Source organism: Perognathus longimembris, chromosome 3 (assembly GCF_023159225.1).
Source record: "Perognathus longimembris pacificus isolate PPM17 chromosome 3, ASM2315922v1, whole genome shotgun sequence".
In the NCBI taxonomy this organism is placed as follows: Eukaryota; Metazoa; Chordata; class Mammalia; order Rodentia; family Heteromyidae; genus Perognathus; species Perognathus longimembris.
Window position 1 is genome coordinate 79,312,753 of NC_063163.1, and position 69,941 is coordinate 79,382,693.

Below are 69,941 nucleotides of genomic sequence, written 5' to 3' on the forward strand. Positions count from 1 at the left end.
TGAATGGATGGTGGATGGATAAATGCGGAAACAGGTGGACACATGAAGGAATGTGGAGACAATGAGGGGCATTGCCTGGCTGGTGTGTGGTGGGCCATGCAGAGGTGGAGTCCACTAATACTCCTGGAACCATCTTCCTGACTCTGTGCACCATCACCCCTGCTGTTACTGCTCCTCCCACTGAGGCCAGCACCAGTCAGACGTGGGAAGGGAAGATGACCTGGGCTCTGACTGCTGCCTGGGTCCTGGCTGGGGACGCCTTGGCCCCCGCAGTGGCCATGCTAACCTTCCCTTGACCTGCAGGTCACCCACACTTTCTGATGGTCTTCCCTGCCTGGCTCCAGACGCCCACCTTCGCCTTTGGCATCCTCACCTGCTGCTCCTGGCCCCAGGGGGACAGCCAAAACCAGAGCTGTGTGGCCTCCAGGTCCCTGGACAACATTTCCAACTTTGCCTGGAAGGTGAGACCTGCTCTTTGCAAGTCTCCCGGCTCCCAGGGATACGTGACACCCTCCAGCCCAGGCAGTGGGTTCTGAAGGTCCTTTCCTCACTGGTGCCCCAGTGCCATTGAACATCCACTAAAGCTTCCTTAGAACTAAGCACACAGATTCTTAACTGCAGCAGTGTTCCTGAAACACCCGTGAAGCTTTGCAAAAATGTCAAGTCTGGTCTTTGCCAAGGCTCTGAAGGATGAGGTGGGGATGTGATCCCCTGTGCTTTAGGATGGTTCTGAAGGCTGCGCCAGCTCCTGCAGCTCCGCTGGGTAATTCATTGGGACTCTATACTGCCATCTGCTGGCATTCACAGCCATCACTATGTAAATCTATGACGGCCAGCTAAGGCTCTGAGTTAGGCAGTGTACAACCTACACAGCCCCGCTTGGCTGCTCTCTAAGCACCACCAGGTATGGAAATGAAAGCTAATCTATGAAACGCCTGGTTGTGTTGCATGTTGCCAAAATCAACAACAGGGGTCACACTTAGTCACTTCTGAGGGTGATTTTATCACCCCCCAATACTGCTCACAAAGATGGGGGACCAGCCCCCATCAGGTATTTTTCTGGCACATAATAAAGACAGGACAAGCTGGGTATTGGGTCTGAATCTCCCATCTGGACCTCTGGAAAGAGGGCGGCTCAGAGCTGCTGGGGCATTCTGAGTGCTCAGTAGCTGCTCATGAAGCAGCAGGAGCCTCACGGGGCCCTCCCCACCCTCCCCTTCGATCTCCTGGCCAGGTCTCAGTGTGCCGCTCCTGGGTGTCTGGCTCCTGCTGGCCTGCAATGCTGCCCTCCCCGTCCTGGGCCCTGGCCCCCAATGGGCTGCATCCAAGGAGGGACACAGGGCCAATGCCAGGGTCCAGGCTGCATCTGCTAAGCCCACCACACATACATAGTAAGACGGAATGAATGGATGAATGAATGAGCCTGGGGGCAGAGGATGTCGCTTATGTCAAAGCTCAGAGAGTCCTGATTGTTTAACAACAAAGAAATGAGGAGTCAGGGAAAGGGAAAGAAAGACATCCTTCACTCCACCCAGTCCTGTCCGGAACCCACCAGGTTCTAATGACCTGTCCTCCAGGGTTCTCTTCCCTCCTTCCACTCAGCATCATCTTTAGGAGGGCCACGGCACTGTACAGTTGGGCAGGTTGCACACTGCACAGTCGTGACCAGTGGGGAAGACACAGAACCCCAGCCTCTGCTCATTGCTAAGCTGGGAACCCATCAGGGAGGGTCTGCATAGAGCCTCCGGCTGCAGCGGCCTCTCTACCGTCCTCTCTACCTGCCATCCGGATTGGGCCCCTCCACGCCTCTCTGGTGCCACGCCTCCCCAAAACACCGGATGAACGGGTCTTGCTGAAGATGAAATCAGATCATGCCTGGCCACCTGGCTGACCTGTCTGCACCCAGTTCCTCCCGCATCTCATCTCTTCCCCTGCTTCAGGCTCAGGGTGCTCCAGCGGCCAAAGCTGGCTCTCTGTGGCTTACATACACCGGCCTTCAGATCTCTCTGCCAGTTCCTCCTGGCAGACCCCCAGCTTCACCCAGGGCTCTGCTGTGATATGGCCACTGCGGTGAGCCCCAGTCACCTGTACAGGGCCCTTCTCCAAACAACTCTTCCCTGTGCTGACGAGCCCTCCCCACTCCTCTGTGGAGATCCCTCCACTGCTGCCATGTTGTGGCTGCTGAGGACAGTACTGCTGTGAGTCTCCCCACAGGGCTCAGGCTGCAGCACCGGGGCTTCTGTTTGATCTTCTACAGCAGCCATGCTACCTTCTTCTCCCAACACTCTTTCAAAGGTTCCCAGCTCTTCATATCAGTGACAACACCTCTCTCCTCTCTCTCTCTCTCGTAGCCATTGTGATGAGGGTGAGGTGGTTCCTCATTGTGTTTTTCTCATTTCTCTAGTAATTAGTGCTGAAGGTCTAACAGTTATGCTGAATTAGTGTATGAGTTGGTGAGTGAGCAAGTAGATGGATGGATAGTGGATGATGGTGGATGAGTGGATATGGAAGGATGGATAGCGGGTGGGTGGATGGATGAGTGAATGAGTGGATAGATGGGTGTATGGATATTTGGGTGGGTGGGTGGATGGATGAGTGGATGGGTGAATGGATATTTGGATGAGTGGGTGGGTGGATGGGTGGGTGGATGGATGATGTTTGGGTGGGTGGATGGATGGATAGATGGATGGATGAGTGGGTGGATGATGGATATTTGGATGGGTGGGTAGATGGGTGGATGGATGGATGGGTGAATGGATATTTGGATGAGCAGGTGGGTGGATGGGTGGGTGGATGAATGGATGGGTGGATATTTGGGTGGGTGGATGGATATGTGGATGGGTGGGTAGATGGGTGGGTGGATGGATGGATGGCAGATGAGTGGATAGCGGGTGGGTAGATGGATGAATGGAAAGGCTGCTGTCTGGGAAATGGCAGGGTTGGGAAGTAGGTCCTGGGATGGAGGATTCTCCCTGAGCCCCTGGCTCTCTTTCTGCTGTCTGCAGCTGCCATCACCATCGTAGGCTTACTAGTTTTCCCTGGCCTTCCCATTTGCAGTGTCCTCATGGTGCACCATGGTGGGAAGTGCAGGCTGGGCTGGGGTTACGGGACCGCCATACTCAATGCAGTCCTGACCAGCCTTCTGCCTCTCATTGAGTGGCCCCCCCAAAACAAGGCCTAGGGCAGGGCTGCCATCTTCTCCAGTGACACCCAGAGAATCATCATCCTACCAGAAACAAGCAAATTACACCTCTGAAGAAGAGCAGAAAAGAACCACATGAAATCCCCACACACTCAGGTTTGAACCTCACCTGCGGCTTCTGTTCCGTGTGTCCTCGAGCCCCATGCTTCCCGTGTGGAGATCCTGCCCACTTCACAAGACTGAGATTCATGATGCAAACAAACCCTCTGCTCCGCGCCCCCTCCCTCCGGACCCCCTGTCCCCCCCCCCACACTGGCTATGTGAGCCTCACGTGACACGAATGTATTTATGAAGGGCACCCTGGGGTGGAAGAAATACCCAAATGTTACTCAAGTATTATGTATTTTCATTTGTGTCTTTTGTCTCCTCATGTAATTCCTCCCTTCTTGGAGGATTTGAACATTGTTTTCCCATAAGACATTTAGAAAGCGCCTATTGTATATTACCCAGACTGTGTGCCTGCACTGTGTAGGGGTGGGAGTCGTCTAGGACCCGCCTCAGCTTCTCCATGCAAACAACCCCTCTAGTACTCCCTCCCGCTCAGGGCCCTTCTGCAGCCACCTCCACACTATCATTTATTTTTATTTATTTAGTAGTACCAGTCCTGGGACTTGAACTCGGGGCCTGAGCAATGTCCCTGAACATTTATTGCTCAAGGCTAGCACTCTACCACTTCAATCATAGTTCTACTCACAGCTTTCTGGTAGTTAATTATAAGTAAGAATCCCTTGGGTTTTCCTGCCTGGGCTGGCTTCGAACTGAGATCTTCAGATCGTAGCCTTCTGATTAGCTAGCATGACAGGGGTGAGTCATCAGCGGCCTGCTCAGCTCCACCTTTTAATTCAGGGGTTCTTGTGCCTCCCCATATCAAACCTGGACCCTAAAGAAAGCCATTTCCAGATGCTCCATCTTCACCTGGCACCAGATGTCTGGGTCTCTCTGTGCTGTTTTCCCTGCCTGGAAACAAGAGGTGGGCACTGCTTGCTAAGAGCTCCGCACACCTGCAGCTCCACACCATGGTCACATCCAGCAAGGCCCTCCAGTGGGGTCCAGTGAGGCCCGCACAGTACACGGATGGGATGGAGCCCCAGGATGCTGTGTGGTCCCTCTGGCTGGTGAGTGAAGCTCTGCTTGGGTTGGCCTCATTGGCAGCTGGGGTCTTGGAGAGGGGGACATTGTGCTGCCCTTCTAGACTGCACCTGTCCTGGGCTCAGGCAGGCTGCACGTTCAGCCACTCCGAAGCCAGAAGGACAGAGGCCCAGGCCTCCCACCACCTTCCGACACAGCAGAGCCAGAGGCAGACTGCAGTTAGTGTCGTGGCACTCATGCCAGGCCAGCCACCCCGTTTGCCAGCCTCTGCCAGCCTCCCCACCTGCCTCCCCACAAAAGCTGCTTTTGCTGAGAACCTGCCTCCTTCCTGGGGCCCTGGGTCTCCGAGCCAGCTGGAGAAAAGCTGCCTGTGTGGCTCCTGTGACCTGAAACAATGTCCACACTTTGTAATCACACCGGAGTCTCTCACAGTGTATCCTTTAGGGAAACAAGACAAGAACAGCCCTGGAGGGTTCAGTACTGTGCAGTGCAACAGTAACTTATTTCATGTCTGATGCTGGGGCAACTTTCCGGGGGCTAACTTCATGTCCCTGCCCGTCTGTGTCCAGCACCTTGCTAAATGTTGGTGAAGCTCACAGCACGAAGGAGGGCCACTTGCCCACCTCTGTCTCTGTGCTCACCCGAAGAGACCTGATGCTCAAAGGCCAGGCCCTGCACCTGCTTGCTCTCATTTTGTGCTATCCTGGCTTCACACATCAGCCTGAACTACTTGCTGCAGGATTGAGACAACCAGGACCCAGTGTCCCCTACTGGCCCGAACTGCGCAATGTCAGAGCTGCCTCAACTGGCCCCAGACCTATAAAGTCTGGTCAAGACCAGAGAGCCATCCAGGAGAGCCCAGTGCAGACTGGTGACCCACACAACCAGGAGATAAGAAAATGGTTGTGGTGAAACCTACACTATTCTTTCTTTGGGGGTGGGGGGAGTAGACCCTGGGGTTTGAACTAAGGGGCTGTGCACTGTCTCCTGGCTTTTCATTCAAGGTTAGCACTCTACTACTTGAGTCATAGCTTCACTTTCAGCCTTTTGCTGGTTAACTAGAGATAAAAGTCTCATGGACTTTTCTGCCAAGGCTGGCTTTGAACCTGGATCTTCATATTTCAGCTTCCTGAGTAACTAGGGTTACAGGCGTGAGCCACCAGTGCCTGGCTATGAACATTTTTTTTCCAAATTAAAAACATACTCCCCACAGAGACAAAAGCCAACACAGATCCACACGTCTCTCTGCATATATATATGTATATATTTTTTCTATAGAGATAGACACAACTCTTCAGTAAACATTTGTAAGGTAAATTCACAACACTGAGAAAAAAGAGGGCACTTAACGGAGAGGACGACCCACAGTCAGCTCCAGGACACAGGGACACACAGTGGACAGACATCGGTCTGCAGGGTGCAACAGATGAATACGAGTTGCTCCAAGCAAAACCCACACATGTTCTTGGCAACACCACAGGGTGGGGGAAGGCGGGGGTCCTTGTGCTGTACTTCAAGATGTGTCTTTTACAAAAATAAATAAGGATCAGAAGGTCTGGGACCAGGCTGTGCTAAAATGTGAACACCCTCTGCAGGGAACGGCTGAGTAGCAAAATAAACTTCTGACGGTGTGGAAGGGGGAAAGGGGACCAGGAAGGCTGTAGCCGTGGATGGCAATGTCACCTCCCCATGGGACACAAGGGCCACTGACAAGTCTGTCCATCATGCCCCATGTCCATCAGCTCCTCGGGAGGAGGATGGGGCTGGGGTGTGGTAGAAGGAGTGGCACAGAAGCACACAGGGCAAGGAAACCATGTGCTGTTGACCTTGGGGTGGCAGACGTGTCCTCTCTGCCACAGCTTCTGTCCTCATCTCCTCCCCACTCGGAAACCCCATCACCCCGCAGGACAGCGGGTCCCCTCCCTTCCAGGGGAGTTGCCAGCCTACCCCCTGCTTTGGACGGGTGCCCAGGGCACTCACCCCACCAGTCAGGGTCTGTTGGTGGCTTAGTGGCCATTGGGGTGACCAGCCAACCGGCAGATCCTCCCTGAAGAAAAGCCCAGGCCAGATCTGCCCTCCCAGCAGCTGTCTCCTCCATCTTGGTTCTGACCAAGCAGAACACTGGGAGAAGAGCGGCCTCCCTGACCAAGGTGCCACAAACATGCCTGGCCTGGCATGCACCTTCCTGTGCCCAGGAGGCTGAGGATAGCCAGGTCCTCCCGTGAAAGAGGGCAGCGGCATGCTCTAACCTGCCTGCCCAGGGGTGGGAGAAGCCCCTCCCCTGCAGACACCTCTGGGTCCTATCACCTCGGTGTGATATTTTCCTCTTGGCATCAGAGGAGAAAAAAAAAAGAAAGAAAACTTAGCAATGGAACCCAGTTCCACAGCAGACATCTAGAAGGACTTCTGTGTGCATTTCCTTCTGGGAACGGGGAGGCTTCCAGCAGAGGGGGGCTTAGGATAAAGCAAGGGCAGGGCCCCTTGGAGCCCCTCATCTAAGCCAGGGCTTCTTAAATGGGGGCAATTTTGCCCCACAGGGCTTTTGGCAGTCTCTGAGGACATCTGCGTTGGAGAGGTGTAGACAGCAGTGCAGCTGATTCCCCACCGTACAGTGCACAGGGCGCCCCCTGGTGTCAAATAGCGGCAAAGACGAGGGGAGAGCCATCCATCGCCTCTGCTCTGGAACCTCTCCAAGCGCCGCTTGGGGGCTCAGTGGGAGCCCTAGAGAGCTCTGCTACACTCATTTCCCAAAAGCTGCAAAGATGAGGGAAAGGGAACACAGGGGACAGCAGGGAAGAGAGGCCACCTCCATCCACCCACACCCCAGCTCCACCAGGGAGAAGCAGACGCTCCAGCAATCTTTGGTCAAACAGGAAAACGTAAGGCTGAGCTGGAAGGGCCACCCCGTGGCCCCCCTGCCTGTCAGGCAAAGTCAAGGCATCAGTGCCTCTGCACAGTCCATACTTGGAGGGGAACCCAGGACCCCATGCCAGCCTCACTTCGTTCCAGTGTGGGAGGAGGGCAGAGGATGGGAAAGGGAAGGCCTCACTTGTTTTCAATCAGGGTCTGCACCTTGTACACCAGGTCCCGGGCCAGCTTCAGGACTTGCTTTGTGTTGTGTCGCTCAGCCATTTCTGGAAGAGCAGAACACAAATCTCATGAGACCCAAGGCATACTGCCAGCCTCCAGTCCTCGGGTGGATGGTGTGTGTGTGTGTGCGTGCACAGGAGTGCCCGTGTGTGCGCATGCATGCACGCATGCCACTCCTGGAGCTTGAACTCAGCACACAGGTGCTGTCCCTTAGCTTCTTTTCTTCAAGGCTGGTGCTCTACCACTTGAGCCACAGCTCCACTTCCTGCTTTTTGGTAGTTAATTGGAGGTTAGAGTCTCATGGGCTTTCCTGCCTAGGCTGGCTTTGAATTGTTATCCTAAGATCTCAGCCTCCTGAGTACCAAGGATTACAGACCTGGGCCCCACAGGAGCCTGGCTAGCACATAGCCTTTAAAAAGGGCAAAGTAACTGGATACTGGTGGCTCACGTCTGTAATCCTAGCTACTCAGGAGGCTGAGATCTGGAGAATCAAGGTTCGAAGTCAGCCTGGGGAGAAAAATCCACAGGACTCCATCTGCAAATCTCGGGCTTTGCCCTGAGCCCTGCTCCTGGTCCTGGAGAAGCAGCACATCCTCAGCTGGAGGAGATGCCAGCCTGTCCTGGAAGGTGCCCCAGGAAGTGGGCAGAGCCCCCTCTGGCGCTCTGCACGAAGTGCACGCCTCCCGCGCACCCGCCCGCCCCGGCCACATGGTACCGTTAAAGAACTTGATGATGTCGGTGAAGTCCATGTTATTCTCCAAGATGATGTCCCGGTAGACCTCCACCAGGGCCAGCGCGATGAACAGCACGTAGTGGGCCGACGACACATGCTTGGCTGCCCAGATGGTCTCCCACACTGAGAACACGTCGTCGTACACGAGTTCTGCCGAGACACCGACAGGCATGCGCACGGGGTCAGCCGTCATACAAGAGGGCTGCCGAGACACCGACACGCATGCGCACGGGGTCAGCCGTCATACAAGAGGGCGGCCGAGACACCGACAGGCATGCGCACGGGGTCAGCCGTTATACAAGAGGGCTGCCGAGACACCGACACGCATGCGCACGGGGTCAGCCGTCATACAAGAGGGCGGCCGAGACACCGACACGCATGCGCAAGGGGTCAATTGTCAGATGCTAGTTCTAGGAGACACCAACTTGCATGTGCATGGGATCAGCCATCAGGCATGAATTCAACTAACACCAATATGTGTGCGCAAGGGGTCAGGTGTCAGACACCAACAGGCACGTGCATGCATCATTTCCACCCCCCCCCCACTGGGAGCCCCTCTGGGACAGTCACAGAGCCGCAGAAGCCTGGGCCTGTGCCCCAGGGCAGCAGACAGAGCTAAAGTCCTGAGGCACCCTTTCACCGTCCATGCCTCAGTTTCCCCCACCTGCAGAATGGGTGTGTGAACAGGAGGTTGTAAGGCCCTTCCAGCTCCTACACTAGAAGTGCAGGAGCTGAGCATGAGTAGGTTTGGTTTACAGGGTCCTGGACCCTACAGCTGGTAACCCTGCTGTGTAGACACCATTCATGTTCAGTAGCATCCCAGAGGGTGCTCCCCATCATTCTGTGTTATAGGCAGAGGTGAAGGCTGCCTGTGAGTCCAGTAAAGAGAGAGAGAGAAGAGAATCTGGGCGCTGGAGGCTCAGCCTGTAACCCTACTCAGGAGGCCAAGATCCGAGGATAGAAGTTCAAAGTCAGACTGAACAGATACATGAGAGACTCTTATCTCCAATTAATCAGCCAAAAGCTTGAAGCGAAGGTGTGGCTCAAGTGGTAAGAGTACATCCTTGAGCAGAAAAGCCAAGCAAGAGTAGGAGGCTTTGAGTTCAAGACTCAATACTGGCACACGTACATGTGTGTGTGCACACATGCATATACACACGACAGAAGACAGCAAGTGTTCTAAGCAAGGCTCTGCACACCTGGTTCCTTGTGCTGGAGAAGTAGCTCCAACACTTCTAGCTACTTCCTTCCCTCCTTGGGCCTCTCTCACCTATCATACATGGAGTGATGATGGTGTGTGTGGTAAAGGACCAGAGAGAACACAAATGCACTTAATAAATACCTCCTACATGTTAGGGTTTTATTTTTATTTATTTGTTTGTTTAGTGGTAGTGGGAGTTGAACTCGGGGTTCACACTTGCTAGGCAGGCTCTCTATCACCTGTGTCATGTCTACAGCCCCTTTTTGCTTTCAGTGTGCTCTTCCTATAGAGACTCATGCTTTCCTTTGCTGGACTAGGACCGTGATCTTCCTATCTCTGCCTCCTGAGTAGATGGGACTACAGGCATACACCGTACCTGGCCCATGTTGGGCCATTACAATAAGGAGGAGGAAGAGGAGGATGGTGATGGTGATGATTATCATAATGAGCATTAGCCCAAAATTTGGATAAATAACCATGGATAAATGTGCTCTTCTACGGCCTCCCTGAGCTTCTGGTATGAAGGGAGTGAGGACAAGGTCCTACAGTCCAGTCCATACCTCGCTTGAAATCCAGCAGGAACCAGCGGTAGCAGAAGTAGAAGTGGGTGTAGTCCCCATTCTGGTGCATCAGCTCAAACAGCTCTGAGTCCAGGATCTGTTGGAGGAAGGAGAGGCAGTGTCAGCCTCCCGGGAAGGCCCTGGGCCACAGCTGTCAGGGGAGACAGTGACGGTCATGATTCCACATCTACATTTTAGTCCCCAGAGGAAAGCATGTCCACCAAATGTGTACATGGGTAGTCCGGATGGCTCACATCTGTAACCCCAGCCACACAGGAGGCTGAGAGTGGAAAGGAGGGATGAAACCTTGTAAGTCACCATCTCAATAGAAAATGCTTGGTGTTATCCCAGCTGCAGAGGGAAGCATAAATGTGAAGCCCACCTGGGAAGAAAGAGACATGCTATCTCAAAATCAGAGCAAAAAGGGCTAGAGGTATAGTTCAAGAAGTAGAGCATCTACCTTGAAAGTTCACGGTTCTGAGTTCAAAAACCTTATGAATGAATGTGCATAGCAGCATTATTTGAAGTAATGCAAAACTGGAAGCAGTCTCAAATAGCCAACAGCACAACAGACAAATGGATAAACAAAAAGTCCTACATCTACACGCTAATATTATTTGTTAATAGACAGAAATGTACTATCTGGTAATAATGCATTAAATGTATTATTTGGTAATAAAATAAACGAATAGACAATTCACGAAAAGGAATCCAAAGAGGCAAAGGAAATGAAGATACAGAATTTCACTGTTAAATTTCATGCAAACAAAATTGTCTCCTGCTCAAGTTGTGCCCAAGGCTTCATGAAGGCTGCAGAGTGACAGCAACAAGGGTGAACAGACAGATGGACTGTGCTGGGGGTGGGGGGGAGGGGAGGGCCTGCCACAGCCAGTGCAGCTGAACACACATGTGCGTTCAGCGCCAGCCACTTCATCCAGGCCCATGGCCCAGCTAGTCTCCTGTGCCTACGCGCCAGGTGCTCACCACCTTGCAGGGGGCATGTCACTGTATGTGTGACATGACAGCACCTGCGGCATTAAACAGGCATGACGTCACCAGAGAGCTGTGGTGTCACAGTAGCGGCGATGTCGTGGCAGATGCACTGTCATAGAAGATGTGACACTAGAGCGTTGTGATGTCACAGCAGATGTGCTATGGTTGCAACCATGAAGCCAGCTAGTGTGTGACATCATAAAATGTGCGATGTCATAGCAAGCATGAAAGATACACCACAGTGGCACTTTCATGAAGGCCCAAAGCAAACCCCTCAGACTATCCCCAAACAAAACACAAGGAGGGGAGGGCAGCGCACTGTGGGGAGGGAAGGGAGGACTTCAGGGCCTTGGGACACCGATGTGAGGACTCGCCACAGTGGAGTAGCCGCTTGTGGTCAGGAAAGGGAGCCTCCCGGCAGGGCGGCCTAGATATCCGTATATATACTTATTGTATCTGTGTAGTAAGAGGATTTTTAATTGCACGGAGATGACCAAAATGCCACCAAGGCAGTGACACGTGGGAGGGCATGGGGGCCAGCCAGCAGGACGGGCACAGCAGGACGAGCACGGGAAGATGGGCACAGGAGGATGGGCACAGAAGGACGCACACAGCAGCACGGGCACATGGAGGCCGGGAGATGGTACTGAAGGCGTCAGGTCTTGGACAGACAGGATGGGAATATGGGGGTCATTGCAATGTCCCCACCTTCCTTCAGTCAGTATTGTGCCGAGTTACAAAGACATCAAGTTACTTCATTTCCCTAACTGTAATAATTTATTTGGGATCAGAGGCAGACACCGCGATCCAGAGAGAGAAAGGTGCTGCCACACAGCTTGCAAGGAGAAGCCTGGGCCCCAGGGCGGCTCCAGGTGCCCAGCTCTTCACAGCAGGACGGGTCCCCCACCCCATACCTGGATCAGGGACCTCATGTTGGCGAAGTGTGTGTCCATGGCGCCCCCGTGCGGGAAGTTCTGTGTCATCCTCTTCATGAGCTCTGTGAAGCAGCTGAAGGCCAGAGCCTCTGGAAGCAGGAACCCAGGGTCAGCGGCTGCCAGGACCGGCCTGGGCACTGCGGCTCCCCGAGGGGCTTCTGCACAAATCCCAGCCACGTGGGAGACCGTGGGGAAGCAGCCCGCGGTGCTGTGGTGTGGGCAGGAATGAGCTCTGACTCTCCCCGGGCCCCGGCTCTCTCCAGGTGGTGCTGGGGGGGGGGGGTGCTGCTAGGGGCAGCGAGTGCACAGGCCCCCGTCAACAGCTGCCCAGCAGTCCCGTCCCGGCTTCCCTTTCTGAAATTCTACTGACTCAGAGGTGAAGCCGCCTTGTCATGCCATGAGTAGCTCGCAAAGGCGTGGCAGCTCTGTGCCCAGCATTCCCTAGAACCTTCATAGGTGCAGGGGGCGGGTCGCCTGACACCCGTTGCCCCCTCTCCCGGTGGCAGAAGAGCCAGCGCCCGGCCCTGGACCAGGGAGGGTACTCACCGTCATCCAGGATGACCAGCAGTGGTGCCAGAAGGTCACACATGCCCTGCACGTAGCCAATCTCAATGTGCTGCCAGATGTAGCTGTGACAGACATGGGTGGCCACGGTCCCTCCCCTCCTCCCCGCCTTCCCCTCCCTTCCTCCCCACCTTCCCTTCCTCTCCTCTCTGTCATCCCCTCTCCTCCTCCAAACTGTCCCCTCCCCTCCCTTCCACTGCTTCTTCTTCCTCCTTACTGGTCCTCCCTCTCCCACTGGCCTCCATTCCTCCCCACTGCTCCTCCCTTCCCTCACTACTCCTCTCTCCTCCTCCCACTGCTCCTCCCTGCCCCGCCCCCCAGCTCCTTCCCTCTCCCCAATGGGCCCCACCCCAGTACAGTCATGGAGTCCTGCTTGTGGGACCATCACCGGAGGAGCCATCACAAGCTTTCCCTGTTCTCTGGTGGGCTGGGGTCCAAACCCCTGTGATTACAGGGCTTTACAGATGTGTGCCGCCATGCCCAGCTTCTGCAGTCCATTGCTCTTCAGTGCCTCGCGGAGGTGCTCAGTTCACACATGCAATCCACATGTGTGTGTCTGGGTCTTTGCTCAAGTGGTCCCCTGTCTGGACTTGGGGTCCGTCTCTTACTAAGAGCAGCTTACATTTACTGAGCATTTACTATATTCTCAGCCCACCTTTAATTTTCAAACTGCTTGTATCATGATCACATAGGGGAAACTAAGGCAGAGATGGCAGTCGCAGTGTATGCGGGCAAGGGGCCCCACGGGAATAAAGGTGATCAGAAACTCAATGTCAAATGATTTCTTTCACTTTTCTAAACTTTTATCAAAGTCACCACACGGAGGTGAAGGTTGGTCCCTGCTTCCTTTTCCCCATTGCATTTTTTTCCTTTACTTTTTTTTTTTTTTTTGCCAGTCCTGGGGCTTGAACTTAGGGCCTGAGCACTGTCCCTGGCTTCCTTTTGCTGAAGTCAAGCACTCTATCACTTGAGCCACAGTGCCACTTCAGGCTTTTTCGGTGTATGTGGTGTTGAGGAATCGAACCCAGGGCTTTATGCATGCGAGGCAAGAACTCTACCACTAGGCCACATTCCCAGCCCCCACATTATTTTTCCTTTAAAATGTCAAGTTTCTTATGCCATGGCTTCAGACAAAAAAAAATATTGTTTCAGACACACAGCGCATGAGCAGTGTCTATCTGGTGATTGGTGGGATGTATGGACAGTCGGTTACACGTGCATTGTCACACACAGCGGCAATGGTGGGGCTGCCAGCTGTTGGTTCCTCCTTGCGTGTGAGGGGCACTGGCGAGCACCCACACAAGGGCGAGATAACCCCTTGCATCTTCCAACTTCAGATCCCCCAAGTGATACCCGCGTGCGTCTTAAGAAACGCCCATAAAATGTTTTGTATGTCTGCTGGTCGTGGGGCTTGAACTCAGGGCTGGGACCCTGTCTCTGAGCCTTTTTGCTCAAGGCCAGTGCTCTACCACTGGAGCCACAGCTTCATGTCTGGCATTTTGGTGGCTACTTGGAGATAAGAATCTCATGGACTTTCTGGGTTTGGCTTTGAACCAAGATCCTTGAATCTCAGCCTCCTGAGTACAGCTGGGATTAAAGGTGTCAGCCACGGGTGCATGGCTGAAAAGTGTTCTTGCTGGGCTCCTCCAGCCCTACCCTGCTTGCTGCCTTTCTCCTCCTCAGTTTCCCCAAGCTGTCCCTATACCCCGCTCCCCATTCTCCCTCTGCTCCCATTGGCCTCTGCTCCCCAGCCTCGATCTCCCAGCCTGTGTTTCCACCGCCCCCCCCCCCCCCCCCCCCGCCGCCTGGGCCTCTGCTCCAGCCTCCGCTTCCCCGGCCTCCACTCCCCCAGCCTTCCCCCCTGCCCCGGCCTACTCTCCCCAGCCTCCTCCTCCCTGGCCTTCTCTCCCTGGCCTCTACTCCCTGCTCACCTGCACATGACATTGCGCAGCTTCTCCAGGTTGGCGGGCGTGAAGTACCAGTAGTTTCGGTCGCAGCGCTGCACATCCTTCTCAATGCGATGCAGGTTGACAGTGTACAGGTCCAGAAGCTCTGGCTGGGGGTGCAGGGCGAGGGGGGGAGCAAAGTGACCCCCAGGCCTTGGGGGACAAAAGTCCTCTCTCTTCCTCCTCCTCCTCCTCTTCCTCCTCCTCCTCCTCCTCCTCCTCCTCCTCCTCCTCCTCCTCCTCCTCCTCCTCCTCTTCACACGTATCTGTTTGTTTTTAGTTTACTAGGCTGAGATCTGAGGATCGTGGTTCAGAGCTAACCCAGGCAGGAAAGCCATGAGACTCTTATCTCCAATGAGCCACCAGGAAACTGGAAGTGGCTCTGTGGCTCATGTGGTAGAGCGCTAGCCTTGAGCAAAAATAACTCAGGACAGTGCCCAGTCCCAGAGTACAAGCCCTGTGACAAACAAAATAAATTATTGATTCTGTTTTATTCTGTTCTCCTTGGGGAGGAACAGCGACTCAGACCCAAGCACCAGACAGGACGGTGAAAGAACTGACCAGAAATCCAGCCCTGGGGCCACAGACCCAGGCTCCCCCAGACCCAGGCTTCCCCAGACCCAGGCTCCCACAGACCCAGGCTCCCACAGAGCCAGGCTCCCCCAGACCCAGGCTCCCACAGACCCAGGCTCCACAGACCCAGGCTCCCCCAGACCCAGGCTCCACAGACCCAGGCTCCCACAGACCCAGGCTCCCCCAGACCCAGGCTTCCCCAGACCCAGGCTCCCACAGACCCAGGCTCCACAGACCCAGGCTCCCCCAGACCCAGGCTCCACAGACCCAGGCTCCCACAGACCCAGGCTCCCCCAGACCCAGGCTCCACAGACTCAGGCTCCCACAGACCTAGGCCTCCCCCAGACCCAGGCTCCACAGACCCAGGCTCCCCCAGACCCAGGCTCCCCCAGACCCAGGCTCCACAGACTCAGGCTCCCACAGACCCAGGCTCCCCCAGACCCAGGCTCCCACAGACCTAGGCCTCCCACAGACCCAGGCTCCATAGACCCAGGCTCCACAGAACCGAGCTCTATAGACCCAGGCTCCAACAGACCTAGGCCTCCTCCAGACCCAGGCTTCCCCAGACCCAGGCTCCCCCAAACCCAGGCTCCCCCAGACCCAGGCTTCCCCAGACCCAGGCTCCACAGACCCAGGCTCCCTCCTGGCTGGGCAGGATCCATGAACTCATAGAAAAGTCTGCCTCCTCACAGCTGTTGGAAAGAAAGTTAGGCAGAAGGAGAGGTGGTGATTTACCGAGTAGGTCACACCACTGGAAGACACGGGGGAGGCTTCATTGTTGGCTGAAGGGGTCACGGCCAGGGAAGCCAGCGTGGGGAAGAGACTTTCCATTTCGGGCTCCTCTGAGATGTTGTCCTCGCTGTCTACCGGGCCCTGCTGCTCAGCCTCACTGGCCCGCCAGCCCTCCGTGGCGGAGCCGTCCTTCTCAGGCAGGGCCACGTCCAGGCTGCCCGAGATGGACATGAACTCATCCATGCTCTCATTGGCCAGGAGGTCGCTCTCCAGGCTGTCCTGCACAGCTAGCTCCTCCCGAGGGGCCTCATCCCGGGATGTGGTGGCCTCGCTGCTCTGCCCCTCGTCCACGCTGCTGTCCCCTGGTTGGAAGGTCAGGGCCGCGTTCCGCTGGGCATCCAACACGCTGTCTTCTGTGCTCAGACTGGGCTCTGAGTGCTCCGAGAGGCCAGAAGAGAAGTTGTGAGAAGAAGGATGACCGGAGTCTGGAGAGCAAGTACCGTTCGCCAGGTTCCCATTGGGGATCTTAGGCTGTTTCTCCTCCAACCTGCCCTCTGCCTCCACCTGCTCCACCTCATCCACTGATTCAAATACCTGCAGACACGGGGCACAGAGACAGATGGGCTGGCTGTCCAGCAGAGGGAAGATGGAGTATGTGGGGTATTTGCATGGGGAAGAATACTATACAGCCAGTGAAAAGAGGCAGGAGGAGAAATAGTGTAAGCTTCCACTTGTTTCAAATAAATATGTGGCTTATGTGCTTGGGCATGCCCACGGAAATCCACGGCTGGCTGAGAAGGAATGCTGGGATATTGAGATAGGGGATACAATAATTTCTTCATGCATACATAATGTTTTCAAGTAAGTTTTAGTTACTGTAAGGAATAATCTAAAGAAATACTTCAGATTATCTCCCTGTGGATGATGATAATGGATCAAGTTTCAAAACTAGCTAGGTATTTAGGAAATATGAAAAACCTCTAGAAAACATACTGGAGATTTATCTGTGGCTCCTTCTGTCTTTATAAGCTATTTTCTTTCAAGGGCAGGCCATAAAAGCTCATCTCCAAGTGACATTTGGATATTTCTTCTGTCAGTCTGGAACTAACTTGACTTACAGTTGGTTTTGCATACTTGTGTTGCTTTTGTTTTTGTGGTGCTGGGGATCAACCCGGAAGTCCTCGCATGCCAGCCAGGTGCTCTAGCTCAGACCTCCACCCCAGCCTATTTCTGTATTTTTGTATATTTATTTTTGATTCCACTGACTGAATGGATGTAAAAACATTGGGTTCAGAGTCAGAATTAGGCATTGTGAGGCTTTCAAAGTCTGTTGAGCCACCCGGCTTCCTCCTGCTTCACCTATTTGCACATGTCTGGGTTTGAGCATTTTGCGTAACTCGAGGAGCCCCGGACCTGAGCCCCCGTGGGGGTGTCCTGAAGCCACTCCACTGGGGACATCCAGGGGACACGCTACTACTGTGACACTGGAAACTCCCATTTTTAAAGGTCAGTATGAAAACCTTCAACACATAAACTGAGGGCCACAAACAGGCAACCAATCCCCTGGACGGCCAGGTGGGCAAGGCAGAAGAGGGCGGGGTCGGGCACAAGGGGCGGGGCAAGGCAGGAGAGGGCGGCCTGGCGCAGGGGGCGGGGCCTGGGCGGGAGGGGCACCGAGGTAACAAGGCACGGGTGGGCAGGGCCAGACGGGCCTTGCTTCAGCCATCAGCATGGCATGACATGGCAGGGTGTAGCACGTGCGGGCGTGGCATGGGCGTGGCATGGCCCGGGATGGGCGGGGCATGGCAGGGCGGGGCGGGCCAGCCCTGCGGAGGTCACCTGTGTGCTGCTGCTGGAGTCGCTCTGCAGGCGGAGGTTCTGGCGGCCCGAGCTGCAGCTCTGTGAGGACTGGAAGGGAAAGGAGGAAGAAGCGGTGAGCCTTCCCTTCCCCCCCCTTCCTACAGCCGGCTCAGGAGGGGCTGCTGGGCTGTGACCCCATCTCTGTCTTAGGAGACAAGTCCCACCCCTGGACCTCAGATTCTTGTCTCTGAAGTGAAAGGGGGTGCTCTCCTGCCCGCCCCCCACAATCTCCTGGGGACCCCTGCCTCCCACCCCCCAAACCGCAGCTCCCTCACCTGTAACAGCTCTATTAAACCTGGTTTACTTCAAAGGAGGCTGGCGGCTCCCTCCACAGCCCCGTCCCCGCCCACTCTGAAGCCAGACCTGACCACCTGGTGCGCCTGGGCCCGCAGGTGCCTGCACACCTGGCAGGGCAGAGCTCAACTTGCACCTGCTTCCTGTAAAAAGCATGGCGCAGCCAGCCTGCTGGAGGCGGAGGAGTGTGGTGCACGGCCACATCCCAGAAAGCGCAGTCAAGGTGAGCGGCCCGATGGTGGGCGCCGGGTGACCTCCCCACACCCGGTGCAGTGTGGGTCGGAGCCCCATGGGCCGGCCCATGGGCTGGTGAGCCACAGTCATGCGCAGTGTGAGTGCTGACTTGGAAGGGGGGGTGGTTACACAAGGAGGTGGCTGCTACGGGTGGCTGGTGTCTCCTGGTGGGGAATGTGTGTGAGCGCCTGCTTTGGCCCTGGTGAATGGAACATTCTGGACACTCCAGACAGTAGTCGGCACATCGCAGGTCCCCAGTATGCATTTGATGAGTACCAGGAAGCGAGGTGCTGTGCTAGGCATTTGAGGCACTGCACACACACACCTCCATGCACCTTGTTTACCTCCAGCGTATAGATGTAGAAACGGGGTCTGAGGGTAACGCCATGTGCAGGAGACCCCAGAAAACATAAAGAAGCTAAGGACGAGACCACCTCAAGGCTCCTGGCCTGCACCCCTGGTCCAGCGCCATTCCCCCTCCCCGTGCCCTCGCCCCTGGTCCAGCACCCCACTCCGCATGCCCCAGGCGGCCGCCGGCACCTCATTGCTGATGGTGGAGTCCCTATGCACCATGCGGTGCAGGTGGCTGTCCAGGCTGGCCCCGGACGAGCACTTGGCCAGGGCGGCGGCGTGGGACTCCCGCTCCCGCTGTCGCACGATGGCCTCGCAGCCCAGCCACTCGGACATGGTCTGTGCGTAGCAAGCATGGATCTGCTCGTCCACCTGTGGGCAGGGGCAAGATGGCTGTATGCTGGGGCCTGGGCACAGCCTGCCTGCCCAGCCTGGCTGAACCCAGCCCTCAGCACAGAGCCTGCCCAGTACATCTCGGGAATCAGTTCCAACAGGAAGGGGATCCCGCACCTCCAGACCCCTGTCACTGCCACTCAGCAGGTTTAGGGTAAAGTTGGATGGTTCATAGAGGGCCGAGGTGGCTTTGGTCAGCACACATTCCAGGGGCTCCTACTTCCTGCTCTGCTCCTCCTCCCCAGTCATGTCAGCGAGGTAACCTGCCATTGAACACCTCCACACCTGGCCACATTCATTTCTAATTGGCGCACCACTCCTGCGCGTATGGAAGGGGTGGTGTGACTAGGTGATGCATGCATGCTAATTACACTGGGCCACCTTGCATTTCCTTCTCCTTAAACATTTAATATTCTTTTTTCCCTTTTCTTTCCTTTTTTGTTGGTCATAGGGCTTGAACTCAGGGCCTGGGCACTGTTCCTGAGCTCTTTTGCTCAAGGCTAGCTTTGCTCAAGGCTATTTTGAGCCGCAGTATCACTTTTGGTTTCTGGCAGTCAGCTGGAGATAAACGTCTGACAGACTTTTCTGCCTAGGTTGGTTTTGAAGAGCAGTCCTCCGATCTGTCTCCTGAGTAGCTAGGATTACAGACAGAGGTGAGCCACCAGCACCCAGCCATTTATTATTTCTTTACAGGTTTTTGAAACAAGATCTCACTATGTACCCAGGCTGGCCTGGAACTTGCCAGTGCGGGGATTATGCCATGGCTCCTGGCATCATTCATCATTTCTTTGTGCTGAGAAGTTCCATACTCTCAGTTCTTCATTTCTCTTCCTTCCTTCCTTTTTTTTTTTTGTGCCAGTCCTGGGGCTTGAACTCAGGGCTTGGGCACTGTCCCTTAGCTTTTCCACTCAAATCTGGTGCTCTACCAGCCACAGCTCCATCTCCAGCTCTTTTCTGGTTAATTGAAGAGATTAAGAGTTTCATGGACTTCCTTGCCCAGGCTGGCTTCAAACCTTGATCCTCAGATCTCAGCCTCCTGAGTGGTTAGGATGACAGGCATGGGCTACTGGCACCTGGCTCCTTCCCCCTTTATAACAGAAAGGGCCAGGGCCCAGCTCAGGTACTAGCTGGAGTGGACTCAGCATTCAGCCTTACTTGCTTAAGCGGTAAAGTTACTTTCTCCTCTCCATGGCAAGTTAGCTTGGTTCCCTGTTCAGTTGTGACATACAACATCCTCTAAAGAGCACTGTGTGGATTTGAAGAGTGTGCATTTCTTTCTTTCTTTCTTTCTTTTTTCTTTTCTTTGCTTTTTTTATTTTTGCCAGTCCTGGGGCTTGAGCCCAGGGTTTGGGCCCTATCCCCAAGCCTCTTTGTGCTCAAAGCTAATACTCTACCATTTAAGTCACAGCTCCACTTGTGGCAGAAGAGTCTCACGGGAACTTTTCTGCCCAGGCTGGCTTTGAACTGCAATCCTCAGATCTCAGCCTCCTGAATAGCTAGGATTACATCATGTGCCACTGGCACCTGGCTGAGAATGAATTTCTTTAAGATAGATGAGACATTAATACCAGTATGATGATGACCAGAAAGAGGAGGAGGAAAAGCGACAATCTCAAAAACTCAGTGTGAGTGAGAGGATGTGACACATAGCCCTAGTCATACTCCTGCAGATTATGTATCAGAATGGTGACACATTGTATATAGCAATTTTAGTAACATGTATTGTTGCAATGAATTTCCAGTGACACACTGTATATAGTGGTTTCAATAAGATATATTGTTGCAATGAAATTCCCCTTGATGAAATGTCATGCACCTAAGCATGTGTGCATGTGTGCACACACACATACACAGACAAATACAAGTAAACACGGAAGCCTGAATCAGACCGGCACACAGCCCTGAGGCCCATCTGCTGTGATACTGGAGTGCACCACCATTTGATACACAGTGTCAGTCTTCAACCATCTCAGGGTGAAAGGCTATGGTCTCCTCCATGGCTCCCCACCCCACCCCTCCACTCCTTGGTTCCCAAGCCACACAGTGGCTGGCTCCCTGCGTGGCCAGCCCTGCTGTCCCCTTGGCACCCACCTCCTTCCTCTCTGCCTCTGTCATCCCGAAGTGGTAATGGCCCAGGAGGAAGGGCCACACAGCCTTGCGGATCTGGGGTTGGACGCCCCCGTAGTAGACGAGCCGCAGCAGCTCCTGCTCCTCGTAGCTCTGCGGGCAGGACACGAAGCAAAGCGTTTGGTTAGTGGCTGAGGACTGGGGCAGCCGTCACCCACCCGGCTGTCCTGCTTCTGGGCCCAGCCCTCAGCCACTCTGGGGTGAAAGGGCAGAGCGCATGTGGCCTCTGAAGGCTCGAAGGTCCAGGTGTCAAAGGCTGGGTCCCCAGCTTAGTGCTTCTGGAAGGAAGTGGAACCTTCAGGAAGTAGGGCCCACAGGGAGGCCCTAGGTGAGCTGGGCTGTGTCCACAGAGGGAGTAAGAGATCCCCAGCATTGCCTTCTTCCTGTCCGGGTGGAACTGAGCCTCGGGGCGCACCCTGAGGCTTCCCACCACCTGCTCCCCCCAACGATGAACTGTCTGCCACAGGTTCAGTATACAGGGCCAAGCCGTCACTGACTGACAGTGCCAAGGCCCTGGGCCAAACCTTCGCTCTTCATGAGCTTATCTAAAGCTTGGGTATTTGTTATAGTGACAGAAAGCTGAATAGTGAGTGCACTAAAAGTGCCAAGACATATCCAGGTGCCGTGAGGAGGGACTAGACGCCAGGCACCCCAAACGCCAGGCACCCCAGACCCCAGGCACCCCAAACCCCAGGCACCCCAAACCCCAGGTGCCCCAAACACCAGGTGACCCAGACCCCAAGTGCCTGAGACCCCAGGTGTCCCAAACACCAGGCGTCCCAGACCCCAGGGCCCAAAACCCCAGGAGACCCAGACCACAGGCCCCCAAACCCCAGGCACCCCAGACCCCAGGGCTCCAACCCCCAGATGTACCAGACCCCAGGCGTCCCAGACCCCAGGGCCCCAACCCCCAGATGTCCCAGACCCCAGGTGTCCCAGAAGCTAAGGGCCCCAGACCCCAGGCGTCCCAAACCCCAGGTTCCCAAATCCCACATGTCCCAGAAACCAGACCCCCCAGACCCTAGATGCCCAAACCCGAGGCACCCCAGACTCCAGATGTCCCAGACCCCAGACCCCAGATGCCCAGACCCCAGGTGCCCTAGACTCCAGATGCCCCAGACCCTAGGTGTCCCAAACCCCAGGCTCCCCTAACCCCAGGGCCCCAAGGGGAGAAGGCAGCCAGTGCAGCCAGGTGTGGGCCATGGTGCAAGGCCATCTGCAAGGCTGTTCTGTTTGACATGCCCTCTGTGCACTGCTGGTGGAAGGGGAAAGGACAGTGTCTTCTTTTTATAGAAAAAGAAGTGAAAAGGCCAGCAGCCGTGACTCACACTTTTACTTAATTCTCAATCCGTGTTTCATCCTGTGCTTATTCAGGAATATTATTTGTCAGGATCCAGCACCAAATAAAGCACAAACACTCCCACTACCACGCACGCACCAGCAGCTATGCTCTCTCGGGATTCACAACCTTTAGCTGTGTGTCTATGTGTGTGTGTGTCTGTCTGTGTGTGCGCGCGCGCCACTAGTGCCCAGCTCACGGTTCACTTATGATGAACTGAGGCAGTCGGCTGGGCCTTTGAATGCTTCCTCCACCGACAGATACCAAAGCACTGGGGGAACTTAGGGGAAACATAGGCTCCTGGGCTCCTCTCCCAGACACGCTACACCAGCGCAGCCAGGGCTGAGCCAGACACCAGCCGCCTTCCCAGCCCCTTGGGAAGCCAGCACTCAGAGGCTTGAGAAAGTGAGCTGGCTCGTCTGTTGCCAGTTTTAAAATGCATCAGTCAGCCTGGCTTCGAGGAACCTGTTCTCGAAGTACAAACACCAGTACAAAAAGGTGTTGGCTGCAATAATGTTTGGAATAAATTTTCAGGAAGACAGTTGGAGGTGGTGGGGTGATACCAGCACGGAGGAGGCTGAGGCAGGAGAAACATGAGTTCAAGGCCAGCCTGGGCAACATAGGGAGACCCTGTCTCAAAAGAGAGAGGAGGGAGGAAGAAAGGAATGAAGGAAGGCGGGCCAGCACCAGAGTTTGGACTCAGGGGCCTCTGCCCACTCGGCTTTCTGGCTTCACAACTGGTGCTCTACCACTTGAGTCATATCTCCATCCTGGCTTTTTGCTGGTTAATCAGAGTCTGTTCTGCTCCAGGCTGCCTTAGAACCTCAGTTTTCAGATCTCAATAAGAATGGGACCCAGGTCTAAAGACAAAATTCAGCTGTTTCATATATACCAACACACATGGCCTGCGAAGGAAGTCGGTTGCTCACTGTGGCCATGGCAGGTCAGTGAGGAGTGAGGGTGCTCCTTGCTCTGCCGGGCTTTTGTGTCAGCAGCCACATTCTGGATGCTGAGCGGGCGGGCCCCACCTGATATGTCTTGGGAGGCGGAGGGAACTCCCAAGGGGCCAGTGTGGGACTCCGGCAGGCCCTTTTGGGTCTCCGCTAGCAGGGCGTGGTTCTCAGCCTCCCTGAGTCTCAGCCCTGCCCAGGCCTACTCACGGTGCTGTCCTGAAGGTACTGCTCCCAGATCCCGGCCGTCAGCCCCTGCCTGGCATCGCAGGGCAGAGCTGGGGACACGATCACGTGATTAACCAGGGCCGATAGGTGGGTCCGCACGGTGGACAGGTGCCTGCAGTAGGCCAGCCCTGGGGGAGGAGGCGGGGGAGGTAAGGTACCCCACCACCTTCTGCCCGTCCCACACCCAGGCCACCTGTCCCCGACCCTGCCCCCGATGTCTGTTGTCCTAGATACTCTAGAGGATAGCGGTTCTAGCACAGCTCTGGGCAGCAAAGTTCACAAGACTCTCTCAGCAGGAGAGGCCGGGCAAGGTGGTGCATGCCTGCCATCCCAGTGACAAGGAGAAGCTGAAAATAGGCAAACTGCAGTCCAGGCATGGGCCTGGGCAGATAGTGGGATCCCATCTCAAGAACAAACAGCACAGAAAAGGGCTGGAGGAGTGGTTCAAGTGGTAGACCACCCGCCTAACGAATACAAAGTCCTGAGTTCAAACTCTAGTACAATCAAGAAAGAAATCCAAGGGTTTTCTCTCTCAGCTAAGTTGTGAGGCTAGGGAAATAAAACATGTGAGGAATCCATATGGGGAGAGGGAAAAAAGCCCAACTACACAGGTGGACTAGGGTTCAAATCCCAGCTTTTCTATGCATAGCTGTGGTACCTTTGGAAAGTCACTTTGCCTCTCTGTGCCTTAGTCTCTGCTCTGAAAAATAGGAACCCAACCAGTATTCCTGTACTACAAGCTTAATTTGTAAGAGCCTGGGAAGGGATCCAGCTGCTTTACTCTCCTACCACAGAAAGAAACTGACATTTACTGAGCAACTACAGCATGCAGTCCTAAGTAATAGGGGAGGGAACATGTGGTATTCATTCAGTCCTAAAGCCCTTTGTGGGGATGTGGTGACGACTAAATCAAACCGCTGTCCCCACGGCCCACGGTCCTTTCTGAGGGCCCAGGGATAAGCCTTGTCTGTGTGTGGATGGGGAAACTGAGTCTTGGAGAGGTCCCTGCCACTTCGCTGAAAGCAGGCATGGGGGAAACGGAGCAGCCAGCCCCTTCCTCCATCACCACTGGCGTGCACGAAGTAAGCACTCCACAAATGACTGCAACAGATCCTACCCACAAGGGAGACACAATACGCACATCCGTAGAAGGCTCTGGAAAGGATCTGGTACTTCATATTGTCACAGAGAAGCTTCAGGGGAGCTCTGTGGAGAGAGAAGCAGAGCAGCTGAGGTCAGAGCTGCCTGCAGCCCAGCTCCTCCACACAGATGCGCCACGGGCCAGCCGTGAGCGGCCAGCCCAGACCAGGGGAGCCGAGCCAGCACACAGAGCCCGATGGACTGACTGCAGAGTGCGCAACATGCCACGCCCCTCGTGTGCCATTCTGGGTGCTGCTTTGGCTGAAAAGGGGGAGAGGGGAGTAAAGCCCTGGTGTTGCAGAAGACAAAAGCTGTGGAAGGTAGCTCCTGCAGAGGGTGGGAAGGAAGAGGAGGACAAGGTTTTCTAGACATCCCAGGAGGTGCCCGACCATGCCAGGGGGCAGGGCAGGGGACAGAGCTGGGTTCCCATGGTGCATACACGGAGCACGGCCTGGGAAGTGCGCTCTTCACGTTGCTGGGGGTGAGGGTCAGGCTCAGGTTATAGGTTATATAAGAATCACACAGGGCCTGCTTGGCTCACTGCACGGTGGTGAGCTCCCCGTCATTACAGGTATGTAAGGCAGCATTGGGAAAAGCGGTGTCTCCCAATGACCCATGGAGATGACCGGCCTGGTACAGGAGTCACCAGGATTCCTGGGCCCTGCGTGGATCCAGCTCAGTCAAGGCTTCAGGAAAACAGTCCTGGTAGCAGAGGGGGAGGGAAAAGGGGGGAGGTTCCCCACCCCACCATGTCATTCATGTTAAATTTGAGAGTCTCAGTTACATTAAATGTCAGTCCCACCCTTAGGAGTACAGCACTCCCTTGATCATGGCGTGATGTAAATGCAGGGTCTGAGCCAGGAGGGGGGCTGGAGCCACACACAGCAAAGCCCTGGGCTTGGCAACATCAGACACCTGCCACCCTCCCCAGCCTACCCCACCCCTGCACTCCTGGACCAAATGGAAGCCCTGCCAGGACAAAAGTCGAATGTTCTCATTCTCCAGACCTGGCCAGGCAGGGCCCATGCAAAGCCCTATCAGACTCTTGCACTGGGCTGGGAATAGGGCCCAGTGGCAAGAGTGCTTGCCTCGTATGCATGAAGCCCTGGATTCAATTCCCCAGCACCACATATACAGAAAACGGCCAGAAGTGGCAGGGTGCTAGCCTTGAGCAAAAAGAAGCCAGGGACAGTGCTCAGGCCCTGAGTCCAAGGCCCAGGACTGGCAAAAAAAAAAAAAAAAAAAAAGACTCTTTCATTGGCTGAGTAGCCGCAGAGAGACAGAGCTCTGGGCTTGAGAGGAGATTTGTACCATCGAACAGCAAGTGTTACCTGTGGGGCACTACTGCGTGCTGGGTACTATGTACTAGGCACCAGGTGCCGGGTCCCATTGGCTGGGTAATGTGTGCTGGGTGCTTTAGACCACGACTGGGTTCATTCCTTAGAGGTCATACACACTAAGCAAACTGAGATGTCTGCCACTCTTGTCCAATTGTATCACAGGCACATAGTAGGGCCACATCTCCGGGCCCATGTGGGAGCAGAGATGACACCTGCAGCCTCTGGCTGGGGCCTTTACTGGTGGAGAATGCAGCTGTCTGTGGACTCGTGACAGGTATGCGGTGAGCAAGGTACATCTGCTCTGAGGGCTCTTGGTTACGGCAGCATCACTTTGCTCATCCTGACAGATACACGTGAAGCAATCGGGAACAGCTAGAAGCTAACGGTGCTCTGGTGGATCCCACGGACTCCACATTCAGTGCAGGGTAGCAAAGGGGTACCCACACATCCTCAGTGGATCCTGGGTCCCTCCTGACGCCCGCCTACCTCTCATGGTTGCAGCCATTGTTGGAGCCACCCTCGGCTGAGCTATTGTGTGAGCAGGATGAGCAGGAGGACTTCCGGGGACCGGGCTGCCACAAAGACGGGAGGCTGTTCTCAGAGACATCCATGAGGTCCTGGGGGACTGGGGTGAGGAGGAGAAGGGGCAGAGGGAGAGCTCTGGTTACGTCTTTGCAAGTCACAGAAGCTTTACCCTCAAAGCAAGCAGTTCCCTGCTCCCGGGCTGGCCCGGGGCGGGAGGGGGGAGGAAGACCCCGATGTGTGCGCGGCAAAGCCCGGCCCTGATGGCCTTCTGCGGAAGCCCTGGAGCCCACCATGTCCAGCACCAGTCACCACAAGGCTGGCAGGCTCCAGAAGATGGGCAGAGCAGACGATAGCCACAGAATGAGCGAGAGACCCAAGCCCAGGCAGGCAGCCTGGGCACAAAGGATGGATGGTGATTGGGGGTGGGGGGCTGCTGGGCATTCCTGCAAGGGCCTGGGTGTGGGGGGCGCTTGAGTCCCCACAGTCCCAGGGGCTAGATACCCCAGAAAGTCTGAGGGGGGCCAGAGTTACAAAGATGCTCTACCAGTGGGCCAGACAACAGACTGAGGACTCCCAAAACCACATGGGATGCTCGTTCGAGAGCCATAGCCCATCATGTATCCCTCTCCTGCTAAAACAGAGCCAATTGGAGGCAGAGCACTGAAATCCATGTGTGTGTTTGCATGCATCTTGGTGGCACTGGAGCTTGGACTTGCTTGGCTTCCTTGTTCACAGCTGGTGCTCTACTACCTGAGCCGCACCTCCAGTATTTTTCTGGCTATTTTGGATATGGAGACTTGTGGACTTTGCTGCCCAGGGTGGCATCAAACTGTGATCCTCTGGATCTCAGCCTGCTGAGTAGCAGAATGACAAGTGAGACACCAGTGCCAGGCATCCCATCCTCATTTTTGGAGCCTGGGTTGCCCAGCCCCTCCTTGGCTGCTGTGGAAGCTAGGGGAGGACTGGCACCATACTGGTGCCCCTGGGCTCTAAGGCTGACCGGCCACCCCTCCCTGCTGGGCTCACAGGATGGGCCTTGCACAGCCCACAGCTGTTAATACTCTCCTGCCCCATGCAGTCCCCACCAGGAGCTGTCCAAGAGGTCAGTGAACCCCTCGAATGTTCCAGAAAAACATCCAGGGAGGATGTGACCAGCACAGCTTCTGTCCCAGTCCTCGTTCTACAAGACATCACCAGTGGATCCCTGAGCCACAGAGTGAGCTGCCTTCTGCTGAACCTGACCCTGAGACTAAGGTGAAAAGGCCAGAGGGCTGGTTCAAAGCTCAGTGGAGGCCAGGAATTCTCTGTGTGGCCTTGGAGCCATTGCTCAACCTCTCTGTGTCTGTTTCCTCCTCTGGGCTTTGCTAGGAATGGCATGAGGTCAGACATGGGGAAGGCAGAACACAGGACGCCTGGGACCACTGCTGTGTTGAGCAGCAGCCGGGATGGCTCAGCAGGTGTGGTATGGGCATTGTTTGGCCTCCTGGAATACAGTCCTGAGGGTGTGTGTGTGGGGGGGCGGTTCTCCCCATTTCCCAGATAGGGAATTGAGGTGTGAACAGGATGAGTCAGGTGACAGTGCCACAGGGGGGCGGGGGGAGGCGCTGATGGTTTCCATTCTGTATGCCCACGGTCTCAGCCGGGGCCAGCTCTGTTCCCCGTCCTCCCAGGGATTCTGCCATCACACATGAGAGGGCAGAGGTTTGCAGTGAGAGGGTGGGGTGCTGCTTAGCATCCTGCGGTGCCCGGAGTTGCTCCCCCATCCGCGGCTGTCCCACGCTATGTGTCTGAACACAGGCTCAGCAGGCCTCTGCTCCACTGGCCAGGTCCCACCACAGCCAGGGGGCTCCACATCCCCAGGAGGGAGCCGCCATTTGTAGGTGGGTAACCTGGCGTGAATGGGCTGGGGGAGGAAGGGGCAACGGGCCCCTGCGGGTCTCAACCTGGTAAGGGTCCTGGAAGCACAGAGAGGCTCTACAGAGGGCTGGGCACAACACGGTCAGGGTTCTATCATGTGGGGCATGTGGGGACATGAGTGCTGGTGCCAGCAGGCCAGGAAGGAAAAGCATGGTGGAGCCAGGGGGCTGGAGCCCTGACGGCCATGCCTGCCCCCTTGGACTGTCATCCTTCTAGACATACTTCCCATATACCTGAGATTACAGCAGCCAGCCACCATGCTCAGCCAGGCTTGTGTGTTGAGATGGCATCTCCATAAACATTTTGACCTTGAACTTTGAACCTCTCAATTTCGTTTTCCCGAGTAGTTGGGATGATTGGGGTATGCTACCCAGCCACATCTCAATAGTAGCTTAATTCACCAGCTAAGTAGAGTGCTTGCTAGTCGGCTCAGGCAGCGGCTTACCCAGCTCAGACTGCATGCCGGGGTAGAGGATGCGGAACACATAATCCGTGGCCTCGTCTTCCTCCTTGTCTGAAGACGTGGACTCGGAGGAACCCGGAGGGCTCCGCTTGCGGAGCTTGGGAAACACTTTGCCCTGCAAGAACGCATCTCAACACCTGTCCCCAGACCCTCCCTCTCATCCCCAGCCCCTCCTGTCCCCTTCCCCTCCTGTCCCCAACCCCTTCTGTCCCCAGCCCCCCACCCCCATCCCTGCCTGTCCCCAGCCCCTGTCTTCAGGTCCCCCCAGACTGTCCCTAGCTACTCCCTGCCCCAGCCCCCCTGTCCCCAGGTCCCCCCAGCCTGTCCCCAGCTCCCCCTCATCCCCAGCCCCACCTATCCCCAGCCCCTGTCCCCAGGTCTCCCCCCCCAGCTTGTCCCTAGCTACCCCCTCACCCCTAGCTCCCCCTGTCCCCAGGTTCCCCCCAGCCTGTCCCCAGGTCCCCCCAGCCTGTCCCTGGGCCCCACACCTCAGAGGGCCTCAGTGGGACGTGCACACACCCACAGGGCCACGGCGGGGTCCAGAGCCCTGAGTCATGGCCACCTCCTGCCCGGGCCCACCCCGCCTCCCAGCTCACCTTCCCACGCTGCGACCAGAGCGGCGGGTCCAGCTGTCCGTGGGGGAGCAGCCCGTTCTCCAGGCAGGAGAGGAACTGCAGCAGGTGCCCGCCCTTGGGGAAGCGGAAGGGCGACCTCTGGATGCCGTCCTGGCTGACCAGCACCACGGTGCCACCACTGTCCACTGCCACGGCCACCGACCGGCGGGGAAGACCAGCAGGAAGTCATGCGAGGTAGGGCGATGGACACCCCTCCCCCTCGGCCAACCCAGACCCCAGGCTCTGGGGCCCCCCCAAGCCCCCTGCCATCCACCATGGGGAGCGACAGGATGAGACCCAGAGCCAGCTTCTTGGGGCCCCTCCTCAGCCCCCTGTGACCCTGCCTGACTTCGGTTCAAAATCCTCCAGGCCCTGGCTGGCTCAGGCCAGGCGAGAGAGCACTTACTGAACACTGGCATGGTGGTTACAGACAGGATCTTTTTGTGAAGCTCACAACATCCCTATTTGTCATGGCCTAATTTCTACATGATGAAACTAAGGCTCGGAGTGATTGGTTATCTTGTCCAAGCTCACACAGCTGTAAGTAGCAAAGCCTAGATTGGAACCCAGGTCTGTCTTTTTAAAGACATAAAATATTGAGTTTTATGCATTGGTGAGGTCCAGGCCTCTGTCTTTCTAGAGCCGGCGGGGCCTCTGTGCTTCTTGGAAGGAGTAATGGAAGCGGTGTTTCCTTAGTCTGCAGAGCTTTACCTTGTGGAGATCTAGGTTCAAGTCTGGGCTCTGGAGTTGATGGCTGTGTGGCTCGGCTTCCGGCTTGGGAACGAGGTCACCCCATGGCTGGGCTGTTCTGACCACTACACCGCTGCCATTCTACATGGGGGAGGCCCTGTTGGCTCCTGACACTAACAAGTGGACGAGGGGGGTCAGGAGGGGCCCAAGATGCCTGCCTGGGTGTGCCCATGGCTCCCCCGGTGCCCACCTTGCTGGTGACAGTGCAGGTAAACAATCTCCTCCAGGCGAATGGTCATGGCATAGTCCCAATAGACACTGGAAGAGGACCAGGGATTTGTAAGGACAGCCCGCTGACCTCCCGGGCTCCCACCCCTCCCTGGGCCCCAGCACTCCTGGCATGTGTCCGTCCCTGCCCAGTCTGTCCCCTCTGCTCTCCAGCACCTCCACTGTCTGGGGGAGTCAATCCCCAGGCCCTGTGGCCCAGAGGATCACGTGACCCAGGACTGGCCAATTGTCATGCGCCAGCGTCCTGAGCACAGTGACCCATGCGGAGCCAGTGAGATGCTTGATGAGGCTCGTGCTCCAGTGACCAGGAGACGCTCCAGGGCCTAGAGGCATCTAGAATGGGGACCAGGAAAAGCCGACATGCGGATGGAGTCCCTGGAGAGTGAAAAAGCTCCAGTGTCATTGTTTGAGGGCCTGGATCCATCCATGCCTGAAGCCTGTACCCCCAGGTTCCTGCAGTTCTCATGAACCCATGTTTATGGCAGCTGGGCCTGGGTTCCTGTCACCTTCTCCGCCATGCTGTCTGTGTGTACAGGAAGATGTCAGGACAGCCACTCAGTGGCTCTGACATCCCAGGTTCCAAGGTTCCTGAGCCTCAGTTTCCTCCTCTGTGAAATGGGATCTCACAGTGAGGCTGGGAAGGGAGCTAGAACCAGCACTTCAGAAGACTCAGCCACAAAAATGTCCTTGGGACACAGTCTCTGTGAGACAGTATGTGGCTGTACACACACAGAGTCAGAAACGGGACTCGCAGCGTGAGGACCTGGGCCCACAGCCTCCTTTTTCCCATGTCTTTGGCTGGTCATTGGCTTCCTCAGTATGACTTGAGGGAAGATTTTTCAGCCAGGTGATAGCTACTCAGGAGCCTGAGATCTGAGAATCATGGTTGGAAGCCAGCTGGAGCAGGAAAGTGAGTGAGATTTTTATCTCCAGTCAACCACCAAAAAGCAGAAAGTAGAGCTGTGGCTCAAGTGACAGGGCTCCAGCCTTGAGTGAGGAAGTTAAGGGGTAGAGGCCAGGCCCTGAGTTCAAGCCCCAGGACCGGCACCAAAAAAAAAAAAAAAAATCCCTTCCTTTCCTTCCTCCACAGCTGCCTTCCCACCGGGGAGGAGCTGTGGACATTTGATGAGAGGTCAGATCCTCCCAGACTCTGCTGCCCCAGCTCCTTCTGCATGCTGCGTGCTGGCAGGGCAGGATGAGGTGCACCGCAGGAGGGTCCTGCATCTCAGGGCCCCAAAGTCTGGGGGTGAGTTCCCAGGTTGGTCACATGACTATAGCTGCACAAAGGCCATGGGAAAGACTCAGGACTCTTGGGATCCACTAGCAGCTGGGTGGCCGGGAAGAGCTGAGTCCGAGACTGGAGATGAGGAAGTTCTGGACCAGGGCACCGCCCCACGACAGGGCCTTCCTGAGGGAGCCCTGAGCTGGGGAGAGCTGAGCTATCCCAGCTTCCACCCACCTGCTGCCTACCCTGAGCAGAGTGAAGTGCTGGGAGGGGTCTGGGTGCGGGAACACACATGCATGCATGCACACACACATGCACACACATGCCTGTTTGTGCACACAAGAGCCCCACTCCTACCTCCTCTCGTAGTCCAGGTCCCCCACGGACCCGTTCATCAGCTGGTTGGGCGTCCACTTCAGGGTCATTATGTCCGCCGTCTGGTGCAGGGACAGGTAGCCAGGCACCGCCTCCATGTCATCCCTCTGCAGAGGCAGAGGGAGGGGCTCAGGCCCGGCAGCCCTGCTGGAGCTGGGCAGCAACAGAGACGCTGGTCCTGCTGGCTCAACCAGGAGTCACTGAAGCCAAGTGCTTGGGTTCAATGGCTTGCAAGGCCACAGCCACCAAGATACCCTGGGTTTTGTATGGAGCAGATCCACCCGCAATGGAGCTTCAGAATGGCTCAAGCCTGCAGCACCCACATGCCCCCCTGTCTGGGTCACCTGGGGTCCAGGGGCTCTCTGCCCTGGGTTCCTTTAGAGCCAGCCAGGGGCTCCATGTCTCCAAGCCACAGAACAGGCATGACTCTCAGCCAATCCCAAGGCAGAGAATGTGGAGGCACCCCCTATCCATTACTAGAAACTGCTACCCCCACAGAGGGGCAACCGCCTCAGAATCTGCCTTCGGGACCCCCTGCCCTCCGGCTGCCCTGCTTTCCCAGGTGCAGGATGGGCACTGCCACTGTGGCTCAGACAGGAGGACGGCAGCCCAGGCAGGGACCGGCCTGGCACTGACTAGGCACTGAGCACGTGCAGAGCGTGTCCTGGCCTGTCACACTCGGCGGAACCCACTGCTGGAAGCCCCACAGGGAGAGGCATCCGGGGCCTGCGTCCACCCATTGCCATATTGCTCACGTGGGGGCGGGCCCTGGCACCAGTGCTCGGCCATAGCTGTGCACCAGGTCAGCCCCCACTCCTACCGGCTTCGGCGTGTGGCTGTGCATAACACATGGAGGATAGGATGGTTTACTGAACGTCTTTCAAAGCACCGATAGCCTCTAGCATGAGGAGTGAACACTTCCCCTCCCTGTGGGAGACCACAAGGCAGCAGCCCACACTGTGTGGAGCTCAGACCCAAGCCTGAGGTCTCTGAGCTCCCTCCACTCCTGGGTTCAGAGGCCACCACACTTCCCATGCCAAGGGACTGCCAGGGACTTGTCTTTGCTTGGGGGAGCCATGCAGGCTTCACTGCAACCAATCAGCTCTGCCACCACATCCCGGAAGCAGTCATGGGCAATACGGAATCTAATGGTTGTGGCTGTTTCAATAAAGCTTTATTTACAAAATCAAGTCGAGGGCCACCAGCATAATTTGTCAGTGCTTGGGGTCACCCAGGGACCCCTGAGCTGAGAGTTCTCCCACTTCCTCCCACCAGAGCCCAGTCACCATGCTGGCCATGAAGAGAGGTGACCAAAAGAGACACTTCCTGAGAGCACAAGCTGCGTGCACACCACTCCCCACCCTTCCTGGAACCTGGCCAGGTGCCAGAGCAAAGAAGGTGACTAAGTAATGGCAACAGCACGTGGTGAATTAAAATCATTAATCCTGTTCACCTCTACAGGCTTCAGTGTGACCAGGTAGAACAGCCCCTCCCTGGGTGGGGGGGAGACAGGGGGGTTGGACTGGAAGTGGAGGGATGGGGTAGTGACTGAGTATCTGTCATCCATGGGGAGGGGACAGGAAGTGGAGGGATGGGGTGGGAAATCAATGGGCAATGGAGTGGAGAGGAAGATGGGAAGATGATGGGCAGGAGGGCAGATGCAAATACAGGCATCAAGTGGGGGTGGGTGCACAGATGAAAAGATGAGTGGGCTAGAGAACAGAAGAGAGTGCCTGGTTGCATAGCTAGCTGGAGAAATTAGCAGGTGGATGGATGAATGAACAGATAGATGGGTGGGCGGGTGGATAATGAGTGGACATGTTGGCAGATGGATGACTGAAAGGGTGGATGAATGAAGATGATGAGTAGATGGATGGTAGCTGGGTGGGTGGGAGCATGGATGCATATATTGATGGGTAGATGATGGATGGAGTTATTGAGAAGTGGGTGGATGGAGAAATGAATGGGTGGGTGGTCAATGGATGAATATATTGGCAGGTGGATAGATAGGTAGGTGACTAGATAATGGATGGCTGACTTGGTAGATGAATAGTGAGCAGATGAATGGATGTGTGTGTTGGCAGATGGATGGATGGATAGATGGGCGGATGGATGGATGGATGGGTGGATGGATGGATGGGAAGGTGTGTGGGTGTGTGGGTGGATGGATGGATGGGTGGGTAGATAGGCAGATAGATAAATAGATAAATGGGTGGGTTGGTAGACAGATGGGTAGATGATGGATAGACAAATGAATGGATGGATGGGAGATGGATAAATGGCTGGCTGGCTGGATGGATGGAAGGATTGAGGTATGGTGGATGGGTAGACAGACAGAGGAATGGATGAATGGACAGGTGGAGAAGCAACCCAGAGCTAAAGGAAACTCCCCGTCCCCAGCCTGGATGTGGACCCTCAGAGAGAGGCCCTGGGCAGCTCACCGGCTGGACCAGGACGTTGTTTTTGCCATACAGCAAAGTGGCCCGAGAGTTCTGGTGCAAGGACTCCACATAGTCCCGGGCAGAGAGGGCCGGCCGGTCATCCATGCTGCCACTCGAGTGCCTCTTCTGTATCTGGTACGTGGAGGGATGCAGAGGGACAGCCCTGGAGTGACCTTGGGCAGGGGTGGGGGGCCAGCCCCGCTGCTTAGTGCCCTGCTGCCCGCCGTGGGCCCTGCTCCCCACCCAGGGGCCCTGCTGCCCAGTGCTCACGCAGAGGGCCGGCCGCTTGGTGGGTGAGTCCTGGCGCAGGTGTGAGCTGTGGATGCGATGTCGCTGGACCAGCTCATCAGCTGAAGGGTCCGTCCAGAAGTGGTCGGCGGTCTTCATCCTGGTGTACTCCAGGGCACAGGGCCCCACTGTGGAGCACACCAGCTGGGAACTTGCAGACCATGGACGCCTGCCTGCCTAGCTCACTGCCCTCCCCAGTCCGGGGAAGAGAACAGAACAAGACCCAGAACCAGGGATGGCTGGTAGATAGGCTCCAGTGGGTTGGGCAGGAGTGAGAGGGGCCCCAGGGGACACTCCCCAGGCCAGAGCCCCAGCCACTTACCCAGCAGGGAAGCTAGGATAGGGCCGTCCACGGGGTCCATCAGCAGGGCTTCCTTCTCATAGTACTTGCTGCAGGAAGGGAAAGAGGGGATGTGTGCATGGGGCCTGCAGGGCACACATGTCCCCACATGTCCCCAGCGCTGATGAAGCCTGGGCCAGTCACCTGCCAGGAGGCACATGGGCCACTTGGAGCACGGCCTTGGGCCTGCACCTGCCTAACGGCCATGATGAGAGTGACAGTATAAGGAGCAGCCAGCTGCGTGGAGAGGCAGGCTGACTCCATCTTGACTTCTCAATGCTGGGAAGGGGGCAGGGAGGGGCTTCCGTCACCAAGGCAACACAGTACTGCTTAGCTGCACTGGATGTGCAAAGATGAGCTGACACCCTCTCCTGCCCTGCACATCAATAATGCTGTCCTGCGATGCCAACAATATTTTAAAAAATCTATGAAGTCTGGTCCTGCAAAACACCATGTGACAGTACCTATGGGATGTCCATGCTGCATGTTTTGGGGGCTGTTTGTGTAAGCCATGTTGTGATGGTTTCTAGTTCCTAGAGAACTCATGTAGTCCAAAGACGCACAGAGGTTCAAAACAGTTGCTCTGATCTCCTAGGGACACCAGGCCCGGAGAGGGAGAGTGACTTGCTGGAGGACACACAGTGGGCAGACGGCGTTCTGTCTGCCTAGCTTGGCAGACTGGGGAGGAGGTAAGTTTGGCTTCCCTCCATTGTGCTGTGTGTCCCTAGGCAAGTTGATCCCCTCTCTGAGCTTCAGTGTTCTAGTTGTAAAATGGGAAGAATGGTAGAATTCAGAGAATATTGGCTGTGCCAGAACTAATCTACTCCAGAACTCGGTCCATATATAAAGTTTATACATTTGGAGTTAAGTGCAAAGATAATAATTCAAGACCCATCCCAGTTTGCCAGCACTCAGTTTCCACTCCCAAACCAGCAGTTAGGTGATCGTAAAAGCCTTGGAGCTGGGTGCTGGTGGCTCACGCCTGTCATCCCAGCTACTCAGAAGACTCAGATCCGAAGATTGCAGTTTGAAGCCAGCCCAGAAGGGAAAATCCATGAGATTTTTTTTTTTTTTTTTTTTTTGGCCAGTCCTGGGCCTTGGACTCAGGGCCTGAGCACTGTCCCTGTCCCTGGCTTCTTCCCACTCAAGGCTAGCACTCTGCCACCTGAGCCACAGCGCCCCTTCTGGCCGTTTTCCATATATGTAGTGCTGGGGAATCGAACCGAGAGCTTCATGTGTAGGAGGCAAGCGCTCTTGCCATTAGGCCATACTCCCAGCCCATCCATGAGATTTTTATCTCCAATAAACTACTCAGAAAAACCGGAAGTTGGGCTGTGGCTCAAGTGGTAGAACACTAGCCTTGAGCAAAAGAAGCTCAGGGACAGTGCCCGGGCCCTGAATTCAAGTCTCAGGACTGGCACACACAAAACCCCAAAACAAGCCTTGGAGATTCTTAGAAAACAGCAGATGGTGCTGCTGAGTGCGGTGGCTCACGCCTGTCATGCCAGCAACTCGGGAGTCATCAAGTAGGAGGATGGAAGCCTGGCACAAAGAGCAGTGGTGTGGCTCAAACTGTAAAGCATGTGTCTAGCAGGTATGAGGCCCTGAGTTCAAATCCCAGCTCCTCCCCTTTCTCCTTGGTGCCATCTACCAAGAGAGACAGCAAGGAGGCAGGGCCACTTTCCCAGGACCATAGTGGGTTAATGGCAGGAAGCCCCATGCCCTGCCTGCCGGGAAGCCCCGGTGCTGCCTCTCGACTCTGACCCAGCCTAGTTCAGCATCTAACACCCAGGTGGCTTTTGTTCAATGGCCTTTAAACCTAAGCAGTGTTGCTCACAATTCTGCAATACCCAGAATGGCCAGTGGGTGGAGGCAGGACATACTCAGGTGTCTGTCTGTCCCTCACCTGCTGTTTTCCACCAGATAATGAACAATTTTGTCCAGAACCTTCTCAAACAAGGCGGTGCGGATCCACAGGTGCTTGATGGCCAGTGGGGACAGGTTGGGCATCTTCGGCAGCTTCCGCACATTCTCCTGCAGGCCCTGGATCTGTGTTCGCCTTCGAGATGGGTGAAAGCATGGAGAGAGAAGAGAGATTCGGGAGTGGGGATCTCACAGGGCCAGCATGCAGATGGACAGATGGACACTCGCTCCGAGCAGGGAAAGAACAGCGTCTCATCACCAGGAGCCCTCAGGGCTCCTACAAGTCAGCCAAGGGTTGAAAAACAATAAGCTGGGCATGGTAACACATGCCTGCAATCCCAGCACTCAGGAGGTGGAGGCAGGACTGTGAGTGCGAGCGCAGGCTACACAATGAGAGCCAATCCAAAAATAGAAAGAGAGAGAGAGAGAGAGAGAGAGAGAGAGAGAGAGAGAGAGAGAGACCTGGTGGATGTGAAAATAGAAATGCAGTGAAACAGATACTTTGGTTTACCATTGATTTACACCCCCCCTCCCCTTTACCTCCTCTCCTTTCCTCTCTTTCTTCCTTCCCTCCCTCTCTCCCTGGGCTCCCCAGGCCTGAAGATGGGGCTCCACCATTTCAGGAGTTATCTGCGAACACTGAGCCTTTAGTGGATGGGCTGTGGAGTTACCCAAGGGGGAGAGGCCAGGACAGCCTCCAACTCTTCCCACCCTGCCTTGCGGGCCAGGCCCTGGGCAGGCGGGACAAGCAGAAGTCAAGCGGGGCCTTATGAGACTGGTGCTCTGATGGGATGGGTGATGGTGGGTGTGTTCAGAGTGGTGCAGAGGGGCTCAGTGGGGGGCTTTGGGCATGGGGGGCTCCCGGGGGCTGTGGGACACAGGTCCCGCCCTCCTTTATGCTTACATCCCTGCCTGGGGTGGACTGTGGGACTCAGGTGAAAAGCAGCAAATGATGGGGACTGCAGCTTCTAAAGCCATGAGCCAGGAAATCTGTTGTCCTTCTAAATTGACTGACTGCCTCTGGGGTTTTGTAAAGGAAATGGGGAGTTCATGAAGAAGGAGCAAGCTCATCTCTTCCATTCCCTTGCCTATGGCAGGCATGACCAATTAATCCATGTACTCTCTCAGTCCCCACTGCAGAATCATTTCCAGCAGTCCTCTGGGAGCCACAAGCACTGCCTAGATCTTCCACCTTCCTTATCTCCCTGCCAGACTCCAGGTTGAGGGTTTGGCTTTGCGCTCAGGGCGCCAGAGGCTGGCCCTGGTGACAGGTGTGAGTGACCAGGCCACACCTGCCTCTGACTGCTCCACACCCCCCAGCCACTGAGGCTGCTGTAGTGTGGACAGACTGTGGCCACCTGGCACGTGGAACAGGGTGTTGTGGCTCCCAGCTGGGTCTCATGGCTCCACCACTGTCTCCTGGCATGAACCGAGGTGGGAAACACTGGCCCAGATGCTGGGGCATTGGAGAGCAAGGCCCAGATGTGGCTGCCTGTTCCAGGGTGCTCATCGGGAGACCGTAGAGTGCTAATTACAGATGGCTATAGCAAGAAGGAAGGAGCTAAGCCAGGATGTGGGAGGGGAGGTGGGTGAAAGGCTGGGATTTACAGAGTGAGGGAGTCTGAACAGAGTAGCTATGGAAGATTAAGGCAGTATGCACCACACATGGTTCAGAAATGCAAAGGTCCTGAGATGGAAGAGGAGCTAGTGCTTTTGGGAGGAAGGTAGGGAGAGCGTAGGGAGACATGGGCTCCGGCTGGGCCTGAGGGGTGTGGACTGCCCCAGCGGCTCTGCGGGGGTGCCCCCCGGTGCCCCCCCTCCCCCGCAGCTCTGCACTTACGTGCTCTCAATCAGCTGCTCCAGGTCCTGGACCTTGTGGCTCAGCTCCTCAGCCGGTGGGAAGCTCTTCCCCACCTTCATGAAGAGGGCTGCAATCTTGTTGCTGCGCAGGAAGCCGGCAGCCCGCCGCCGCAGCCCATGCAGAACGCAGGCCTCCACCGCGGCTGTGGGGATGCGGTGGTCAGCCAGCCTGGCCATGCTCCCTGGCCCTCCATGGTGCACAACGACCACACTCAGCCCATGGCTGCTGGGCACCTGTGGGGAGTGACCTCCCCGTGTGCCTGTTTCCTCATCTGGAACAGGGAAGGACGTGTCTGAATGGAGTTTAGCTGCCGAGAAATGAAAATGTTCCTGGCATGTCCTCAGCAGAGCCGCACGCAGTGGGTGCTTTGTGGCCATTAGGGGGAGGGGAGGAGGATGGGGGGTGTGGGTAGCTGGATAAAAGCCTCACGACCCTCGTCAGTGCCACCCATCGCTGCTGGGGTGCCAGGGCTGCTGCGACCTGGGACAAACAAAACCGTCTCTGCTGCTCTGGTGCAAATGCTGGGGCTCCGGAGGGCCAAGTGAATCACGCCAGGCCACCCAGCGAGCAGGTGACCAAGCCAGCTGGACACCAGAGCTCACACCTGCAATCCCTGCTCCACAAGGCGGCTGAGACCTATGTCACCCAATAAGGAAGTGGCAGAGGTGGGATTCGAGCTCACCTTGCTCAGGCCTTGCTCAGCCTCTGCTGGAAGCCAAGGGCACTGGCGTGTGTGTGTGTGTGTGTGTGTGTGTGTGTGTGTGTGTGTGTGTGTGTATGCATGTGTGTGGTTGTATATGTGTGTACTGTGCAGATGTATGTGCACATACAGGTGTGTGCGTGCATGTAGCCATCCTCACGAGCCACCCCAATGACTAAACAAGACCGAGTCACGCTGTGGACAGCTTGGGCCGAGCCAGGCTGGGCCCCGTCGACTGGGAGCAGGCACAGCCGGCAGCCTGGTTCATCCTGGCTGGGGAGTGGAGCACGAGTCACACCCTGAGTCATGTCGCCTGGGCCACGCAGGCTCCTCTGGCTTCCAGGTCCCCACCACCCCCATCTCCCACCCCACCAGGTCCCGGGCACCCAGCAGCACTGCGGGCAGAGCTGGGGTGGGGTGGGGTGGGGTGGATGTATTTTCTGGGGCGGGGGCCCCGCAGGGGGAGGGGCTCACCACAGAAGGAGGAGATGTGGCTGCTGTCTTGGTGCACGAACTTGCGGGTGACGGCCTCCTCCATGATCTGCTTCACCTGTGGGGCACAGAGGTGGGGGGGTGACAGGTGTGGCACGGGTTGCTGACTGTGGAGGAGCCACACCCCAGGGCACATGGAGCCACAGGCTGCTGGAGGGTTTCCTCCTTATTCAGGGCCTTTCTTCCGGGGGTTGGGGCATCTCCCAGAGGACATCTGAGTGGCCCCTGACCGCAGCCCCTGAGGCCCCCATTCCTCTCCGAGGGATTCAGCAGCCTCACTCTGCAGGTGTCCCCCTTTCAGAACATCAGTCCTGTGGGGCGGAGTCCTCCTCCTCCTCATCTGGAGGAGCTACCTGGCTGGGTAGGGAGCACTTTCCGGCCAGCACCTGCCTAACTAGAGGCTGGGAAGCAGGGCCCACAGGATAGGGCTGAGTCCAAGCCCAAGGGAGCAGCTACGATGAGGGACAGAGCCTTCACTCCTCCAACAGTGTCAGCTCCTACTGAGTCCACAAGGCAGAATCCAATCATGCCTGCAATCCCAACTTCTCAGGAGGCTAAGATCTGAGGATCACAGTTCAAAGCCAGCCCAGGCAAGAAAATCTATGAGATCCTTATCTCCAATTAACCTCCAAAAAGCCAGAAGTGGAGCAGTAGCTCAAAGTAGTGGACTGCTAGCCTTGAGCAAAAGAACTCAGGGACAGCGCCCAGGCCCTGAGTTCAAGCCTCAGAATCACCAGGCCTGTTGAGTGGATAGTCCAGCTTTCCTGGTGGATGTGGTCCTGGGGCAGTGGCCCATAATGTCTGGAGGGAGTGGGTTGGCTGGGATGCCAGGCCCTGGCTTTCCCCCTCTACATGCCTGCCACCTGTCTGTACCCGGGACCCCACAGGGAGCTCTTGTCTCTCTAACCTGGCTGGACTGACCCCCTGATCAGATGCCTCCCGGCAGTGCCAAGAACACTGCGGGCCCCCAGTCACAAGCAGGGATGAGACCAACGGCAAAGAGAACTCTGCGCCTGCCCGGGTGGGCTCAGGGCGCCACATGCCCATCCTCACCCTCCTGCCCTGGCTTCCTGCTGGCTCTGGTGCAGACCAGGCCTGGCCAGGGGAGGTGGCATGGCAGGCCTTTCAGGGTTTGGCACAGGCCCTCCAGGCCCAACGGAAGGCAGCCAGGCGCAGCCAGGCACATCTGACAATGCACACGGAGAAGGAAGCGGTTTTTTTTTGTTTTTTTTTTTTGTTTGTTTGTTTTTGGCCAGTCCTGGGCCTTGGACTCAGGGCCTGAGCACCATCCCTGGCTTCTTCCTGCTCAAGGCTAGCACTCTGCCACCTGAGCCACAGCGCCCCTTCTGGCCGTTTTCCATATATGTGGTGCTGGGGAATCGAATCGAGAGCTTCATGTGTAGGAGGCAAGCACTCTTGCCATTAGGCCATATTCCCAGCCAAGGAAGCATTTTTCAAAGTACGTTTCCAGAACACAAAGAAAGTCCCAGCTGACGGTGTCACATGCAGACTTAACCAGGTTCTTACCTCCTGAGACCCAGTCACCGAGCCCAGGCCCCACAGTCCCCTCGCTTTGTTTTTATGTGCTGGTACTAGCTTGAACTCAGGGCCTTGAACTTTTGCTTGGCTTTTTTTTAAGCTCAAGGCTGGTGCTCTAACACTTGGGCCACAGCTCCACTTCCAGCTTCTTGCTGGTTAATTTAATGGAGGTAAGAGTCCCATGGGGTTTTCTCGCCTAGGCTGGCTTCAAACCTTACTCCTCAGACCTGTGTCCTGAGTAGCTGGGATGACAGGTGTGAGCCACTTGACTCTGTTTTTGTGTTTAAACTTTTAAAAATCGTTTTTTTTAAGGGTGAACAGACTGGGCTGAGCTGGGCCACAGGGGTTCTTGGTTGAAGACTCACCCTGGGGGCCCACGGTGGCTGCTGAGTCCTGCACCACCCTCCCACGTCGCTCCTGGGTAGTGGGCACTTGCTGGGCGGAGCAGGATGACAAGGGGATGACTAAGTGCTGAGCCAGTGCCCAGCTCAGGGATGGAGCCCTGGGGTGCCCAGACTCCCCATCTCTAAGGGACTGGTAGAGGAGCCCGGTAGATGCCGGGGGGGGGGGGGCGGGCTTTGTGGGGCATGGAGAGGGGAAGAGGAAGGAAAGCTCCCCACTCCCGTAGCCACTGGTGTGTGAGGTGGAGACAGGGTGTGGACGCTGCCCCTCTGCTCCCCCTTTGCAGTCTGACACCCCAGAGCCCCAGTGTCTTCGCTCTGGCACATCCAGTGAACTGGAACTCGGACTTTCAGGACTTGCAGGAGGGCAAGCAAGGCAGTTCTTGGAGCCAGGGAACAGATAACCTGAGTGGTTAGGGAAGGGTGGGGGTGGGGGGGTGCTGAAGGGGGTGCTAGTTCAAGCTGGGAAACAGGGTTTCTTGCCTCAGTTTCCCCTGACTCTGAAAAAGAGAGGACCATGCCCTCCACCCCTGGAGCTTAGGGAGGGGACCAGCACAAGCTCCAGGAGCAGGGGAGAGTGCTATGTGGAGAGGGCTGGTGGCCTTTCGCCATCTAACTTGCTCTGGACTCCTGGCAGATGGAGCCCTGGGCTGGGCAGGAGGATTTCAGGAAGATCCTGAGCACAGACAGAAGCAGACCTGGAGGAAGGAGAGTGGGAGAGGAGAGGGACAGCCCTGCCCTGCCAGCTGCTTGCACACCCCCTAGAGCCCCCACACCAGGCTCCTACTGCACAGGCAGGAACACCCACCTCAGCTCTGACCTGCAGGAGCCAGGGCTTACCCATGGGGGAGAGCAGGACATCGCTTCCTGCCTCACAGGTGCCCCCAAGCCCAATGCTTGCTTCTCCAGAGTCAAGCAACCACAGATCCAAAATTGCAGAAATGTGGAGGTTGGTTTTTTTTTTCCTCATCCTGGTTTCCTAAGCAACACTTTACAACTATTGAAACAGCACCTCCTGGGACCAGGCGCGTGACTGAGGTGTCTGGAGACAGCGATGGCTTACAGGGAAGTTGTGTGTAAACATGCCTTTGATACAGGTGGCTAAGCACAAGTGGATTTAGCACCTGGGGGGCCTCTGGAAGCAGCCCCCACCATACTAAGAGACTACCATCAACTTCATCCTGATGCCTGAGGCATTTTTTAAAAATAAATATGCATGTAGTGGCTCAGGCCTGTAATCCCAGCTACTTGGGAAGCAGAAGCAGAGATTGAAAAGATGGTAGTTTGAGTCCAGCCTGGGGGCTGGACGTTTGGGAGCTTCCCTTCACCAGTGGCTGGGTGTGGTGGTTCGCACCTGTCATCTCACAGGAGTTGCAGCCCAGCCCAGCCCAGGCCTGGGCACAAAGCAAAATAACCATCCCAAAAGGAGCTTGAGGCGTGGCTCAGGTGAGGAGCCCTGTGGGGACCCCAGCACCAGAAAGCAGATTCACCTTCTCCCCGGGCCCTCTGATGATCTGCTCGCAGAGCCGGGTCCAGCAGCACCTACAGCCCACCCCTACCCTGGGCCACCAATCCCCAACCCCCCTCCCAGCACACCTAAACATGCCCTGAGAACGGTGCCCAAAACAGAAACATCCTACTTCAAACCCCTGCCACTTAGCAGACTCAATTCCACCCAGCTCTGTGAAGGCGGAGCCACAGAGCCAGGAGAAAGTCATGGTTACTAGGGGGTGATAGTGAGAGCCCCGCCCCGCAGCACTCCTGTGTCACCAGCAGGGGGTGGTAGTGAGAGACAGCCCCCCCCCCCCCCCCATGTCACCAGCCACCTCCCAAGTGCAGATGGATGCTGACAGTGGATCCAGGAAGCTTTCTTGCTCCTGGCTGTGCCCTACCACTGGAGCCATGGCTCCAATCTGAATGTTTGCTGGCTCATTGGAGATGGAGTTGTCTAAGATTTTTCTGCCCTGGACAGCAGTGACCCGTGATCCTGGAGGAATGAGGATGGCAGGTGTGGGCCTTGTCCCTTACCACCCCTCCTTTTAAGAGCTGCCTTCTGAATGAGCTCCTCTGAACTCCAAGCGTGAGGAGCAGAGGGCCTGAGGTGGAGGGAGGACTCACCTGGGGGGGGGGGCACAGCTCAGTCCCCCCCATCACCTTCCCAGGGGACATCTAGTGGGCCTGCAGGTCACAGGGGACCACCTCTCCTCAGCTGTCTCCTCCACATCCCTGCCTGCTTGCTTTCCCAAATGCTGCCAGCGCTTCCTGCCTCAGTGCCTTTGCTCTGCCATTCCCAGACCTGCAGGCAGCATCAGGAGGCTATGGCAGGGTCAAGAAGGGACACCTCCTCGAAGAAGTCCACCCTGAAGGCCACCTTCTCTTTCCTCCTAGCATTTTCTCCTCCATTGTTGGTCCCTCCCCTCTAGACTTTGGGCTGCAGGACGGCTTGTGTCTCCCAGCGTCCGGCGGAGCAGGGATCAGCAGTGGTGTGGATGACGGGCGGGTCCAGGATAGGGAAGGCAAGGCCAGGGAGGCTGGTGCTACTGGGGTGGGCTTGGGCAAGGCCACAGAGACAGATGGTAATGAAGCAGAGCGTTGGAAAGATCCTTCCTGTGCCTCCCTGCCCGCCCCCCACCTGCCCTCAGGGAAGGTGCTGGCTCTGACCCAGCTGCCAACGAGGCCCAAGTTAATGGTTTACAGGCTGCTGTGCACTCTTCCCAGCCGCCTGCCTGCAAACCCGCCGGCCCGCCAGATGAGGAAGGTGGTGATCTAGGGCATGAGGTCCTCATGCTCTGCCCTCCCCTGCGGCCCGGAGCAGGGCAGAGTCATGGGGACCATCCTGGCATCCTTCCATGATGTGTGTCCAACCTGCCCCTCATGGGGAAGGCTGCCTTCAGCTTCACACCCCGCCCCCCAACAGAGCTGACTACAGCACTGAGACAGACTCGGGCAGGTCTGTGGCTCTGTGCCTCAGTTTCCTTCTCCATGAGAGAAAGTGTTTCATCCACCAGGCCGGTGCTTCAAGAATTAAATGAGGTTGTTTATCTGGAAGGCTCTGTAGACACCGCTGAGACATTTATTTTGAATCTTCAAGGTTTCAGGTAGGCCCTACTTTTCCTTGGATGGAGTGGGGGCTCCCCAAACACCATTACTGGGCCTTTCCCCCACCCTTTTAATTCTATTTCAGCAGCACCAGAGTTTGAACTCAGGACTTCCTGCTCGCTAAGGCAGGTCCTCTACCACTTGAGTCATGTCTCCACCCTTTGGCTCTTTGGTTTTAAGATGGAAACTCTAGCTAACTCTGGCAGGCTCCAACCACGATCCTCCTAACCTCTGCCTCTCTAGCAGCTGGGATTATGATCACACCCTGCCTGGACCAGCTCCAAGTTGTATTAAGTGTTAAACAGAGACTTGGCAAATTCAGAGCAGACAACAGGGACAACTTGGCACTCAGAAAGTAGCGTTGGCCAAGTCGGGTGAGCTGGAGTTCGTGGAATGGAGCCCGCCAGCTTATCTGCTTAGGAAGCAGGAAGGGAAGGTTCAGAGCTGGGGCCTACTAGGAGGCCCACAAAGTGCCAACCCTCCATTCAGCCCTCCATTTCTTTTTTCAATGACACTCCTGGGGTTTGAACTCAGGGCCTGGGCACTGTCCCTGAGCTTTTGGGCTCAAGGATAGCACTCTACTATGTAAGTCACAGCTCCACTTCTGGCTTCTTTTTTTTCTTTTGGTGTTTAAGTGAGATAATAGTCTCATGGACTTTCCTGCTCTGGCTGGCTCCAACCACGATTCTCAGATCTCAGCCTGCTGCGTAACTGGGATGACAGGTGTGAGCGAGAGTACCCAGCTGGATGCAGCTCTCTTCTGTCCCATCCCATCAGCCGAGACCACCAAGCCCAGGGCACAGAAGCCCTGTCCCTAGCTTCCAGGAGCACCTGGGGCTGCAGTGCAGGGGAGGGGGGGCAGGAGCCAGGCCCCTCGAGCCCACCCCTGCCCCAGCACAGCACTAGCTCTCTTGGGATCCAGAGGCCACCGTGCCCAACCCTGGCAAAAACATCACAACGCCCATCCCCTTGGGTGGTTTCTGCGCCCGAAGCCCATCCTTCACTGGAAGTCTGAGCCAGAAAGTGTCTGAGCACTGACAGGCCACAGCCGGGGATAGTCCCTGGCCTGGTATCCACAGGCAGGTGCACTGAAGACTTGTGCCTAAAAATTCCCCTGTAGGCTTTGGTCCTGGCCCCACGGTGTCTCCTAATGTGGATGTGGATGTGCACTTCAGGACCCTGGACAGCACCCCAGGCCTCTTCCTGGGGCCCACTGGAGCCACCCTGGCTGCCGAGACCCCAAATGTGGAGAGACATTGCAAATATCCCCTGGAGTGGATTTCCAGTCCAACCAAACATTTCTCTGTTGTTTATCTGAAACTCAGGTTAAGTAGGGTGGCCTGTATGCTATCTGCAACTCGGTGAACATGCCCCTCATCCTTTATAACAATTACTGAGATAAGCCAGGTATGGTGGTACAGTCCTATAATCCCCCTACAGGGGAAGTACAGGGGGATGGACAGCAAGACTGAGGCCTGCAGGGGCTACAATCTTTGTCAAAGAAAAAAAACAAAAGAATCCCCCCCCTCCTAAAAAACCACCAAGAAAACAGGAGACTGGGTTGGAGGACCAGAGTTGCCATGGCAACACCATGGGTTTCCGCCTGCTTCCCACTGGGCTTGGCCAGCTGCTGTGACAAGGGCCCCACAACACCCCCCCCCCCTTTCTGCCTGCCAGCTCTGGCTCACTAAATGTGGCTTCTGTGATGACATCATGGCAGGACCAGCCTTCTCCCGGGCTCTTTCCAGGGTCTCATCTGCTCCCCCTTTCCCCTGCTTTCCTCCCCTCCCCTCCAATTAAAGAGGCCTCCAAGTCCAGAAGCGGAGGAGGCAGGAAAACAAGATAGTCACTTGGCTTCCGTTTATCTAGGCGCAGCACGTGGCTGGCTCCTTTCATGGCTATCACCATGGCAACAGGAAGCTGGTCCCACCCTCTCTCCTCCCTCAACCAAAGCCCCAGGAAGAGGTGGCAGTGCTGTCCTGACCCCATCAAGGTGGCCACCCTGCCACCGGCTCTCCTCTGATGGCACACGAGTGAGGACCAGAAAACAGCCACCATCACTGCCACAAAACCCCAGCCCTGGAGACACTTGGGCAAAACTGGCGGTGTTTCCTGCCAACAGGCACGGAGACACTGCATGGGCAATGGCTGCCGCACACTGTAGGGACAGAGGTGGGAGTTGGCCTCTGACCTGCAGCTCCACTCCAGCCTCCCCGCCCCCTTCTCTACCACCCCTGGGTGGCAGGCTCACCCCTCTCTGCCCTGATACTTCCATACCCTCGGGGGGGGGGCATGGCTGGTGGGGAGGCTGGCAACACATGCGGCCACTATAGAAGTCAGTGTGGAGGCCCCTCAGAAGATGAAACATGGTCCCTAAGCAGAGCTGCCACAGGCTGCAGGCCCCGCACCACTCCACTGGGCAGATCCAGAGGCACATGGGGCAGTTCCCACAGGGCTGGGCACCACCAACCTCACCACCACACTGTTCACGATGGCTAAACTGCAGTCCCAGCCGGGGCACCCAGCCATTAGTGAGTGGATAAGGTGTGGCATACATATTTATCATGGAGTACTTCTCAGCCGTAAAGAAAACACATCAGTGGAGCCCACCACTCGAAGTCTGAAAGGCGGGAAGAGGGTGGGAAGGAGGGGGAGCAAGGGAGGAGGGCGTGTGCGTGAATGGAACCATCACCACGAAACCCCTCACACTACCAATGGAGACCAAGTCAAATGTAAGAGTATTTAAGAAAAAGAAGGATGGTGTGTACCACAGTTATAGGGCCTTTTACACACAGCTTCTTCCCTGCAGATTGTCAGCTGTCTCAGCCCCACCTTGCATGCTGTCACCCCAAATCTTCAAATTCAGGGGAGTCTTCCTGAGCCTTGCACATTCTCAGTTCTCCCTCTGTGGTTTTATACTGTGTGTGTGTGTGTGTGTGTGTGTGTGTGTGTGTGTGTGTGTGTGTTTACAGTGGGGATGGAACCCTGGGGAATAAGAGGCAAGCAGGCTACCACCAAAATGCACACCCAGCCCTGCCTGCATTCTTGGAGTGCTGGCCCCTGCAGACCTCACTTGCACCCTGCCCCTCATAAGCACCCTCCTTGGTCACCCAGAATCTGTGGGGCTCTGCCCCTCCTGCAGGCCTGCCTACTTCCTGGGGTTCAGAGCCTGGCCTGTGTGGGACTTCACCAGCAGTGAACACCTCCAGGATGGCCCAGTGCCCTCCTGTGGATGGCCCTCCTGTAGGCCTCCTGTAGGCTGCTGGGTCCCTCGGGCCCCTCTGGACTGATCTGGCCACCAGATGACTGCAATGATCAAGCTGGCAGTGCTGCCCTCTGAAAGAAGGCTGGGATGGTATCAGAAGGCCCAGGGCTCCTCTGAACCCTGTCAGGGGATGGAGGAGGAGGCTGAACTGATGCTCGGATTTCTAGGTGAAGGGTTTCCTTCCCAACCCATCTCCAAGGAAGGAGGGACAGGAAGGAGGGGGAGGGATGACACAGGCTCTTAGGAGCCTCCCTGCCCAAGAGGGAGCTCAAAGGTGCTGACTTGCCCCTGCAGATCTCTCTGGGCCCCAACATTGCCATCTGCACACTGGACACAACGTCACATCACTCATATTAGGGTTGCGGCACCGTGTAAGCAGGGTAGTCTTGTGTGTCAGGTGCGGTCAGGACAGAGCCTCACTCTGGGGTCCCCCAGACCTCACTCTGCCTCTCCTTGGCTGGGAGGCGGCTCTTAGGCATGGGTCCTCTTTTCCTCAATAAATACAGGGTTTAGAAATAGCCACCAACTGGCCTCTTTCTGAGTTTTGCCTTCTGATCTCAGATCTGGGGTTCCACAGACCTGCCTACCTCCCCCTCCCTCCAGCAGCTCCTCAGTCAGGAGCTCATCTGGGCCAGGAGCCAGGCAGAATTGTTCAAGGTAAACCCCAAGCTGACTGTGCCCATACCCCCCAGCAGGGAGGGTGCAGGCCTGGACTTGGGGTGGCCAGGGGCAAAGCATCCACCCCTGCTCAGCCTGCCCAGGAACACGAGCTGATGAACCAGGGCCAGAGCTGGGGCACTGGGATGGGTGGGATACATCTCTCTGGGGGCTGGTGGCAGAGCTGAGTCCAGGGCCTGCGCTGGAGCTCTCCCAGGTACCTACAGACTCTGCTCCATCAGCTGCGGCCTTTTCAAAGGAACCAACCAACCATTTCCTTAAGCCACAGTCACAGCAGCCCTGACATGCATCTGAGGAGTGGCTGCAAATGAGCAAAGCCATAGCTGTGTCTAACCTAGGTCAGGAGAAGGCCGGGGATCTGTGGGATTGGCTGGAGAAAGGGTCTGGAGGCTGCTTTATCTTCACAGGCTGAGCTGAAACTTCCAGACCTTTCCCAGAGACCCCCTATGTCTTGTTTGTCTCTCATCAAAAGCAGCAGGGGGTGGAGCTGATTCTTTACACGAAATGGGATGTGCCACACACGAGACACACCCACGCCCCCCCCCCTTCCCCCGAGGCCGGGCAGCAGCAGGGCTTCACTGGGGCGCAGGGTACCGGCGCCCCGCGGGGAGGGAGGGCTCCTCTCGGCACTCCCGCACCGCCTCCCCCCCCCCACCAGGCAGGCCGGGGACCAGGCCCGCAGGGACGCCCCGCTGACCGTTTGGATCTGAGGGCAAATGGGGTCGGCGTGGCAGCCGGGATGCGGGGCTCGGGTGAAGGGGACCGCAGTTGGGGGGGAGGACGCGCGCGCACAGGCGCGCGCACGTGCACGCCCGGCCTCACTCAGCCCCCACGCATGCATCCGGGGAGCGCACACGCAGACTCCCGCAGAGCCACACGCGGGCACACTCGCGTGTGCCAGCCAGGCGCGCGGGTATTTTCATGTGCGCAAACATGTCTGCACCACACGGGCGAAAGCACGCCTGGACACGCGCACGTCCCCGCCTCGCGAAGCTCTTCCCGCCTCCACAGGGACTCGCAAGGTCGCGGGTCGTGACCCCGAGGCCGCCCGGCCCCGGCCCCCGCCCAGTCCCCGCCTGCACCCACCTCCTTCTTCACGGTGCGCAGCAGCCGTTGGCGGGTCTCGGCCTCTGGGGGACGAGCGGGGCGGCGCGGGTCAGCGGCGCGGGCCGAAGGGCCCGAGGGGGCCCCGCTGTTCCCCCAACGCCCCGCGCGCCCCGCCTTACCCGCGGGCACCGCTGCCATGGCGCCCGGCGTCGGTCAATCCTACCCGCGGCGCTGGAGGCTCCGGCTGGCTTCGCCGTGCTGTGGCCGTGTGGGGCGGGGCCTGGGCGCGGGGCGGGGCGAGGGCGGGGCCTGGTCGAGGGCGGGGCCTGGGCGCGCAGGAGGGGCGGGGTCTGACGCTGACGTTAGATGACGCCTGTAAACGCGTCCCTTTTCTCCCCACCCCCCCTGCCCCCCGCCCCAGCCCCACACCTCCCTCCCCTCGGGTGGAGGGGGGCATGGACGTCGGAGGAGGGCGTCGGGGACCGGTGGAGGGCTGTTACGGGGGCTGTAACCCCGCGTGCTCGCTCCTGGGGGCCCAGCGACCCCATTTCCCTTCTACTACCCGAGCCACCGCGCCACTTCCGGCTTTCTGGTGGTTCTTCGGAGGTCCCAGTCTCACGGACTTTCCCGCCCAGCCCGGAGTGGCTGGGGCCCGCAGTCCCCAGATCTCGGCCCTGCCGAGTAGCTGCAATGACGGGTCGGAGCCGCCGGCGCCCAGAGTTCATCTTCAATCTCTTGGGCCTAAACACTGGGGGTGGATGTAAGGTAGCAACATTAAACGTTTTGGTTAAGTGCAGCCAGTTTGACCCGCCAGGGTCCGTCCGGTTCTTCGCCTGATTTGGGACCGAAATCACGAAGTATCTGAGGAATGGGGCTAGGCTGGGATTCTGCGGTCCAGGAGGGACACCCCCCGCCCCCTCACACACACACCCCGCCCCGGGCCCGGGCCGCCTAGCTGGGGCTGCAGCTGCTCTGGGAGGGAGGAAGTGTGAGGGGAGGGGGTGGGAGGAGGATGGGGGGGGAAGGGGAGGGCTTTGAACAAGCTCCCTCCCTCCCCTCCCTCCCTGCTTTTGCAGAGTTTGGCACGTTTCATTAAGCTGTGTTTCAACCCCCACCCCTCCCTCATGGCCTGCCACCATACTCCAGACAGATACGCGAAGGAGGATAAATCCATACATGAGGTGCTTGCATATATGCTTACTGTGGCCCTCTTCCCGGTAGTCAAGCTGTGGAATCACCTGAGGTGCTGGGTGGCAGGTGAATGGATAATGAAAACATGGTAAGGCATTTGCCACGGAGTATTACGCAGCCATAAAGGAAAATGAAATCATGCCATTGCAGGGAAAAAGCAGATGAATCTGGAGATCTTCACACTGAACGAGGAAAGCCAAGTGTGAAAACCAGATAGCCTGTGTTCTCCCTCACCTGCGCAGACCTAGAATGATGACAGTGCACGATGGTGTTGGGTGATTAAGGTGATGGTGGTGATGAAGGTGAGGATGAGGATGGTGATGATGTTGACAGTGGTGATGGTGACAATGATAATGAAGGTGATGATGGTGGTGATAATATTGACAATGATGATGTTGACAGTGGTGGTGGTGATCATGACAATGGTGATGTTGTGATGAAGGTAATAAGGGTGAGGAGGAGGAGGAGGATGGTGATGATAGCGATGGTGACAATGATGATGGTGATGGAGGTAATGATGTTTATCAGTGATAAAGGTGATGAGGAAAAGGATGATGATAGTGATGGTGGCAATGATGGTGATGAAGGTGAGGAGGAGGAGGATGGTGATGGTGATGAAGGTGATAAGGGTGATGAGGAGTAGGATGGTGATGATGGTCGTTACAGTGACAGGTTGTCTATGAGGGATCAGCAACAGGGTGAAGCAGGAGAGGGGGAAAAGGAGGGGGAAGGGCATCCATTTTTCTTCCCTTGTGATCTGGGTCAAGAAATTGTCTCACATCTCTGGCATTCGTAAAGGTTTGCTTTGTGGCCTAAGCTGAGCACTGATTGTAGTTATTCCAGGCAGCCATGGGGCAGGTCTCGTATCTCAGAGCCAGCCCATCTCAGACAGCAGCGGGATGCGTGGGAGGTGCCTGTCATCCCAGCCATGTGGAGACAAGACCATGAGGACTGCACTTTCAGGACTGCCCAGGCCAAACAACCACCACAACAAAACGTTCATGGGACCACATCTCAACATAAAGGTCTGGCTGGGCACCATGGCATCCCCCTTCATCCCAGCTACACAAGAAAGTATGCATAGGAGGGTTGCAGTAGAGGTAGGGTTGGGAAACATGGAGACCTTATCTCAGAAATAGAGCCAAAAGGGCTGTAGGCAGTATCTAAGTGTAATAGTTGATGGCCTGCCTAGCAAGCTCAGAGTCCTGAGCTCACACACCCAGTAGTACCCCGACCATCACACACAGAAAACTAACTTGCTTTACGACCTAAGATGTGATGTGCGTTGGTATAAGTTCCATGAGCGCCCTGCAGCCGTTGCGCGTGGTTCCTCTGATGTCTGCTGGCGAGAGTGGGGTGCTGAAGTTGTCGCTGCCGCTGTGTCGGGCTGGCCCCCCTTCATGTCTGCAGGTGTTTGTTCCAAGCTGGACATGTGCCCATGTCCGGCTCCGACTTCTCTGTGCTTGTTGTGCCTCTGTGGTAGTGTCCCCTCTGTGGACGCGCAGTGGCCGTCGTCCTTGCCGTCTGTGTCCTCAGATGGGAGCAGTTGCTTGGTCCTGCCTTCTGCTCCCCGTGACTGCTTCCCAGCCTTCCTCCAGCGCATCTTTGCTGGGGCAGGGGCAGTGGTGCCTCTGGCTGCCAGCAGTACAGGACTTGCTTCTTTATCCAGCTGGCCAGCCTGTGTCATTTATTTATTTTTCTTTTTACTCCTTAACAGAATACTTTTATTTTTTTCTTATTGTCAGAGTGATGTACAGAGAGGTTACAGTTTCATACGCTAGTCATTGGATACATTTCTTGTACTGTTTGTTACCTCCTCCCTCATTCCCCCCTCCTGCCTCCCCATTTATTCTTATTTGTGTGTTTGTTTTTTGTCAGTCATGGAGCTTGAACTTGGGACCCCGGCAATGTCCCTGAGCTCTTTTGTTCAAGTAGTTCTCTACCACTTGGAGCCACAGCGCTACTTCCAGTTTTCTGTTGGCTGGAGGTAAGAGTCTTATGGACTTCCCTGCCCAGGCTGGTTTTGAACTGTGATCTTCACATTTCAGCCTCCTGAGTAGCTAGGAGGAAGGTACCTCTGTCTTTTAACTGGTGAGCTTTAGGCCATTTGCACTGGGGTGTGTCTGTGGGAGAGGCAGGGGCCGATTCCAGTCTTTTTGTGTCTGCTTGTGGTGGGCAGGTACTCTGATATCTGCCCAGGCCTCCCCAGGGACTGGACCTCGATGCCGCCCAGGGGCTGAGCCTCTGCTGGGGTCTGAGGCGGCCGCGCAGTGGAGCAGGGGAGGCCTCTGTCCCCAATGCCTCTTCCCACAACCACTGAATGAAAAGGAATTTATAACCAGTGCAGAAGGAAACCTGATTGCAGTCATACCAAAACAAACAAACAAACAAAAAACCCACAAAACCACAAAACCTCAAAAACATTAAAACATCTAGCTGGGCATGGTGGCACACTCCTGTAAGCCCAGCTACTCAGGGGTGGTGATCAGGTGGATAACAGCTTGGGTCTGCCTGAGTATAAATGTAAGACCCTACTGGGAAAAAATCGAATAAAGTAAAAGGGCTTCACGTGCGTGGCATGCGTGGCTCAAGTAGTAGCGCACCTGTCTAGCAAGTGCCAGGCCCTGAGTTCAAACCCCAGAGCCACCCACCCCAACAGCATCGGCACTACCATTAGAAGAGGAGGACAGCTGGGCGCCGGTGCTCATGCTTGCCATCTAGCTCCTCAGGAGGCTGAGATCTGAGGATCACGGTTCAGAGCCAGCCTGAGCCTCTTGTCTCCAATTCACCACCAGAAAACTGGAAGTGGCACTGTGGCTCCAAGTGGTCGAGCACTGGCCTTGAGCAAAAAGAGCTCAGTGACAGCGTTCAGGCTCCAAGTTCCAGCCCCATGGCTGACAAAAAGAAAAAAAATTAAAGAGGACAGGTGGGGAGGGCGTTGCTACAGAATATCCCTTCATAGATCCCTAGGGAGTCAGAAAAAGAACATTCCGGAGATGGAGGAGATCTTACGTTTTTGTTTTTTTTTTTTTTTTGCCAGTCCTGGGCCTTGGACTCAGGGCCTGAGCACTGTCCCTGGCTTCTTCCCGCTCAAGGCTAGCACTCTGCCACTTGAGCCACAGCGCCGCTTCTGGCCGTTTTCTGTATATGTGGTGCTGGGGAATCGAACCTAGGGCCTCGTGTATCCGAGGCAGGCACTCTTGCCACTAGGCTATATCCCCAGCCCCTCCTTATGTTTTACTTCTGCACAGCAGAGGGCTCTGCTCCCCACCCCCTCAACCCCCACTCCCACACACAGGGCTAGGCAAGCACCCAGGTGGGGCGCCTGCTGGGTTTTGGCCCCAACCCAAAGTGTGTGTGCATGGGTGTGTGGGTGTGTGTGCACACACATGTATGCATGTGTATGTGATGTGCCTTCTCCTTGTTACCAAGGATCAGGCTCACATTCTGTTTGTCACTAGCTACACCAAGGCAGCAGAGTGATACAGGGAAGTTAGTACAAAAACAAAACAAAAACAAACCCCTCGGAGGCCCCAGGCTTGTCCTTCAGCTTCAGCGGAGGTTGGTGGTGGTGCTTGGACAAGGGTGGTCAAGTCGCAAAGTTCTCACTCTGAGGAGGGAGGGCAGCCTGTTCGTTAGCTTCATTCGTGAGGACGCCTCGCCCTTGGCAATAGTGAGGTTTCCTTTAAAAACCAAGAAGCAAGTAAGTCCCCAGAAATATCGGTCAGTGCCAGGAAGTATTTGTGCAGAATGGTGACTGCTCCCAAGATGGAGTCATTTTGGTGCCCGCAGTTCCCCCACCCCTTTATACATTTTCTTTAGATTTTGCAAGGAGTATCTGATTCAGGTGCTCAGAGGCTCCTGGGAGGGAAGTGTCGCCTGCTCAGGTTGGGGGTGACTGCTTAGTCAAGGCTATCTAGTACTCCAAAGGCAGCCACAAGTGAGGTCAGGGCAGGTGCCGCAGCTCTGTTCCACCCCCCAAACCACGGTTCCATGAGGCAGGGGGAGGGGTCATCCACCCCTGAAGTTTTGGACAACTCCTTGCCCAAGGTGGTTAGGCCTTATAATACCTTAGTTATGGTTCCACCAGGGACTTGCGTCCCAATTATTACAAACACACGACCCTCCTTTTCTGATAGTGTCTTGTCTTATGCTAACCTGTGCTCTCAGGCTGGGCGGCTGGTAGCATCGAGTCCTTCAGCTATTCCCCTTGATTGCATCTCTGGTATAGATAACAAAACATTTACTGATTATCACAAATATAATTAATCCAATCGAGCTTTTCTTTTCTTCTGCTGCTAATCCTGGGGCTTGAACTCAGGGCCTGGGTGATGTCCTGAGATTTTGTGCTCAAGGCTGGTGGCTCTACCACTTGACTTGAGCCACAGTTCCACTTCTGTAGTTAATTGGAGATAAGAGTCTCACAGACTTTCCAGATGGGGCTGGCTTTGAATTGCAGTCCTGGAATATCAGCCTCCCAGGTAGCTGGGATTACAGGCATGAGCACTGGTGCCCAGCTCCAGTCAACACTGCACTGATGGACCATGGATCACCAAAATGGTACTGATTCAAATCCTGCCTTCATTTGATTTTTTTGTCTCTAAACTCATTTGACACCCTACACCCTCTGTGGGAACCCCACTTGTATTGATGTGTGAGGGGAGTGCTTGTATCCTTGCTTTTATTTGGGGGGGGGTGGCATCCCTATGATGTGGGCTGGGGGCCTGAATGCCAAAGTGAAAGCGATTGCCGATTGTACCAAAGCAAAGGCACCTGCCCACTTTTATGGAAGTGCCCCTTTTATTTTGTCAATGTTTTTAAAGCTGTTACTATAAAGGTGTACAGAGGGGTTATAGTGATGTAAGCCGTGTAAAGAGTACATTTCGTTTTGGACAATGTCACCCTTCCCTTGCTGCCTCCCATCTTTCCCTCTCCCATCCACACTCATGTTCCACCTGTGTCTAGCAGGCTGCATGATTTCACCCTTTGGAAAGGTCCCCCAGCCCCAGCTCTGCCGCTTTCATGGCAGCCCAGCACATTTCCCACATTTGTCAGTCTCTTCCCCGCCCCCCCCGCCCCCACCCTGCCCTCGGGCCTGGTCAGGGAGGCCTGGGCAGAGTGGTTTTCTGGTCCTCTGGGCCTGGCCACAGGGCTCCCTTGTCCCCCAGCTCTCATCACCCCAAGCCTGGTGTCCAGGAAAAGACCCATCCTCCATCACCTTGCCTTTCAGGCTGGAGGAGCACCCCGGCAGCAGCAGGGCTGCTTGACCTCACAGTCGCTCCTTAATGTGATGACACAACATTCGCTCCCTTCCCACCAGGCACTGGTGTCCCTGTTCCCAATTTTGACGGCTGCCATCTGCCTTCGATCTTGCATTTATCAGCTCAACGTCTCTGTGGGATTGAGGCTTGAGGAGTAAGAGCCTGAGCTTTCTCTGTCAATCCAGAACCTTCCAGTGGCTTCTTTCCCAACCTGGTATACCCTTCCAATTCCACCAAAGTCACCATTTGCAAGTCAACAATTTTTGTTTTGGTGCTGGTCCTGGGGCTTGAACTCAGGGCCTAGGTGCTCTCCTTGAGGGTTTTTTTTTTTTTTTTCATACAAGGGGCCTAGCACTCTACCACTTGAGGCATAGCACCACTTCCATATTTTCCAGTGGTTCATTGGAGATAAGAGTCTCATAGACCTTCCTGCCTGGGCTGGCTTTGAACTGTGATCCTCAGATCTCAGCCTCCTGAGTGGCTGGGATGGCAGGCATGAGCCGCTGGTGCCTAGCTTTGCAAGTGAACACTTGTAGGGTGTGACTTGATTGGGAATCAAACAGGATTGCATGCAAGAATTTGACAGCTTGGCCCAGATCATCCTAGAGTTAAAGTGCTTTAAAAAAATTAAAGACTTGGGCTGGGAATATGGCCTAGTGGCAAGAGTGCTTGCCTCCTACACATGAAGCTCTCGGTTCGATTCCCCAGCACCACATATATGGAAAACGGCCCGAAGGGGCACTGTGGCTCAGGTGGCAGAGTGCTAGCCTTGAGCGGGAAGAAGCCAGGGAAGGTGCTCAAGGCCCTGAGTCCAAGGCCCAGGCCTGGCAAAAAAATAATAAATAAATAAATAAAGACTTTTCTATCTGCTGGAGAAGCAGGCATCTTCCCACCGTCTCCACTGTCCAGCTACCTACCCTCTGCTTCAGTGCTCTCCAGACGCCACTGCAGGGAGCACCACCCTCCGCTCAGCCAGCTGCTTCTCTGATGGGCTACATTTTTGCAATGCCTCAGCCTCGCTGGTTTGGGGGGTGCTCATGGTTAGTGACATGAATGACTAAGGGTACCTGAGCCCACAGGAGTAGGTACTCCTGGGGGACCCCTGCAAGGCTCCAGTCTCCATGGTCCTTGCTGGGTGTGAGCCAACAGACACACGGCTGGTCGCTCACTCTCCCAGTCTGGGGTTGGCTTTGGGTTTCATGGGCTCCGGTGTGCTGGCCACCCTCTTAGGCAGTCTCTGCTGGTTAGAATCCCTGGGGCTCCCCTCCCTGGCCCCACCCTCCTGGGCAGTCTCTGTGATTAGAGGCCCCCTCCCATCCCAAGCCCCTCCGTGGCCCCAGGCCCCCCGGCTGGCCCCAGCTTAGTTTTCTTCCAGGTCTTGATCAGCACTGAATTCCCAGCACACCTCCTCCCCCACACGTTCATTTTCTAAGAGCCAAGTAGAAGACAGCCCGAGTGTAGAGTTTTTGCCATGAAGCCCATGGCTTGCTCTGAGACCACAGTGGGGTCCTCCCGCACAGGGTGCCTGTTCTTTTTTGGCCCCAGAACTAATGAGGGGTGGGGGTGCCTGCCACCCCCAGGGGAACCACTCTTAAGGGAAAGACTCTGGTGAAGGTGGTGGTGAGAGAAAGAGATCTGAGGTGGGGGGAAGGTGATAAGAATAAAGCCAGGCGCAGGCTCTGAGCTTCGGGGGAAGGAACCCCTTTGGGCACCTCCATCCACTATGGCCCCCGTGGCCTGGAGTGAGGACTCTGTTCCTTCCGTGCAGGATTGGGGGGGCGGGGATCTCTTCTTGGAGAAAGAGGGGTGGAGCCTGTTGCTTTGGTGGCTTTGTAATGGGATGTTCAGAGCCCTGCTGGGGGGAGGGGCTCCCCTCAGCCTGGGAATGTTGGGGAGGGGGGGGCGGTGAGGAGCTGGCCTTTCTGGGCCACCCTGACTCTTCTATCCAGAGAGAAATCAAGAAGGAAGTGGGAGGCTTTGTTCTAAGTGTGGTGAGGGGGAAGAAGGGGGCGGGGGTTGGGGTGGGGGGGAGAGAAACTGCTTCCTAATTGCTGCTTCTCTCAGAGGCACACTGATAAAAGTCAAACTCCTATTGAAAGGAATAAAAAGGAGATGACAGATACAGAATGGGTACAATTAAATAATTAAAATGGATATAATCAGAGAAAGGAGTTAAATAGGAAAAAGACAGCTTAGTCAAAACCTAAAGGGGAAAAAGCAGACACCAGTTCCTCCTGCTGAGGTGAAGCTTCTCTGGAGGTCCCTGGGCTGAGGGTGGGGTTCTGCTGGGGGTGGGGGTGCTGGGGGTGGGGGCGCTGGGGGTGCCGGGCGCACCCGGTGGGAGGCCTGGAGGCTTGTCTCCAGCTGTGAGGTGGGACCATGTCCACTGTAGTCTCAGTGACTATTGGCGCCATCAGCGTTCTCTAGCTGATTGAGCCTGTGAGTTCCCGCTGGCAGTGCCCCTGTGGGGGGGGGGGGTGGCCGCCCAGGTCCTTAATGCCACCGGACCATAGCAGTTGAGGTGACCTGCAGCAAAGAGGTAGAGGCACTCCCAGCTCGTCTCCCTCTACATCCAGGATTTTATTTGAGATGGACCCCCTCACTCCCTCTGCTCCGGCCTCCTGGCAGGGAACAAATTCTAAACGGACTTGTATCAAAATCTACCCACCCTCCTCCGAGCCAGTGCAGTCTTAGAGATCTGAAAAGGCAGGAAAATTCCAGAGCCCCTCACGGGAAGGTCAGACAGTAGAAATACATCTGGAAGGTTCTCAGTTGGCCTCCAGCCCTGGCTCTCTGCCTACCTCCCAGCTCTGCCTTGGGCTACACGGAGGTTAGGAGTTCCTATGGGGCTGGTGGCTGCACTTCTGGAGATTGCTGAAACTCTCTCTTCTCAGCGATAGCCTGACTGAGGGGACCCCAAAGCCCCGGGGTACCTCCTTCCTCCTAAATCCACCCTCTCCAGTTTTACCGGGTCGCTCTGCCTCCAGCCTCGCCAGCAAGCTGCACACCTGTTGCTTGTTGTTGTTTTTATTTTTTTTTTTTAGTCTTGCTCTGTGACGGAAGCAGACCTTGAACTCAGATCTTCCTGCCTCAGCCTTCCTGAGTAGCTGCATTTACATGGGGGGTGTGACTGCATCGGCTTTGAGGCTTTTATGCGTATGATCAGGACCTGTGGGGCTGTGTTTTCTATGAGTGCCCTTGTCAGCCTCAAGCATGATTCTAGAAGCCTCTTCTATTTTAGGTGGGAAGGGGGAAAGTCATCATCACTGGTACTAATACTAATTATCCCTTACATATTTGGAGCCTCATCTCAGTGCCAGAGTTGAAAAAAAATAGTCAAAGACAAGTCCAACCTCCCCATCTAACCCCTAAATACACAAAAAAGCAAGTAATATACTAATGGGGTTAGGGGAGAGGGGCAGGAGGTGCGTCCACCCCCGAAGGGGATGTATTTGCCTCTGAAGGGTGTTTGGGGTGCAAGTCTATGGAGACAGAATGTTCATTTCAGGTGTGGTCTTCTTGGGGAGGCAGCCCTGGCACTTTGTCAGGGGCAGAAAGTTTGGCTGCTTGATTGACAGCTGTTAGGCCTCCCCCCCCCCCAAGTGACAGGGGAACCCAGGGGCCCCAGGGGCCAGGCAGGAGGCTCACTGGATCTGAGGGCAGTACTATGGTTGCCCCTCCTGAAGGACCATGGTGGGGGGGACCCCAGGGTGGCCACGTGCTTGGTGATTCTTCACCAGGGCTGCTTTGGGCCCCTCAGGACTACAAGGGAGAGGCCCAACAGCTGCCGGTCCCCCTCCCCCCCCCCCCCCCCCCCCCGCCGCCACCTGGACAATGCTGGCTCAAAGCTCAGGATTCTACAGGAAACAGCTGGCCAGGTTTGGAGAGTGCTGCTGGCGATCATGGCTGGGCACAGTCATGTGAGACCCAGGGGAGGTGATGCACTCACCACAGTTTCAGATGAGCTTGCAGCTGCTTTGGGAAACAGCTGTGCCAGAGGTCCCTGCAGGCCTGGCTTATGTCTTGAGATGGGGCCGGAGGGGTGGGGTGGGAGGAGGGTCATGAACCTCTTGTCCAGGTTCACCTTGTCTCAGTCTCTACCACAGGGATCCTCATGCCTGGCCTCCCAGGTGATTTTCATGGGCTCTTTCCTTCTTACGGAGAAATCTTTATCCACTGACACCATATCTGAGCAGAACCCCACAGGTTTGAGGTTGAGAAGCCATGTAAAGAAACTTCGTTATTCAGGGTCAGTTGCACCCTGGCAGGTGACTTAAGCAATCCACAATTCCCAGATGGATGACTGAATGCACTGTGAGTTTTGACCAGTGCCACCTAGCTATTTATGCATTCCCTTGGATCTGTGTCAAGTTACTCAAACAGTCCGGGGTGGGGGGAGGTCTGCCAGACCCCCAAACATCTCAAAATGCTCAAGCCAGAACCAGACGGTCCAGGCTCCGTGTGCCCAAGCACTGCCTGTGACTCGGCCCAGTCCTCCTTGATGCCCCATATCACATCTATGTGAAGCAGTGGCTAAAGTGACATTTCTGTCCTCCATAGATCACACAGCACGCCTGACATGGCAAGGCACACTGGGTGCAGAGGGCACCTCCGGGGAGGGCGGAGCCGGGGGGGGGGCACCTGCCAGCCTACACTACAAACCCCGCCAACATCTTCCTATCTTCACCAAGGACCTGGCGACAACTCTGCTCCAAACGCACTGGGCTAGTATGTGTGTGTGTGTGTTTTGTTTTGTTTTTTACCCACACGTTTGAGGTTCCAGCCCTCCTTAAACACACCTATTCAAAGAGAGTTCCAGAACAATTTCCTGGACTAGGAAGACTTTCCCATCAACAGGTGTGTTCAAGGGTGCAACTTCAGTGTCATGCTTAGACAATGAGTAAGTTCATTTTTTCTTTGGCTTCAAAGAGAACGAACTCAGCATTGATAGGCTATTTTGGGGAAAACTTCCATCCACTCTAGAAACATCCAGACCTCCTGTGAGGGACAACTGGCATTGTGAAGGCCTTTCCAAACAGCGGGAGGGAGGCCCCAGCACATGAGTAAAAGCCAGCCGCTTCTCTCTCAGGCCCAACTACGCCACGGACAAGCAACCTCAGGAGACTGTAGACACCACGGACAAGCAACCTCAGGAGACTGTAGACACCACGGACAAGCAATGTCAGGAGACTGTAGACGCCACAGACAAGCAACGTCAGGAGACTGTAGAAATCTGAGGGGCTGGATTTGTGTCAGGCCTGGAAAAAGAGAATCTGACTTTCTGATGGGAATTTGCTAAGCCATTTATTTGGTTATGTGATTTGTGCGAGGGTTCCAGAAATCGGTGTGAGTGGATGCATTTAAAAAAATCCTCTCTTGCTGCTTGCATGCTCATCACACTAGGACCCCAGCGTGTGCACTGAACTCCAGATAACGGAGACACAGCCAGAGACATGCTCAGCGCCCATGGGGTCCTGCCAGAGGGACGGAAGGCTGGCCACAAAAGTTATGGGCAAGGGCATCTTGCTCATGAATCCTCCTAGCAGAGGTGGAGATGGGGGTTTTGTAGTCCAGTCTGAGGTACAAGGAGACAACCAATGTGTCAATGTTCATAACCATATTTGCAAAGGGGGACAGATGTTCAAACAAAGGAGAAAGTGGCATCTGTGGCTGGGAGCTTGGGTCTCCCATAGCCAGAGGTGTAATTTTCTTAAAACCCAGGGGTGATAGGCACGCAGTCAATTACGGTCCTTTCTAGGACAGGACCCTACAGTGGAGCTCTCTTCCATGACCCACAAGCGTCCTTAGCCTGAGTTGGAACAGCAGGGGATTGCCGCCATAGTCCATCCTGAGAGATTTAATCCTGACTGTTGTAAGCCACTGTGGCACAGAAACTTGGGGAGGAACATCACTGCACAGGAAATAACTTTATCAGCCACACCCCAAGTGCTGGCGGGGAGGGGAAGGGGGGGCGCTTAACTTTCTTAGTATGGAGAAAGTCTACCACCGGAACTTAGGAGACCCCTGTTTCATCGGGACTGTATCCATTCAGGTGGTACCTAACCCAGTTTGGGTCAGGCAACGTACACCACCAATGTGATGGAAGAGCTGAGGGTCTTGTGCTGAATCCCTTGAGCCTCAGTGTTCCCGGCACCCAGGAAATGGTGATGTATTTAAGGTGTCTAGTGAGAGATGTAATCACAGGACCATGAACACCTTATTTGACCCTTGTCATTGGAGCAAGGATCGCCATCTAGCTACTTGACTGCTTAGCTCAACTCCGATGCCGCCCCACTTGATGGCTCTATCCCCAAGCTCACAGCCCCAGGAATGAGGTGACAGTTGCTGGGGTGTCAGGAAGGAACTGAGACACTGCTTGCCTTGAGGCTGTTTGGGAATGCTGAAGGAGGTCCAGCCTTGCATCAGCCAGAGAGCTCACCCTACCAAGAGGGGCGGCCTGCTTCCGTCCAGCCGTCATCCAGGACTTAGCCCTGTGCCAGGTCATAGGACAAATTGCCTGTGTCACTCTGCTGCCACAGAAGTGGAGGGCGTGCATGTGGCCTTCTCTGTATTCCATGGCTGGCCAGTGGTTGGCACCCATTACCGTGTCTCCTCCAACAACTCCCAGCAGGCGTTGTGAGCAGACAGCACTTACGCCCCAACTGTAAAGACCGAGATCGTAAGGGGAAAGCCACAACTGTATGTAATTGCTCAGTCCAAGAAGTGGTGGAGCCTCTGATCCGGTCCCACGTGAACATAGGACCCTCGGCTGGGCTGTGCCTTATGCTCCCTCAAATCGCTGCTCCTCCAGTATGCTTGGCTGGCACAAGCCGCAGTCTTCTATGGCAAACTAAATGTCAGATTCAGCCACTAGAGATGTTTCCTCAACTCAAGTTCCAGTCACGTGGCTACTGACAGTGATGTTCTCTCACAATGTTGGAAATCGGGCGGTTGCCTCCTTAGACGTCGCCACCCATGAGGCAGCCATGCATAATGGCCCCATGGGCCCCAGGTTGTGCTGAGCCAAGGGCTAGATGAGCCCAGTGACAGCTCCCAGGGACTCCAGCTATTATTTTGGGGCCAATTATCAAGAAAATGAGCTTATTTACAACGAGAATCCACTTCAATCAGGGCTTTTTTTTTTAACGCATATTCACAAACAGCCTTGATGATGCAATTGCCATGGAAGTAGGCGAGGTGAAGGAACAATCAATCCAGGATCCTTTAACGCACGCGTGCATGCGTGTGTGTGCGTGCGTGCATGTACTTGGGGCTGTGCCCATTCTGTGATAGAAATTCTATTTCAAAAACTGCTTCTGAATCAGCCCTCGAGTTGTAGCCATCATGATGCTAAGACTTTCCCCACAGAAGAGTGACCTCATCCGCTCTAGTCCACATTACACTGCTTTGGGATTCTTGCTTCTCCACTGCTGATTTCACCATCTATCAACTGTTGAGTAGATGAACCAAGTCCTTTATGAACCACTTCTGTGCTGCCCCTCCCTACATGTATGTGACTTTGTATCCCACCCTTCTCCATCCAGGGGTGTTCTGAAGGTCATCTGAAACATTTTCTGTCTTTTATGCTCTCTGTTGAGGTGGTCCTGTGCAAAGAAGCCTCACTAAAGTGGCAAGACAGATTCTATGTCCAGTGGCCAAGGTGGCCAGATCCCCTACAGACCTGTGTGTGTGTGTGTGTGTGTGTGTGTGTGTGTGTGTGTGTGTTGTGGGGCTTGAACTTAGGGCCTGGGCCCTGTCCCTGAGCTTTTGTTGCCCAAGGCTAGTGCTCTATCACTTTGAGCCACAGATCCACTTCTGGTTTTCTGGTGGTTCATTGGAGATGAGAGTCTCACCAGTCTCACCAACTTGCCTGCCTGGGCTAGCTTTGCACTGTGATCCTCACATCTCACCTTCCTGAGTAGTGAAGATTACAGGTTTGAGTGGCTGACGCTCCACTTAAGCTCATTCTCTTCATAACTGTGAAGCTAGGAAGAATCTCCCTTATGCCCTGGGGGTCTCTCTACTCATCTCATTAAAACTTGGGTTCTGCAGCAAATCCACATGGACCACAACGTTCTTGGGTTCCTTTCAGCCGAAGGATGTGGCGCACATGAAGATAAAAGTCTCATTCTCCAGCAGAGTATCCTCTACCATTCTGGGTCTCGAAAGACTGCAGGCTGTGGCTATGGGCACTGTTCCTGGCAAGTGCTTCCAGCTCCACAACTCATGGCCTACTTGGGTTTGTGGCCGTGGGCTTGAATGGCCCAGGGCCCCATTGCCTGCACTCCCTTCAAACCCGTCAACATGATTCCTGAGGTAGGAGTACTGCTGAGAAGAAAACTACTAGTGCCGAGTCATGTACTGCTCCATCTAGAGCAAGGCAAGTGGATATCAGATACACAATGTGCATCATTCCACTGCAATGTCATCTGAGGCAAGACTGAACTCTTTGTGAGATCTCACAGTGCCATACACCACTTCCTCCTGGCAACGCAGCAGGCTGGCCTTCCTCTGCTCCACTTAGGGTGCTGAATAACACAGTACTCATTTAGGTAGGATGTCATTGTGTGAGGAGATCATTCCTTAATCATCGGCCATATCAACTTATCAGAAGCCTCCAGTTTTCTGACGCAAGCCAGAGCATACTTCATGAGTTCTGTGGAGGCATTGGCAGACAAGCTAGGAAATGAATAAGAACAGAGCTTCTTGTTGTCACTAAGCTTCTTTGGCTCAAGAATACTTGAGCCAAAGCTCCACTTCTGGCTGGCTTCGAACCATGATCCTCAGATCTCAGTTTCCTGAGTAGCTGGGATTATAAGCTCATTCCCTTGACAAAAGAAATATGATTATTTGTGATACTGGGAATGGAACAGAAAGCCTGCCACATGCAAAGAAAGGCTCAGCCATGGAGCCACATTTCGTTTTTCATCTCTGGAGTACATGTAGAAATGTCATCTGTCCGAGTTTGGGGTTTTTTTATTTTGGAGTACTAGGTATGGAACCCAGGGCCTGGTAGTTGCTAGGCAAGCTCTCTACCACTCTCAGCCACATCCCCTACGCCTTCCCTCACAGTGAAAACTGTGAGGGTTCTTGCACGGCAGTTCTTTAAGTTCTGTAGACTTGAACAATTTCTAATTGTTCAGAATCAGTGGTTGCAAAGTCTGCAAAGACATCTTTAGCTGTAGTGCTTGCTTATGCAAGCAGCCTGGCTTATGACACGCTGTTCTCTGGTGCCCTCCAGGGGGCGCAGGGGTCAAGACCTTCTGCAGAATCCGGGAAGAGAGGGCTCCACTTCTCTGAAGGCTCTGAAAGCCTTGGTGGTGTGGGATGAAGACCATCAGAGGCTCTGTGGAATCCAAACCCGTGAAGGAACTGGTCAGCTTCCGCTGGGGTATTTGGGTAGGGTGAGTCCTGCATGCCTGTGGGACCCCCACAATCGTCCAGGCCTCCTTTGTCTTCTGTGTCCTCCATGCCCACTCAGCTCTTGCCCAAACTTGAGCCAAAAAAAAAAAAAAAAAAGAATTTGGAGGAGCTCAGAGAGTCAGGTGGCTAGAACATTTTGACTCAAAATTATCTGCCCCCCTCCCTCATTGTAAGAGGAGTCCGATGCCACGACCGAGCCCTGGGCAGCTGTGGCTCTGTGGCCTCTCAGCATGGCAAAGCCATTAGCTTTTGCTCCCTGCTGTTTCTGAGCTGGGCTGGTCAGCCCAGCTGAGGATGAGTTCTTGTATAGACATTTTGTCCCTGGGGAGGTGAGGGAGGGAAGACAGGATGAGGAAGAATGGGGGTTTCATCAAACTGTGGTGTTCAGAGAGAGCTAGTGGGGGCTTTGGGAAGCAATGAGGGTTAAGCTGAGGCGCCATTACTGAATCCTGGTGGCTTTCTAAGGACAGACCAGAAGATGCACATGTGCTTTCCCTGCTGGGGCCATCTCAGGACCCTGCCAGGAAGAGAACCACCCCCACCCTCCTGTTCCCCAAGTGCATTTCTGGGCATCCAGAACCGTGAGCTAAATAAACCTATTTTCCTTGTAAAGCTCCTATGCCTTGGGCATGTCATTATAGTAACGACAAAGAGCATGGCGGCATCCGGTGGGTAGTCATGGCCCCAGGGAACCGAGTGACTCTCCTCCATCCTCAATTCCTGAGCTTTTGATCAAAAGATCCATCTGCCTCTCACTGGAAGCTTCAGTGTGAAAAACAATTTTGTTGCCTGGACCCCCATCTATTTTTGAAAAAGAACAAACCTAGAATATACACACATACACCACCAAAATGGTGGCTAGTATTTGACTCTCAGGGCTCTAAGACTAAAGCCAGATCCAAGTTTTGCTCACTCAGCCTCTCTGACCAGCCGCATGGCATGTGGTCAGGCCTCACGGTTTCTCGGGGGGGGGGCGGGGAAGTGATCTAGTCTCTACATGTGGATGGATGGGCCGTCTGGTGCCTCTTACCCTGGCCAGCTGCCCGGCCGTCATCACCGGTGAGAGTGTCCTGGTGTCCCCGGGTGGGGGACATCTGCCAGGCTGGCCCTGGTTCACAGCAAGCTTTCAGCCTGGCACCAATGCAAAGCCTGTCAGCGCATGGATGGCCCTTCCTTGGGTCCATGGGGTGTGTCACTCCTTGATTTTGCAGCTGGGGAAAGCCTGAAGGGCTGAGACCTCAGCCTGGGCAAATCTTCACATCATGTTGCTTGTCAACAGCCAGTCAGACACAGAAGACCAATATGTATAATTCTGCCTTGAGGTATTTAGGAAAAGCCACTGGGGTGAAATGGAACCAGAGACGCTAGGTGAGGATTGGGAGGGGGAGGAACCAAATAGTCCTCAGCTTGAGGCTTGGGGTCACGGTGATGAAACTTCCTGCAACTAAACAGAGTTTATGGATAAGGACCCCATACAGTTTAAGCTTTTTTTTTTTTTTTTTTTGAGATTGTTTTTGGTGGTTCTAGGGTTTGAACTCAGGATCTTGTGCTTGTTTATCAGGTGCTCTTACTGCTGAGCCAGGCCTACAGTCTGTTTGGTTTGTTCTACACTGGTTATTTTTGAGATAGAGTCTTCCTTGCTTATTTGGATTGTGGCTGGCCTCTTTTTATGGCTTTCTACTGTAGCCGAGATGATAGGTGTGTGTCACCAGGCCCATCACCTTCCATGGAGATAGACCTCTTGGGTTTGGACTCAGACTCATCTTAAAGACAGAGGCTCAAGTCCCTGGTGGGGCTGGCTTGGAGCTGCTGCCCCCACCCCTCAAACTTGGCCTCCCGATACAAGGCTAAGGTGATAGGTGTGAGCCACCACACCCAGCTACGGGTTGAGAAAGAGGGAGAGGGTGTTCTCCTGGACTTTTTCTGCCCAGGCTCGCCTCACATCTTGATCCTCCTGCTCTCAACCTCCCAAGCAGCTGGGATTACAAGCATAAGCCACTGCAGGTGTCCCATCTGCACTGTATATTTTAAAGAAGTATTAAACTCCATCGCCAACAAATATGGCTCAGCATTTCTATAGAGTGGGTCTTGAGACATGAAATTCAATTGAAAATGGAATCCCTGTGGAGCTCTCTGTAGGGCTGGAGACTCAATCCTGCTATTTACCTGCTCTTTGGGAGAGGGGGTGGTGCTGAGTGTTTGTACTTGGCAAGGTTGGTATGTGATACTGCTTAGCCATGCCACCAGCCCTGTTTTTCACTGGTTATTTGTAGGATAGGATCTTGCTTCCCACCCGGGAGGGGGAGGGAGCTGTCTGACCCACTGTCCACTTCCCATCCTTGCTAGGCTCATTGGTGCACATCACCCCCATTCAGCTCCCCCTTCCAGGCTTTTCTGCCAGTGCTGGCCTGGCACTGCGATCCTTCTGATTAGCTTCCCTTGTAGTTTGGGATGACAGGTGTGTGCCACTGTGCCCAGCTATGGGTTGAGAGGGTTCAGTGTGTGTGTGCGGGGGTGGGGAGGAGGGTTGTGAATGTTTTCTCCCTGGGCTGGCATTCAAGAGCAATCCTCCTGGCCTTGGCCTCCCAAGCAGCTGGGATTACAGGCATGAACCACCAATGCCTATCTCCACTTGCTTGTTTTGCTGCAGGCAACCTGTTTCCTTCACTGAGGGTCAATTTGTGTGCAACCTTCACACATTATCCTCCCATTTTTTTCTTCCTTTCTTCCTTCCCTTCTCTCCCTTCCTCCTCCCCTTCCTGCCTCCCTACCTTGGTACTGGGGCTTGAATGCAGGGCCTGGGCATGGCCTCTTAGGTCTTTTGCTCAAGGCTGGTGCTCTACTACTTGAGCCACAGCTCCGCTTCCAGCCCTTTGGTGGTTAGTTGGAGACAAGAGTTTCACATTCTTTTCTGCCCAGGCTGGCTTCAAACTGTGATCCTCAGTTCTCAGCCTTCTGAATAGCTAGTATTACAGGCATGGGCCCTAGGGCCTGCCCCCCTCCCACATTTTTTCATATTCTTTTAGTAAAGTCTGAAAGATGGAGGGAGGGGGTAAGAGGGGAGAGAGAGAGAAACTCTCAACACCTTCCTCACTCAAAACATTGTGTTTATCTCCAGGTCAAGCCTCTCCTAATCACTGGGATCAAAGAACCAAAAGCCTGGACTGGGAGTGTGGTTCAAATGGAAGAACGTCCCCTAGCAAGTGCCCTGAGATCAAACCCCACTACAAAGGAAGTGAAAACTGCCACTAAGACTAATTGTGAATTAGGCCATCACTTGCTTTAAATCAGGTAATGCCCACACATGTGGCAGTCCACACTCAAAGGGCAGAATCTGGACCTGTATCTCACATTCAGTACTGAAGTTAACCTACAGTTGTTGAAGGGGTCACCGGGGGACATGGTGGTGCTGGCCAGCCTCGCCACTGCCTTTCTGCTACTCCAAGGGGCAGTGGCGTGTGAAGAGCTGGGGCTGCAGGTGGGAACTCCTGTGCCTGGCCTGTGGCACTAGAATGATCCGGTCCTATCCTCCAGGGCCCGCAGGGAACTGCAGCTGCTGCCATTCTTGTACAACATCTCTCTCCTTATCTCACCCTGCGGGGGCACCCCCTAATGCTGGCTTCTGGGATGCCTTGTGGTGCTGTCCATGGTTCTGAAAGCCCCAAAGGCCACTGGCCACCACCTTCCTGGCTCTTTGTCAATGACCCCTTCTCTATTCAGGGCTTTGAAGACACTTGGGGGATGGTGGCCACTGCCACAGGGTCAACCCCCAGCTGTTCCATCCAGAGTCAACTTATGTGATCTACACCGCCGCCTACACTGGCCTCACCTCAGCCTGCCAGGTACCTGTCGAGAATGGCCAGCTTCCCCTGCCTGGTGTTGACGAGCTATGCCATGGCACCATGACATCGTGAGCTGGCCACACTCTGGATGGGCAGTGGCTTGGAGGCTGCAGCCTTAGATGAACCAGGACACCACCACCCCATCCCACTCCTCCCCAGCAGCCTGCAAGGTGGAAGGA

At 55.4% G+C, this 69,941-nt stretch overlaps 2 protein-coding genes across 2 annotated transcripts; one reads left to right on the forward strand and one right to left on the reverse strand.

The window, feature by feature from the left end:
• The first annotated feature begins 320 nt into the window (after positions 1–320).
• Positions 321–3,256, forward strand: Lhfpl7 (LHFPL tetraspan subfamily member 7). The gene is given in 4 exon segments (XM_048340702.1): positions 321–466; positions 1,239–1,289; positions 1,291–1,373; positions 3,006–3,256. Coding segments are annotated over 4 exon segments (531 nt in total).
• A 2,282-nt stretch (positions 3,257–5,538) lies between these two features.
• On the reverse strand, positions 5,539–50,290 carry Sgsm1 (small G protein signaling modulator 1). The gene is made up of 25 exons (XM_048342756.1): positions 50,225–50,290; positions 50,085–50,128; positions 39,999–40,074; positions 38,804–38,966; positions 36,947–37,099; positions 35,023–35,090; positions 34,683–34,828; positions 34,413–34,544; positions 31,954–32,078; positions 30,334–30,401; positions 29,376–29,539; positions 28,762–28,894; positions 26,361–26,499; positions 24,536–24,600; positions 23,377–23,522; positions 20,842–20,970; positions 18,547–18,729; positions 17,458–17,526; positions 15,622–16,212; positions 14,299–14,423; positions 12,350–12,432; positions 11,783–11,892; positions 9,876–9,972; positions 8,097–8,264; positions 5,539–7,425 (listed from the first exon to the last, which is right to left on the reverse strand). The coding sequence occupies exons 1-25, from the start codon at positions 50,241–50,243 to the stop codon at positions 7,337–7,339; spliced, it is 3,285 nt and encodes a 1,094-aa protein (XP_048198713.1). The 5' UTR covers positions 50,244–50,290; the 3' UTR covers positions 5,539–7,336.
• Between the last annotated feature and the right edge of the window lie 19,651 nt (positions 50,291–69,941).

Bases quoted from the DNA above. Each gene is read 5' to 3' on its own strand.
- Sgsm1 (XM_048342756.1), bottom strand. The intron at 24,601-26,360 runs GTAGGCGGGCGT...CTCTCTCCACAG, and splicing joins AATGGCTGCAACCATGAGAG to AGCTCCCCTGAAGCTTCTCT. The intron at 7,426-8,096 runs GTACCATGTGGC...CTGCTCTTCCAG, and splicing joins CATCATCAAGTTCTTTAACG to AAATGGCTGAGCGACACAAC.